The sequence below is a fragment of the Mesoplodon bidens genome (genome assembly GCF_964165515.1).
Source record: "Mesoplodon bidens genome assembly, chromosome: 4".
Classification (NCBI taxonomy): domain Eukaryota; kingdom Metazoa; phylum Chordata; class Mammalia; order Artiodactyla; family Ziphiidae; genus Mesoplodon; species Mesoplodon bidens.
The window spans coordinates 157,290,380-157,362,468 of record NC_138160.1 but is presented as its reverse complement, the minus strand read 5'-3'; positions in this window follow the sequence as shown (position 1 = coordinate 157,362,468).

Below are 72,089 nucleotides of genomic sequence, written 5' to 3'. Positions count from 1 at the left end.
CCCTCTCCAAACACCCTTTCCATTGACTGTGTACTTTTTAGTGCCCGTATGTTTCCCAGCATATGCATTTAAAAGAGAGTTGTATCCAAAAATGTTCTCCATAAGAAATCATGGAACAATTAATTTCATGGGCTTTGGAAGTAGTTTAAAGATGTTCAAGATAAAGGTTTCTCCCAAGCTTTGAAATTTGCTCCCCCCTTTTTTTTTCATTAGAAATACTTCCATGGTAACGGTCATTGTCTTCAAAGCTCAGAGCCACACTTTGTGATTTGAATATGGGGCTGAAACTGGCTTCTGCCATAAATGGATGGAAGATGAGAAAGATTTCACAGAATAAAGGCCTCAACCCAAGTCATGAGTATAACTATAGTCATGATAGCTTCTACCTACTCTGTGTTCACTGTGTCTCAGGACATTTACCAGCTCACTAAATCTTGCCCAAAGCCACATGTTACGCCAATTTTACAAATGAGGAATTGGGGTTCCTAGAAGGTAAGGTACTTGCCTGATGCCACATTGGAAATAAGTGGTAGATTTAGGCCTGCTCCTTTGGCTCCAAAGCAGTGACATACCTCACCAATGTCATGGCTTGCAAGACCTTTGTTATTTGGTAAGAGCAAGTGCCTCTGAGTGATATTATGTTAGATTAAAAAATACCCAGTACTGGACACTGTCATGTGCACACCAAGAGTCAAGACAGATCAAACATTTCATCTTTGCTTAAGAGAATGCCTTTATTGAACTGACCGAAACGTGTGAAACAGGGCCAACAAACGTATTTGGTCCTGAATTTTCCAGAGAAGGAAGAAATTCATATTCTTTGAGAAAACTCCCAATATTTAACATTTGGAAGCAAATTTAATTTTTTTTAGTACACTTTGCAAGCCGAATAAAATATAACTGGAGGCCATGCCACCTGCCTATTTGCAAACTCAGTTATTGGCAATGAGTGACCTCAGAAGAATTTTAAGGAGGGAAATCAACTTTCGACAAAACCACCAGAAAAAAAACAAACAAAAAACTGTTAATAAAGTACAGCTAAGATGATCAGACCTACTGCAATAAGGAGGGATGACATTGTGAAAGAGTCTTGGTGGCATCTCAAAATGGGGAAACAAAAGGAGGATATTTATAGTTTTAGGATCCAGGCTGGGTGATTTGAAGGTGGATTTTGCAAAGAAGGAACTTGGGCTGGGCAGAGTTTATGACCCAACAGCTTTAGATTGGGTGTGGGGTAGGGGTCATGAGGTGAGTCTTGATGAGTGAGTTATTAGTCTTGATAAGTAAACTATTTTAGTTAGTTCCTAGTCTTAGCTTCTAGAAGCATTTTTTTATTGTAGTAAAATATGCATAACATAACTTTCATCATTTTAACCATTTTGAAGTGTTTGGTTAAGTGGCATTAAATATATTCACAGTGCTATGCGGCTATCACCACCATCCAACCACAGAACTTTTTCATCTTTCCAAACTAAAACCCCATTCCCATTAAACAATAATTCCTCATCTTCCCCTCCTCACAGCCCTTGGAAGCTAGCATTTTGCTTTCTGTCTGTATGAATTTGACAATTCTGGGCATCTCATTTAAATGGAATCACATAATAGTTGTCCTTTTGTGACTGGTTTATTTCATTTAGCGTAATGCCCTCAAGGTTTATCTGTGCTGTAGCATGTGTCAGAATTTCCTTCCTTGTTAAGGCTGAGTAATATCCCTTTGTATGGATATGCCACATTTTGTTTATCTATTCATCCACTGATAGACATTTGGGTTGTTTCTCCTTCTTGGCTCTGCTGAAAAATGCTGCTAACAACACAGGTGTACAAGTATCTGTTCAAGTCTAGGAGAAGGTATTTCTTGAAGCAAGTAGCTAAGTTAGTTTTATTTATTTCCTGTTCTCAGAATTGTTTAACGTGGCATCAAGAAAATATGCCCAGCACCAGAATTACTTATCTCAGGGACAAGGAATTAAGTTGATCCACTTTTCAGGTCAGACTGTGCTTTGGGAAGATGCTTCTGGCTGCAGGGTGTGGTTATTGGTTTCTGGCGCAACTTTCGTACTGCAAACCTTTTTGAAAGGTGAGAGTTGCCCCAGCCTGTTTCCTTCTCTCCATAGTTCAAGAAAAACCATGCAGTCTCGAATTACCTGCAGGCCACCAAGATGCAACAGTGGGAACCAGAGCATGGCTCACTTTGCTGGAAAGCCCTGGGTGTAGGTGCCAGGTCATTGGGACATTTGGAAACATGCCTCTCAATGGCTTTCCCAGGCCCTGGCTCCAAATGGATGAGCAAGGATGGTTGAAGTTGCCAGGTGGAAGCTCTTTATAATGAGCTCTGTTGGAGACTCAGGTTCCCTTGGCTCATTTTTTCCCAGTCATTTGCAGTCATTCTGAATTTTCTGAAACCTATCCCTCGGCCTAAAGGCAGAACATTTTTGCCTAAGAAGCATCTTCAAATTTTAATGTCTAATGGACTTATCTCTAAAATGAATAAAATAGATAACTAAAATCTATTTTATATATAGAAGTGTGCATATGGCAATCTCAATATTCCAATTATCCCTCCCCCCTCTTTCCCCACTGGTAACCATAAGTTTGTTTTCTACATTTGTGACTCTATTTCTGTTTTGTAAATAAGTTCATCTGTACCATTATTTTAGACCCCACATGTAAGTGGTATCATATATTTGTCTTTCTCTGTCTGATATGAATATGTATAACTGATTCACTTTGCTGTACACCTGAAACTAACACAACATTGTGGGTCAGCTATATTTCAGTTAAAAAAAAGGAATAGGGGCTTCCCTGGTGGCGCAGTGGTTGAGAGTCCGCCTGCCGATGCAGGGGATACGGGTTCGTGCCCCGGTCTGGGAGGATCCCACATGCCGCGGAGCGGCTGGGCCCGTGAGCCATGGCCGCTGAGCCTGTGCGTCCGGAGCCTGTGCTCCGCAACGGGAGGGGCCACAACAGTGGGAGGCCCGCGTACCATAAAAAAAAAAAAAATAAAATAAAATAAATTAAAAAAAGGAATAGGTTTAACCTTTCTCTTTTCCAAGACCCATACATGGGTCAGTAACCACAATAATTTACCCTGTCTGGAAGCACTCACTGAAGTTCTATCACAAGAAATATTTCTCTGGCTCTTACTGTCTGCATATCACTAGTGTTTGCAGAAGATGCAAAGGTGAGTCTGCCAACAGGTAGCCTACTATATGAGCCATAAGCCATTTTCTCTTATGTTATTAATTCCTACTCTTTGCATGTGGAACCCATGCTATGGTTGCCTCTAGGTCAGTGGTTCTTAAGTGAGGACATCTTGCAATGTCTGGAAAGGTTTTTGCTTGTTACAACTTGGAGGGGTTGGTGTTTCTGGCTCTTGGTAGGTAGAAGTCAGGGACACTGCTAAACACTGTGCAATACAGAGGACAAGCCCCTACAACAAAGAATTATTTGGCCCAAAATGTCTATAGTGCTGAGGCCAAGAAGTCCTGTTCTATCCCTTTTCCTATGCCTTTACATCTGGATGTAATAAACGTTGCTAACACATTTCTATACTCTAGGCAATGCGATCATATTTAGTCCTAACCAAAACCCTGCCACCAGCAATCCTCATTCACAGATAAAGAAACTTAAACTTTAAATAAATGGTCCAAATTCCTATAGCTAGAAAATGACAGAGCTGGGGTTTGCAGAGAATCCGGACCATCTGCATAATTGCAATTTAGTTGTAGGGAAGATACCGTGGCTCACCTATGTCAGCATGATGGGTGGGTTGTTCCAGAAAACTTCTGTCTGGCAATGATGAGACTATAAATCCATGAATAACTTCATTATTTGCTTCAGGAAATTCCTTTAGAGCAAGTTATTAAAGAGAGCCCTGGATTTTTCACCAACCAACAGTCTGCTTGCCAAGCCTCACTATATCACCCTGACCTTGCTGTGTCCACCAACCCTAAATTATGGTATCATCAACTTTGTCCACTCAAATCAGATCCCTTCTTTGAAAAAGGCATTAGATCATTTAAGCCCAGACCCTGGGGTCCTATAATTATCCTACTGCTAATTTCCTTCTCTGAGACATGACTAAGATTCTGACCACGAGTTCTAATAAATGTAGCTTTGCCTTAACAACTTTCCAGTGGTATCTTGGGGAGCTCAGTAGCGCCTAAGTTGTCTAAGCCTAAAGCCCTCCACATTTTGCCATTAGTTGGACATTTTCTAGTACAGGTTTGATTTTAGCCTAAATGAGGTAATACTATACATATCATCCTGTGATTTGCTTTTTAAAAAAATTAATATATTTTAAGCATTTTTCATGGTCAGTTAATGGTGGACCACCTCATTTCCCCCCAATGGCTATATAATATTTAATTGCACTGATATACATATCTTAATCTATTTAGCCAGTTCCTTATAGATAGAAATGCAGGTTGCTTTCATTTTTTAAAAAAAGTTATAAATAATACCACGATGTAACCCAACTTTGTGCTCACATTTGAGTATTTCTGTAGCTTTCGTTTTCAGAAATACAATTGCCAGAACAATGTCATGTGAATTTTAAATTTGAGTAGAAATTTGTAAATTGTCCTCCAAATTGTACTGATTTAGCAGTCGGGGATGAGAATGTTTCCCCACATTCTTCCCAATACTTGATAAATTGGAGGCACAGCCCCAGCTTGGCTCCAGCCGACAGTTGCCATGTGGGAATTTATGCCTGGTGGCAAAATTAAAATCTGATTTTTCAAAAGAAGCCAACATTCAGACACTTTAAGTAAAAATCTCCCGATTTTTAAATGTTGACAACTAATTCCATTTTCAAATAAACACTCTCTGCAAGCCATTTTCAGCCTGCATGCCACCAGTTAGCAAACTCTGGGGGAGTTGATCTCAGATGCACATTCCTCCTCTGACTAGAAAGAGGCCAAATCCCCACAGGGCAGTGAATTAGATGACCAAGTGTACAGGTTGGAACAATTGTTTCCCTGGGACCCGTAATTACAGCCACTCCAGGGTAGAATCTCTGTTTCTCAGGTTGGGTTGAGTGCCTCAGGTGAGCTTGTAAGTCATAACTGACAGCATATTTCTAGAGTAGTCATGCATATCCTGAACTACAATGGCTAGAGCAGCTGGGGGTAGGCAGCCCAGGTCACAGGAGGGCCACCACCTGCAGCCGCTGACTTTCCTGCAGGAGCAATTAAGACTGTTGAAAAATAGGATAAAGAGGAGGCCCAGCAGCAGGTTGTTTGTTAGGGGACCCAGGGATCCCCCTTGATCTCCTCCACCTCCTGATGTCTGAGCAGCACCTGAAAATGTCAGCAGGTCCTGAACTGAACTCATTGCAATCTCTCCTGAGTTTCTTATCTTAGAAATGTCACCATCATGTGACATTTGTGACAAATGTCACTATCTAAATGACACTTAGAATGTCACCATCATTCATCCAGAATGAAAAGACTGCACTAAGGTATTTCATACCTCCATGCATGTACTTTGATCCGCACATGTCTGGAGAACACCCGCTTGCCCTTCAGGGTGTAGTTCAAATGCTGATTTCTCCATGGTGCCTCCCCAAACTATAGCTGTGGCATTACTTTCTCCCCATCTGGTTTCCCTCAGCATTTTTGCCAGCTTTCTTAAAATATCTATCCCATTCTAGTTCAATGTTCTCTTACCTCTTGGTCTTCATAACTACACAGTAAGGTCCTCAAGGAGGACTTACATCTGATTCACCTGTGTATGCTTGATAGCTGACCCATAGTAGGCATACAACAAATGCTTATTGAAAAAATGGATGGGCTGGGGCAGTTTTAAAATGTGTCCACAAATTCTCTGACATTCCTTCCATGAAGAGGTGGTACCTGTGCCCCTTTCCCTAAAAATGGATGGGCTTTTGTGACTGTTTCAATCCATAGAATATGGTGGAAGTAAAATTATGACTTCTGATGCTGGTCATAAAAAGTGATTCAGCACCCACCTTGCTCATTGGAACATTTGCTTCTGAAGCTTTCAGCTACCATGTAAACAGTTCAACTGCCATGAGACCACCATGCTGCGAAGAAGTCTAAACTAGCCCAGGCAGAGAGACCACACAGAGAGTGCCTGAAACTAGGGGGGGGAGTGGAGAGAGAGAGACAGAGAGACAGAGAGAGAGAGAGAGATCCAGCTAACCCTTAACTGCTTCAACTCAATGCCATCCCAAAGCTAGTCACCATCTGAATATAACTGCATAAAACACCCTGATCCAGAGCTGCCCAGCTGAGCTCTTTCTGAATTCCTAATCCACAGAATCCATGATAGATAGTATAATGATTGTTGTTGCTTTGAGCCACTAGTTTTGGTGGTGATTTAAGAGAAAACAGGAATGGAATGCTGTACTTGCAAGTCGGGTGCTGCATGATATTGGCTTTGAGAATGGGTGGTAGGTAGAAGCTGGAAGGGCCTTGAGGAACCTCTTAGCAAAATCCTTGAGGCTGTCAGTGAGGACTTAAATGAAAGTTGGGAGAATGTTATTAGAAGGTGAAGGTAAAGGAAAGGAGACGTTTACTATGTAGTGGTGGAAAGTGTAGCAACATTGGTACCTGTTACCTGTGGTAATGTGGAAAATAGAAATGTACCTAACCTGGTGATGTAGCTGGGGAGATTTCTGGGTAGAGTCCCAAAGGTGCTCCCTGACTTCTAGCTGCCTGTAGGAAAATGTGAGAGGAGAGAGATAAACCAAAGAACAAACAATTCAATTTTTGAGTAGATTTTTGGAGAAAACTTAAAGGGATCAAGAGAGTTTTCCGACAAGCAAAGGAGTCTCAAAGAAATAAAAGACCCCAGGGAAGAGAGCAAATCCAGGGTGCTGTGAGTGTGGTCTCAGGGTAAAGATGAAGCTCAGGGTATGACTGTAAAACCCTTCGTTAGGATTTCCCCTAAATCTAAGATTGTGCCTTAAAGACCTTTTCAGACAGACAGATATCCTCCAAAGGATTTTATGAGCATACTTTTCAAACCCTCTTTGTTAAATAATAGACAGTAGAACTTATAAGAATTTTAAAGAAATTATCCCACAATTGCTTCACGGGAGGCCCAAAATAGGGAGAGACTTTTCCAGAAGATATCTGTGGCTTCTAATGGAGTGGATTATAAATTGGTACACAGGAAACCCACAACGTTTCTAAATAAATCTCATCATCTTGGAATGAAAGGGGCAGAGAGAACACAAGAAGAAAAGAGATCTTTGGTTCCCCAATCTTTTCTTCATAAGAAGTAGACTGCAAATATGAGCCTTTTCTTGTGGAAAAAGTCCCTTCCCCTTTAAATTGGGTGGGTTTCTGCAACTCTTTAATGGCGGAAATGGCGGAAATAGCACTATATGACTTCTGAGACTGGATGATAAAAGAAAATGCAACTTCCCCCTTAGTTGCTAGAGCACTCTTTCTTGAAGCCACCATGTAAAAGCAGTCTAATTTCTTTGAGACCAACATGCTATGAGAAAACCCAAACTTCATCCCACACAGAGAGACCACCACACAGAGAGACCACACGTGAAAGCCCTGGGAACACATGAAGAGAGAGAGATCCCAGGTCAGCTCCTAGCTGCCTCAGACTCCCGGGGTTCCAGCCTACTCATCCAACTGCAACCGGTGAGAGATCCCAATCCTTAACTGTTCATCTGATCCTGATCTGAATTCCTGACCCATAGAAACCCTGAGAGATAATAATAATAACACAGTTGTTGTTATTTTATCATTAAATTTTTGGGTGATTTGTTACCTTAGCAATAGATAACTAAGATGCCTGCTTTATAAGCTATGGTCTCACTGAGAGGATTGCCTTTCACTAGTTAAGAGAATGACATTGCATTTGTAGAGTCAAGTCAGGAAAGCCATGACATTTACAGATTTTATTTAAGAGCAAAGAGAAATATTTCCTTTTTCTGTAAACAAGATGCTGTCAAGCTTAGTTTTGGAGAACTGCATGGGAGTTGGGCAGAATGCCTGGCCTGGGTTTCCATATGGCACATTCAAGATGACTTTTCTGTTATCTGATGCCTTGAAGCCATACCTCAACATTTGACTTTCTTTATCTGTCTCCCCTTTGACTCAAACATTTCTGCTTTCTTCCTAAAGCATGAGACATACTTGTAATGCAAAGCTAAGTTGCTGCTAGAGCAACAGAAAAACTAGTAATTTAAGGAAAAAAAAATTAGTCAATATTGAATATTTCTAACGAAGGATTACATATTTGTCATATTAGAAAGAATCCAATGCTGATCATGGATTTTTTTTCATGAGGCTTATTTGGGTATCATGTTAACTATTTATGTGAGATTAGAAGTTATAAAAATGGATGCCAGTGGTTATTTCTGGTAAAGGCATTGCAGTTGATTTTTCTTCTTATCTTTGCTTTTCTCCATGTTTTAATACTTTTCAAATTAAACTTATATTAATTATTAGAAAATAAAACACATTATGACCTTGGAATTAGTGTGGCATCATTAAATAACACACCAAAAGCACCCACTAAAAGGAAAAAAAATTGATAACCTCCATGGTATTAAAACTAAGATCTGTGAGCAAAAACTTTCATAAAGTGAAGATGGAAGCCACAAATGGAGAGAAACACATAATTAACAAAGGATTGATATCCAAAATGTATAAAAAATTCTCTCAAATCAAAACAAAAGGACAAAAAATCCAACTGGAAAATAGGCAAGAGACATTAAAGAAGAAGATCAAATGGCCAATAGACATATGAAAAGTCATCAATTTCATCAATATTCAGAGAAATGCAAATTAAAACGTCAATGTTATGCTATTTTATATCTACCAGATTGAAAAGAAAATTTAAGTCTACAGTATCATATGCCAGTAACAATATGTAGCTACAGGTGTTCTTATCCATGCTAATGGGAGTGAGATTTGTTCAACCACTTTGGAAAACATTTTGACACTGAGGAGTGAAGTTGATAATGGTCACTCCTTCTATGCTGAATATTTTCTGCCTTTCCAGACCCATTCTGCTCTCTCCTCCCCACTGTTCTGTGCCAGGGAGGCTGACCCATATGGAGTGGGTCAAGATCTGCCTCTTGCTTCCAGTTGAGTCAGAGAGAAAGTTCTGGTCCCAGTGAAAGGTGAGCTCTGGTCTTTTCCTTCCATAAATTCTCATCCTCAAGCCTACATTGTGCATGTGTCTTTAACATATGTAGTGGCCTCCATTTCGCTCATTCATGCTTAAGTAAACAAGTCACTTTATTCTATGCAGATCAGTCCAATGTCTTGCCTGTTCCCCTCTCTTGGAGCTCAAAGGATCCACTTGGAATAAAGAAAAATGAAAAATAAAGAAACAACAACAAAAAGAACCAATTTTAAAGAGAGAAAATGCATCTTTCTGAGCTTTATTTGGGATTAAAATTCTAGCCACAGGAAATAATAATTGAGTAGACATTAATGTGCAAAGTGCTGTCTAAATAATTTTGGCTGACAATGATATTTAGTTATAATTTTTGAAGAAGAAAAACACTTAAAGGGATGGTCAGGTTAATAGGGTACTAATTCCATAAGGCAAGAATTTTAGAGTTTTGATGGGAAAGTTGCCACATTAGAGGCTAATTTCTTTTAGGCAAAAATCAATAGACAATTTGGAGGTTAAAGTGAAAGTGCTTTTAAGTTGTAATGAATGATGTTCTTGTAAGAGATTAGCTCTATTATCAGATTAGAAGTGGGAAGTTTGGAGGAGGGAAATTTTACCTTTTCTCTGAATATTCTACCTGTTTTCCTCTTCTTATACCAGCTCTTCCAAGGAAGGAAAATTGACAAGTCTGACTGGTTAGAGACTAAGATCTCTGTAGGGCTACCCCTGGCCAGTGGTGGGACAGGGGCCACCGAGTGTCAGAAAAGCTGTTTTACTTCCTGCTCCCCCCTCCACCCCCCGTCAAGGTCACCTGTGTGGGGCTTTTCCTTGGGGCTGGGTCAGCTGATGTCTCCCCAGTGAGATTCAGGTAGATTAGGGGCTCAGTGCCCCTCAGGTCCCAGCTATCCCTTTTCCCTGTGGCCCTACCTCCAGCCAAGATTCCCCCCTCTCCCCACTACCCATGCAAGCATGGTTTATTATAAGGTCACAAGATTTAAAAACAGGAAGGAAGCAGGAGACTTTATGCCTCAGACTCGAGCATCATTCCCTAATTCAGTTTTTACCAGGGAGACCTGCATCACCATCATTTGTGTGTGTGTGTGAGAAAGGGAGAAGAGAGAAAGAGAGAAGATGGAGGGAAGATGCACTGTTTGTTATACTTTCAATAAGTGATATATATTTTTCTATTGTTCTTTGTTTGTGTTAATATCTTTGCAAAAAAAAAAAAAAACCTTTACAGAGAATAGGACAAGTAGGGACAACAGTCAACAAAACCTACTCTGCATCCCTAACCCCCCACCTTGTTCTCCAACTCCAAGCCTGGCTCTATATCTATGTAAATTTGCCAGTGAAAATGTAAGACACCCAGATCAATTCAAAATTCAGATTAACAATCATTTTTTAGTGTAAGTATATTCCAAATATTCCAAATATTGCATGAGACATACACTAACTTGTTTATCTGAATTTCAAATTTAACTGCTTCTTGTATTTTTATTTACTAAATCTAGCAATCCTATATCTATGCTCTGCCTTTCTCCAGAAGCAGTTAGTTTAATGTCTGAGAACAAGAACTCTGGAACTAGAGAGAACCAGGTTTGATTCCCTGTTCTGTCACTTGTTAGCTGTGAGACCTTGGGGAATACACATAACCTGAGTTTCATCACCTGAAAAATATGGATAACAATGGTGCTCATTTTATGGGGTTGTTGTGGAGGCTAAATAAGTTGATGCATGTAAGGTGCTGAGAACACTGCCTGGTACATAGTAAGTGTTCAATAATGTTTGTATTAAGGGGCTTATATGGGATGACAGGAAAGGTGTTGGTTCACTCAATGGTAAATATTGAGTGCATATTCTATGCTCCAAATTGTAGATATAGTAGATCTGTGTATGCATACCCTAAGCTTCTTCACATAGAATCCAAGATTTGTTCCATGTCTTCAATAATCTTTCTGTTGGAGCCCATCAACCAATGAATCTCTCAACTCTTCTTTAGTGAGAGAAGGACACTAAAATGCTCTGGAAGTAACAGTCTTAAATCCTCTTATAAATATGGATAAAAAGTAGTAGGAAAATTTCTATCCAGAAATATGTTAGATCTTTTTTCCTTCTGCCAGAAAATGAAATATATGACTGAGCTTTTGGTGAAATGGATGGATGCAAATCAGCACTAATTTTGCAAAGTATAAATGAAGGAACACAGAAAATATAATTTTACTATTTTATTCTTTTTATTATTATAGAAGCTATTAAAGTGTCCAGAAGGACTCATACCAAACTAGTAGTGGCAGTTTCATCTTTGATACAACAGGGATGGGACAATTCACTTATCTGTTTTCTTTATTTTTTTTTTTTCCTTTACAAAACCATTTTATATCCTACTTGTGTAGTGAAAATATTTTTTAAAATAATAAAATATAGACAACTAATATCAGCTAATGTGACTTCATTTCAAAGAGCACCCTCTCATTCCCTATTCTCACTCCCAGTGGAGGCAATAAGAGCAGATTTTTATATAACCTAAAAATTTTCTGTGCAACAACAAGCATATATATGACATAGCATTTGAAAACCACAATGAGATATCATCTCACTCCTGTCAGAATGGGTATAATCAAAAAGATAACAAATAACAAATGTTGGGACTTCCCTGGTGGTGCAGTGGTTAAGAATCTGCCTACCAGCACAGGGGACATGGGTTCAAGCCCTGGTCCGGGAAGATCCCACATGCCACAGAACAACTAAGCCCGTGTGCCACAGCTACTGAGCCTGTGCTTTAGAGCCCACGAGCCACAACTACTGAGCCCATGTGCTGCAACTACTGAAGTCCGTGCACCCTAGAGCCCATGCTCTGCAACAAAAGAAGCCACTGCAATGAGAAGCCAGCACACTGCAACAAAGAGTAGCCCCCGCTCACCACAACTAGAGAGAGCTCACGTGCATCAATGAAGACCCAACACAGCCAATAAATTAATTAATTATTGAAAATAACAAATGTTGGTGAGAACATGGAGAAAAGGGGACTCTTGAACAATGCTGGTGAGACTGTAAATTGATGTAGCCACTATGGAAAACAGTATGGAGTTTCCTCAAAAAAGTAAAAATAGAACTAACATGAAATCCAGCAATTCCACAGCTGGGTATACATTTGAAGAACATGAAAACATTAATTTGAAAAAGTATGTGCATCCCAATAAAAAGAATGAAATTTTGCCATTTGCAACAACATGGACAGACCTGGAGGGTATAATGCTTAGTGAAATAAGTCAGACAGAGAAAGACAAATGTTGTATGTTATCACTTATATGTGGAATCTAAAAAATAAACAAAGGGATGAATAAAACAAGACAGAAACAGCCTCACAGATATAGAGAACAAACTAGTGGAGAAAGATAGGGGTAGGAGATTAAGAGGTACAAACTACTATGTATAAAATAAATAAGCTACATGACTATATTGTAGAGTACAGGGAATATAGCCAATATTTTAGAATAACTTTAAATGGAGTATAATCTATACTATGTTCTACACTTGAAACTAATGTAATATTTTACATCAGCTATACCTCAATAAAAAATAAATAAATACATAAATAAAACATCTCTAAAATAAATATGTAAAAGTAGTTCATGTTAGTTATAAGAAATTTGAAAGCACTAAAAATGCATTAAAAAAGTAAGCAAAAAAATCAGTTGTATTTCTATACACTAAAATTGAACAATCCAAAAATGAAATTAAGAAAACAATTCCATTTACAATAACACCAGAAATAATAAAATGTTTAGGAATAAACTTAACAAAATAAGCTCAAGACTAGTGACCTGAAAATGATAAAACATCAATGAAAGACGTTAAAGACCTAGATAAACACGAAGACATCTGTTCATGGATTGAAAGACTTAATATTGTTATAATAGCAATACTCCCCAAATTGACCTACAGATTCAAAATTCCAACAGCCTTTTTTCTTTTTTTTTCAGAAATGGATTGGCTGATCCTAAAATTAATATAGAAATTCATGAGCCAAAACCTTCTTGAAAAAGTGCAGCAAAGTTCTTCCCAATTTTAAAACATACTAACAGCTACAGTAATCCACAGAATATGATACTGGAATAAGTATAAACATACAGATCAATGGAAGAGAATTGAGAGTCCAGACATAAGAGTGCCAAGACCATTAAATGGGGAAAAAACAATCTTTTCAATGAAAGATGCTGGGGCACCTCTATGTCCACATGAGAAAGCATGAAGTTGGACCTCTACCTCACACTATGTAAAAATTAACTCAAAATGAACAAAAGACCCCAATGTAAGAGCTACAACTATAAATCTCTTAGAAGAAAACATAAGTGTATATCTTTATGAGCTTGGATTTGGAAAAAGTTTATTAGATATGACACAAAGCATAAGCAACAGAAGAAAAAAATAAATAATTTGGACCTCATAAAAAGTAAAAACTTTGTATGTCAAAGGACACTATCAACATAGTTGAAAAGAAAACCTACATAATGGGAGAAACTATTTTCAAGTATATATCTGATCAGGGTCTACCATTAAGAATACTTAAATAACTTTAACAATGCAACAATAAAATAGATAAATAACACAATTAAAAGAGAGAAAAAGGATTTCAATAAACATTTTCCCCCAAAAGATACACAAATGGTAAGTACATGAAAAGATACTGAAGATCATCACTCATTAGAAAAATGCAAGTGAAAAACACAATAAGTTATCACTTAAAACTTACTAGGATGGGCATAATAATAATAATTTTTAACAAAACAAAAAAACACAAGTATTGATGAGGATGTGCAGAAATGACAACTCTCATACAGTGCTAGTGGGAATGTAAAATGGTACAGATGCTTTGGAAAACAGTGAATTCCTCAAAAATTGAAACAGAGTTATCATATGACCTAACAATTCCACTCCTAGGTGTATATGCCAAAGAATTAAAACATACATTCACACAAAAACTTCTACGTGAATATTCTTAGTATTATTCATGACAACTGAAAACTGGGAACAACCAAAATGTCCACTGATGAAGAATGGATGGCAAAATGTGGTATATCCATACCATGAAATAGTATTCAGCAAAAAATGGAATAAAGTACTGATACATGCTACAACATATATTGAGGTACTCCTATGTTGCGTGCATAAATATTTACAATTGTTATATCTTCTTCTTGGATCAATCCCTTGATCATTATGTAGTGTCCTTCTTTGTCCCTTGTAATAGTCTTTCTTTTAAAGCCTATTTTCTCTGATATGAGAATTGTTACTCCAGCTTTCTTTTGATTTCCATTTGCATGAAATATCTTTTTCTATCCCCTCACTTTCAATCTGTATGTGTCCCTAGGTCTGAAGTGGGTCTTTTGTAGACTGCATATATATGGATCTTGTTTCTGTATCCCTTCAGCCAGTCAGTACCATTTACATTTAAGGTAATTATCGATATGTATGTTCCTATTACCATTTTTTTTATTGTTTTGGGTTTGTTATTGTAGGTCTTTTCCTTCTCTTGTGTTTCCTTCCTAGAGAAGTTCCTTTAGCATTTGTTGTAAAGCTGGTTTGGTGGTGCTGAATTCTCTTAGCTTTTGCTTCTTTGTAAGGTTTTAATTTCTCCATTGAATCTGAATGAGATCCTTGCTGAGTAGAGTAATCTTGACTGTAGGTTTTTCCCTTTCATCACTTTAACTATGTCCTGCCACACCCTTCTGGCTTGCTGAAAGATCAACTGTTAACTTTATGGGGATTCCCTTGTATGTTACCTGTTGCTTTTCCCTTGCTGCTTTTAATATTCTTTCTTTGTATTTAATTTTTGATAGTTTGATTAGTATGTGTCTTGACATGTTTCTCCTTGGATTTATCCTGTATGGGACTCTCTGAGCTTCCTGGACTTGCCTGACTAATTCCTTTCCCATATTAGGGAAGTTTTCAACTATAATCTCTTCAAATATTTTCTCAGTCCCTTTCTTTATTTCTTCTTCTTCTGGGACCCCTATAATTCGAATGTTGGTGTGTTTAAAGTTGTCCCAGTGGTCTCTGAGACTGTCCTCGATTCTTTCCATTCTTTTTTCTTTATTCTGCTCTGGGTAGTTATTTCCACTATTTTGTCTTCCAGGTCACTTATCCGTTCTTCTGCCTCAGTTATTCTTCTATTGATTCCTTCTAGAGAATTTTAAATTTCATTTACTGTGTGTTTCATCATTGTTTGTGTGCTCTTTAGTTCTTCTAGCTCCTTGTTAAACGTTTCTTGTATTTTCTCTATTCTATTTCCAAGATTTTGGATCATCTTTACTATCATTATTCTGAATTCTTTTTCAGGTAGACTGCCTATTTCCTCTCCATTTTTTAGGTCTGGTAGGTTTTTATCTTGCTCCTTCATCTGCTGTGTGTTTTTCTGTCTTCTCATTTTGCTTATCTTACGATGTTTGGGGTCTCCTTTTTGCAGGCTGCAGGTTCGTAGTTCCCATTGTTTTTGGTGTCTGTCCCCAGTGGCTAAAGTTGGTTCAGTGTGTTGTGTAGGCTTCCTGGTGGAGGGGACTAGTGCCTGTGTTCTGGTGGATGAGGCTGGATCTTGTGTTTCTGGTGGGCAGGACCATGTCCGGTGGTGTGTTTTAGGGTGTCTGTGTATTTATTATGATTTTAGGCAGCCTCTCTGCTAATGGGTAGTGTTGTGTTCCTGTCTTGCTAGTTGTTTGGCATGGGGTGTCCAGCACTGGATCTTGCTGGTCATTTAGTGGAGCTGGGTCTTAGCATTGAGACAGTGATCTCTGGGAGAGCTCTCACCAATTGACATTACGAGGGGCTGGGAGGTCTCTGGGGGACCAATGTCCTGAACTAGGCTCTCCCACATCAGAGGCTCAGGCCTGACACCCGGCCGGAGCACCAAGACCCTGTCAGCCACACGGCCTAGTACGTGGGGAGTTTCTTGCCTTTTAGGAAGTCTGAGGTCTTCTGCCAGCGTTCAGTAGGTGTTCTGTAGGAGTTGTTCCACATGTAGATACATTTTTGATGTATTTGCGGGGAGGAAGGTGATCTCCACGTCTTATTCCTCTGCCATCTTGAAGGTCCTCCCCCATGCTACAACATGGATGAACTTTGTAAACATTGTGCTAAATGAAAGAAGTCAGACACAAAACATCATATATTTTATGATTCCATTTGTATCAGAAGTCTAGAATAGGCCAATCCATACAGACATAAAGTAGATTAGTGGTTTTCAGGAGGTGGAAGGATCAGGAAATGAGGAGTGACTGCTAATGGGCACAGCATGTGTTTTGCGGCTGATGTAAATATTCTGGAATTAGATAGTGGTGAAGGTTGCACAAACTTGTGAATACACTAAAAATCACTAAACTTTATACTTCCAAATCATGATTTTCATGACACGAAATTATGTATCGATTAAAAATATTTTAATGATTTACCTTCCCATATTTAGTCAACTGATTCTGCATGTCTGTGCCTATTCATTTAACAACTATTTTTCAAGCGCCATCCATGTATCTGACACTAATGTCCCTCTGGGGAGGATGAAACAGCAGGGTCTCTGCCTTCAGGATCTATTTAGAGCGGAATGGGCCCTGGTGGAGGTGGAAATCTCTATGAGGCATGCGGGAATTAGAGACAGCATTCAAAGAGAAAACTTGGGAAGGTAATTTTGGTAGGAGGAGAGTTCTGGCCTTGGAACTGAACTGCTCTTGTCAGCTGGACGATTGATAGTTATCTAGCAATTTGTATCTCTAGGCCTCTGCCTGAATGATAGTTACCTAGTTATTTAGTATCTCTAGGTGTCTGTTGCTTGGTTCTGTCTGTTTTCCGTTCTTATCTCCAATGTGCATTTCTTCTTTCCTAAGATTTTCCATGAGAGGATCCTTCAGCACCATGCCTAGGTTTCACACAATGTCCACATATATTCATCTGATTTAAGGACAGGAAGCTCATGGCGAAAACTGGGTTTTATAGAAGCAAGGTCAAGGATTGTCAGAACGTCTCTTTCTTTGTGTGATTTTCATCCAAATTCAGATTCTCAGGAGAGTGAGCACCCAGTTGGCCTTCCTTAAGTCAGGGGCAATTTTTAGCCAGCAGGGGCACACGTCTTGATTAACAGTTTCACTAAGACCCAAGACCATATCCAGTAGGGGATACTGGATACTCCACAGGAATAGGGTCAGTTAATAAAAGGAGGGAAGACAGAAACTAATGCCCCTTTGTAACCCTCCAACTACACACGTCCCATAAGCCTTAACCACCCCGGCCTCACAGTCTCATGCGTAATTCCTTCTTTCCATTCCTAGTACAACATGCTTATAAAATCCCCATAACAGCATCCAAACCAGCATCCTCGCCCCCACCTCTTGTTGATTAAATTGCATAATGGATGTGAAAGCCCTTTGCAAATTGCAAAGTAGTTTACAAATGTGAGTTATCACTTAGAGTGGGGACTCTGCTGCCTGCAGAGAGTAGGGCTGAGCTGGGGAGAAAGGCCTAGGGACACAGCAAAGCTTCCTTTGGCAGACTTATTAGAGGGAAAAAAATGTTTCTTTGTATTGTTAGCTTGTAAATAGCTGGCCTCCCTACTGATTAAATAAACAACTTCCTAAGAAGCCTTTCAGCTAGAATTACACTCTGCTCCAGGCCTCAGACTGAATGAAAATGAAATAGGGAAGGCCAAGGGACCTCCCTGATCTGACGGACAGGTAGGGAGGAATTCTATTTATTGCCCTTCCCTTTCCCAATTAGCCTGTCCCTTCTCCAGGGGTGAATCCTTATTGGACTAAAGCCATCTGCCTCACTACAGTGACTGGCTCAGAGATGGCAGAAACCCAGCACAAGTCAATCAAGACAAAGCTTTGTCCTGGCAACAGCGGTTGTTTCAGGCATGATCAAGTGATCCAAGCTGGTCCAATCAGAGAGAAGCCTGGTATCTTTGTTTAAAAACTGAAGAGAAGGAAAAAAAATCTCTCTTTCCTTGTGGACAATTTGGGTGTGCATGTGAAGTCCGGAACACTCTATTTTGCATTGTATCCTCTTTTGAAAGGAGTATCAATTAAAGGAGGAACACAAATAAAATGATGTCACCTTTGAAACATGCTCTAGGTCTCCTTCCTGCTGGATATGAGATCCTTTGAAGAGACTTTGAACTGATAATATAATTTCTCTGTAATGTGTAGTTATTAAAACACATCCCAGTCCATTTAAAATATCTAATGTCTGATTCAAAATTATCTCCTACTTTCAGCTTATGCCAGGCCAGTGACTTGACGACTTTAAGATGAGGATTGGGGCATAGTCTGCCCTTTGATTTGTCCTCTCTTTCTATGTGGGGTTGAGGAATGGGCATGCAGTCTGCCTCTGGGACACCCCATTCTCTTCCCATCTTTGGATCTAATCTTCCTGGGACTGGGATGGGGGGCAGGAATAATTGAAGGAAGGAGAGTTCATATTCCACAATTTCCCACCTGACTATGATTAGGGAGGCCACTCTGGTATCATTAATTGGTCTGTTTTTTTCCTGTCTGCTACTGAGGTCTTGTGCTGACATGCTGGGGTCTGTATGTGTGGTGAGTATGATTTTTTGGGCAGGGTTTAGTATTGCTTAAGTCCCTTTATCACTGATGAATTAAATAATTATTGAATAAAAGCAAATAATTATGATACAGTCACTATGGAAAGCACTATGGAGGTTCTTCAAAAAACTGAAAATAGGACTACCATATGATCAAGCAATCCTACCTTTGGGTATATATCTAAAGGAAATGAAAACACTATCTTGAAGTTATATCAGTACTGCCATGTTTGTTGCAGCATTATTCGCAATAGCCAAGATATGGAAACAACCTAAGTGTCCATCAACAGATGAATGGATAAAGAAGATGTAACACACGGGAATATTATCCAGCCATGAAAAAGAAGGAAATTCCTCCACTGGCAGCAAGGATGGACCTTGAGAGCATTATGCTAAGTGAAATAAGTCAGACAAAGACAAATGATGTATGATCTCACTTATAAGTAGAATCTAAAAAAAATGAATTCATAGAAACAAAAAACAGATTGATAGTTGGCAGGGGCAGGGGCTGAAAAGTGTGGTAAATGGGTGAAGGGAGCCAAAAAGTACAAATTTCAAGCTATAAGTTCTGGGGATATAATATACACCATGGTGACGATAGTTAATACTCTATTGTAGATTTGAAAGTGGCTAAGAGGGTAGATCTTAAAAGTTCTCATCACAAGAAAAAACTGTGTGAGATAATGTATGTTAACTAAATTTATTGTGACAATCATTTCAAAATATATGCATATATCAAATGATTACATTGCATACCTTAAACTTATACAATGTTATATGTCAATTATATCTTCCTAAAACTGGGAGGAAAGCAAGTTATGCACAAGATGAGAATTTAAAAGAATATTTATATAACCATGAGTTGGGTAAGGACTTTCCAAGGATTACATCAAAATCAGAAGTCATGAAGGAAAAGATTAATGGATCTGGGGACATAAAAGTTAAAAACTGTAGTTTATTAAACAATGCCACGAGCAAAATTAAAATGAAAGTGCACCAATGGCAGTGAGGCAGGGGTCTACACCATATATAATAGATATAAAACTAATGTCCTCAGTAATCCAAATCCTTTTACCAATCAATAAGAAATCAATAAGCAGTCAAATCAAGTTTGATTTGAAAAGCAGGCAAGCCACAAAAATGAAAACCCAAGAGTGAATAAGTAAAAAATACATTCAGCTTCACTAGTAATCAAAGAAAAACAACACTCCATAATTAAATACTGTGAGGTAGAAATTTTGCATCAAGTTTTTTGTTTTTTGTTTTAATCCTCAAATGGCTAGCTGGCTGCCCTAACACTATTGCATAATTTATGTATTGCCTCACTTAGGTGAAACAGCTCCTTTGTCATACAGTGTTTTATTTGACCTCTTTTCATAGAAGGGCTGCCCTTTGCCAGGTGTAGGAGAGAGATGAGGATTCTAGGTGGATGGATCTTCATTTGCAAATGTGTATCCTGGAGTGTGTTCTGCAAAGAGCTGGAAGTTTCGCGAAGCTGCAATGGGGATGAAGTGATGGGAGCTGGGAGGGTGGAGGTGGGGTAAGACTGGAAGGGTGATACGGGGCCACCTGTTGTGTTCTTGAAAGCCATGCTATGGTTTCTTGGCTTTATCCCTTAGGAAAGGGAAGGTCATGAAAGGTCTTTGGACACTGGGGAGAGACCGATTCCCAGCAGCGGGAGTGGGAGTACTTCTCAAGAATTGCCACCTAGGAGTCCCTATGAAACATGAGTCAAAGCATTCCTTTTCCAGTCAATCAAACCTTTCTTGCTTGTTTCTCCACTGGCTCCAACCCTAGAGGGGCAGAGACCTAGATTGGCAAGACTGGGGAGGGATGGAAGCATACAGCAGGCAGGAGGAAGGGTACCTGTGTTGTTATTCCTACTGTAGGTGGCTAGCCTGCCAGAGGAGAGGGAGAAATTATGATTCATGTGTGGGACTAGACATTTTAACCACTGTAATAAGACTGTTTGGGCAATCAGAATGAGTGAAGGAATTTTGTTATCTAAGAATGACCAGAAAAAATCTTGGAACCCATCCTGAATTTCCTCCAGGGACAGGAAGAGAACATGTCTTAAAAGATAAATTTAGAGGGATACCACCAATAAAATTAAATTTGCATTCTGCTGTTATCCTCCAAATCAAGCTTGTTTCATAAATTGGTGGCTATTGTTAATAGCGAGCATGTGTCTACTCTGGTGAGATACCGCCAAGTGATGCACATTTGTGATCTCATTTACTCCTCAGCATACCCTATGAAATGTGCAGTTGTAGCCTCATTTTGCAGATAAGCATTAAAAGGTTCAGAGAAGTTAAGTACTGATACCATGCCCAGCTATCATTTGCCAGATATGGGATTTAAATTCAGATCATATTGACTGTGCTTTTGACATTGTCCTTTTGTCAAGTCAGCCCTGCCTCACTGCACGGCTTGAGGGGGACACATTCCTTGTAATGGGACAAAGAATGATGAACCCACAAGCGCTCTCAGTGTTTCATCTTCCACCTGCCATTAAAGAGAGCAGTGGTTCCCTCCCCTCTTCCACCTTTGCTTCATGGTTTAACTTCTATTGTTCATGGTCAGAGTAGGAAAAGGAACACAGAATATGGTTGGGGAGAAAGAGGGACAAGGGAGACAGAAGAGAGTGGAAGAGGGCAGAAGGAGGTGTTTTTTGAAGTTGGGAGCTGGAAGCCAGGGAGCAGGCTGCAGAATGTAGGACCAACTTGGAAAGGTGCTACTGCACTGCACTGGAGAAACACAAGTAAAGGACTTCGGTTACACTGAAAATGATTTTTGGTTGCTGGACTGTGTCTGTTGGACTGAGACCCTGTTTAAAGATCCTGGACACTTGGGTCACAGTTTCATAAACATTTCATCAGTAAGAAGTAGGACCATGTGGGCAAATAATTGTGTCCCTTTACAGCTGAACAGAAATTTATACCTTGCTAAGAACTTTAACTTAGACTCTTTCTTTTATTCCTCATGCAAACCTGTAAGATAAATGACTTTTTACTCATTTTGTTAGATAATTCATACTGCATTATTAAAGAAACTCTGTAGAAAATTAGGCAGCACCTGAGAGTAAGAAAATGTCCTCCCCAAGAAGTGTGGGGACAAAACCATTGGGGGCTTTTCTGCAATGTCATAGGGGGAGTGTTTCCTACACAATAATGTTAATAATAACCACTGCTATTTATTGAGCCCTTCTAGGTGCAATATATGCATTATCTCATTCAACAGATCTTGAAATTTTCCAAAGGAGATATTGCTCATCTTCACTCTGTGCAGAGGAGAAAATTGAGATTCCAAGATGGTAATTGTATTAGGTTCCTGGGGCTGCAGCAACCAAGTATCACAGATTGGTGGCTTTAACAACAGGAATTTATTGTCTCATGGTTCTGGAGGTTAGAAGTCTGAAATCAAGTTGTCAACTAAGCTGTTTCCTTCTAAGGGCTGTGAGGGAGAATCTGCTCTTTGCTTCTCTCCTAGCTTCTGGTCACCTCAGGATTTCCTTGGCTGGAGATGTCATTCACCCTGTCTTCACATAATCTTCCCTGTGTATGTGTCTGTGCCCAAATTTCCCCTTTACATGATACCAGCCATATTGGGTTAGGACCTATCCTAAAACCTTAAGTTGATCTGAACTTGACTGTCTACAGAAGACCTTATTTCTTTTTTTATTTTTAACATCTTTATTGGAGTATAATTGCTTTACAATGGTGTGTTAGTTCCTGCTTTATAACAAAGTGAATCAGCTATATGTATACATATATCCCCATATCCCCTCCCTCTTGCGTCTCACTCCCTCCCACCCTCCCTATCCCACCTCTCTAGGTGGTCACAAAGCACTGAGCTGATCTCCTTGTGCTGTGCAGTTGAGAAGACCTTATTTCTAAATAAGTTCACATTCCTAGGTACAGGGGTTAGAACTTTAACATCTTTTTTGGGAAGGAGGGTACACAATTCCATCCATAATAGTAAATAACCAGCTCATGGCACCAGGACAACATGTCATAGTGGAAATGAACAGCATTGGATTCAAACTGTGGCTCCCACAACATATTAGCTGAGTGACCTTTTGCACATGACTTCATCTATTTATTTCTGTCTCAGTTTCCCCATTTGTTAATGGGAATAAAAAGACCTTTTCATAGGATTGCTGCCAGAATCAACTAAGACAAATTTTCCACTTGAAAATCTCTGGGTTGTCACCTGTCTCAGTCCGTCTCCTTCAAGCAGGAGGCAAGGAAGAGAAGGATCAACCAGCCAGCTCTGGAAGAAACCACTCACTTCATGTAGACTCAGCCCCAGCTACTGCTTCTCTTGCAAAGCTTCTTAATTTTCCAAAGGCCTGAAATTGCAAAGCTAGTTTCTGTATTGACTTATGAAATAAACGAGAACTTAGGAGTGCTGAGAGTGTGAGTTAATAATAACCATCAAGTGTATGAGAGGTAATATTATGCAGGCAGGAAGCCAAACCTTTTCCATTTCTATTGGGAATAAGATAGAGAAAAATGGGCTTATGTTTCTTCAGGAGAAATTTAAATAATACAGACCTTGCTTACAGGGCTGATAGCAGGGTTGGCCTTGGGTGACCCTGGGAGTGATATGAAATTAGTTATTCAAGTCATTTCACCTTCCCTTCAGCTGTTGTCAAAAACCCACTTTTCTCAAGCTTCCCACTAGCATTGCCAACTTTGAGCAGAGTGAAATATACCATCTCTTCCAATTAGCATTCATTCAGCCATGTGTTCACAAATATATACTGAGCACCCACTGGGTTAGCGTAAGCTAGCTGCTCTACCAAACAGTTCCGAAAGCTCAGTGGCCTCATCCAATACGTTTCTTTCTTTTTCAACAAATGTCCAACATGAGGGTCCCTGGTGAAACTGTTCCTCAAGGCAATTTTCCTCTAAGTGGGAAACTCAAGGACCCCAAATCCTTCCATCCTTTAGGTACTCAGAGTTCTCTCCATGCAGACAGAAAATGAGAAGGCAGGAACAACTGTGCTTGGGAGAGTCTAGTAGACCAGGCCTGGAGGTGGTGACATCCCTTCTGACCACATCCCGTTGGCCAGAGCTCAGTCACATGACGTCACCTACCTGCAAAGGTGTCTGGGAAATGTAATTTTCATAAGAAAAAAAGAAAAAGGTAAAATGCTAGCCAGTCTCTGTGGCAAATGCATTGTGGGAAATAGTTGTTCTCTCTTGTCTATTTCTTGTTGCATTTTGTACATTTATTTAACAAATGTTTATTTATACATATGCTGAGCCAAGTCACATGGTGGGTGCTGATTCATATCAGCTGAGCCCTGTCACTGACATAACATTACTCTGTATTTGCTTTTCCACAGTTTTGTGGAGGTCACCTTAGGTGTCATACACTATTCTGCTGTACTTGCTGTACCCTTGTCCCCTTATCCTTTCAATGTGCATCTTCCAGCTGCCCTAGGGCTTTCTCTTATTACTGGGACTCAGGAAATGAATGTCTTCTAGGATTAACCCTCGGCCAAAGCTTGATGGGCGTTGGTATCTATTAGCCTTAGTTTGCCGTCCCAGAGCAGAATGATCCTGAGCTGTGTCTGTCTGGCCTACTGGAGTTCTACCTGGCTCCACAATGCACTCTAATTGGCTGTCTTCCTATTTTAGTCTCACTTCCTTACTTCCCTACCAGTATTTCCCTTCACTTCCCAAATTAACGACTTGTACCCAAATCCCTATCCCAGGGCCTGCATCGGGGGAATCCAAACTAAGAGGCTGTCTTTGCCCTCAGGGTGTTTTTTCCTTCAGGGAGGAACTATCTCTCACTCACCCTTGTTTGCCTAGAGTGTGGAAGAGCTGCCCATTTGTTCTTCCAACAAGCACACAGTGAGTAGTTGGCCTGGGCCAGGCCTTGTGCTCGGTGGGGGCGACACAAGGAATCAGTGAATGAAAAAGGCTGTGCTGCTTCTGCAGGTGACAGGTCTAGGTTCTGGCATGTTGAACTTGTGGTCCCAGTGAAAACTAGTCTACAGATTAACTTCTCTGCTAAGCTCCTTGATATGGATGCTTGATATGTATTCACTACCTACTTTTTAAAAAATTTCCTCCTAAATTTCTTGCAAGAATCTCAAACCTTAAAAAATGAGAAGTAGAGCTACCATAATGATCCTGTAATCCCAATCCTGGGCATATATCTGGAGAAAAACATAATTTGAAAATATACATGCACCCCAATGTTCATAGCAGCACTATTCACAATAGCCAAGACATGGAATCAACCCAAGTGTCCATCGACAAAAGAATGGATAAAGAAGATGTGGTGTATATATACAGTGCGATACTACTCAGCTGTAAAAAAGAATGAAATTTTGCCATTTGCAGCATATGGATGGACCTAAAGATCATCATACTAAATGAGGTAAGTCAGACAAAGACAAACATTATATGATATCACTTATATGTGGAATCTAAAAAGAGGATACAAATGAACTTATTTACAAAACAGAAATATACTTATAGACATAGAAAACAAAATTAAGGTTACCAAAGGGGAGGGGTGTGGAGGGATAAATTAGGAAAAAAAAAAAAGAATCTCAAACTTGAATTCTTCACCTTGCTCCCTCACCTCCTTTAGTTTTAATTCAGACACCAGCTTGTCAGCCAGGCCCTCACCGATGACCTTTTTTTTTTTTTCTTTTGTTTTGTTTTGTTTTGTTTTTGTGGTACGCGGGCCTCTCACTTTTGTGGCCTCTCCCATTGCGGAGTACAGGCTCCGGACACGCAGGCTTAGCGGCCACGGCTCACGAGCCCAGCTGCTCCGTGGCATGTGGGACCTTCCTGAACCAGGGCACGAACCCGTGTCCCCTGCATCGGCAGGCGGACTCTCAACCACTGCGCAACCAGGGAAGCCCCGATGATCATTTTTAAGGTCGTCACTCTCCCCTCAAAATTCCCTTCTCCCCTTCCCTGCTAAGCACTTATCACCATCTAACTACAGATGTAACTTCAACTTACTGTTTCGTCTGCCTTTTGACACTAGAATTTAAACTCTACAAAGGCAGGGATTTTCATCTGCTTCATTCACCAGTGCATCTCCAACATCTAAAACAACGCTGGCCACATGAAAAGCTCTCAAACATTCATTTGTTAAATGACTGAATGAATTTGTTGAATAAATCAAAGTTTTCGTGAACAATTAGAAAAACGTGGTTGGAGTGTGGAAGAGAGAGGCCAGCTAAGGAGGGTGATGGTCCTATAGATGTGGAAATGAAAACTAGAACACGGGCAGTGATAAGGGTCCCTGCAAGAGAGAGAGGGTAACTAAGTTCATTTGTGTCATCTTTTTAGATTCCACATATAAGTGATGTCATGTGATATTTGTCTTTGTCTGACTTACTTCACTCAGTATGCCCATCTCCAGGTCCATCCACATTACTGCAAATGGCATTATCTTATTCTCTTTTTATGGCTGAGTAACAGGTTCACAGACATAGAAAACAAACTTATGGTTACCAAAGGGGAAAGATGCAGGGGAGGGATAAATGAGGAATTTGGGAGTAACATATACACGCTATTAAATATAAAATAGATAACCAGCTAGGACTTACTGGTTATAGCACAGGGAACTATAGCACAGGGAACTATACTCAACACTTTGTAATAACCTACATGGGAAAAGAATCTGAAAAAGAATAGATTATATATATTTATATATATGTATATATACATATGTATAACTGAATCACTTTGCTGTACACCTGAAACTAACACAACATTGTAAATCAACTATACTCCAATAAAAAAAATAAATGAAAAAAAGAGAGAGAGGGTAGAAAAAAGAAGACAGTATTTAGGATGGACCTCAGGAAGTTCCTATTGGGCAGACAGAGGAGGAGGGAGGAGAAGGGGACGAGCCAGACAAGAACTGAATGGTTAGGGAGAAGAGGATGGCCAGGATCCAGGCAGAATCTGCAAATTAAGGAGAAGTATACACATGTTCAAGATTTTCAACAGTGTGGTTTTTCATTTCCCTCTTACTAGTGAATAACATTTGCTCAAGTCATCCTTTTTAAGTTAGATATTCTATCAAGACTTTTTAGCTTTGTTCTTTTTAATGGTGATATCTCTGGAAATATTTATTGATACACAATTTGTTTAACAAATTAAACTCCTTAAAAATTACCTCCCATCTGGAAACAAAATAAAACTAGTATTTAAGATGAAATTCATTCCTCTTTTCTACAGCAGGATTGCACATCCAATGTGTGCTGCCTGCCTGCCTGCCTGTGAATTTCCACTCAGCCATTATGCAATCTTTTTTATTTTTTCTTTTCTAAAAATGAGCCTGTGTTTCTGAAAAAAGCTACAATAGTCATCTTCGGCAATTATAAAAATGTCCCCAGATTAAGACATTCATTTCTACATCTGGCAAGGAGAAAACAGCAGGAAGTCATATGTGCCTTGATGGTGGGAACAACACAGCCTTTTGGTATAACCATAGATTTGGGAGTTTAGTTTTTGTCTTGGTGGCATGTGATCTATATGGGCAACCTTGAGTATTTGACTGACTAGATGGGGTGCTAAGGCATGGAGCTTCCAGAACAGTGGCTGCTAAACAAAGACATTGTTCTTTGACTTCAGAATACATTACATAATATTTCAGAATATTTTTCCATGTAATTTTAAAATTTTAGAACAGGGAAAAATTCTTAATGTTCTCCAGCCCCTTCTTTTGGATTAATTGATTTATTTTTAGACCTAGTTTAGCAAGATAGTTAAAAGCTTTCACTGTAGTTTAAGACAGACGTGGGCACTAATCTTTGCTCCACCAGTGACTAATTGCATGGCCTTGGACAAGCCATTCAAGCTCAGAGTTTTCTGATCTATAAAATGGGAATGATGAAAACATTGAGGATGTCAAGGTTATTATGAGGATTAAGCATGTACCAGAGTGCCTAGGACACAGTGTGTATTTGGAAAAGTTTGACTATTATTGTTATTGTTAGAAATAATCTATGTTTCTGGAGTGGTCATCTCTTGCTTTTAAATGTAGTGCAAGTCATCTCTTTCTAGTGACAAGGGCATTTAAGCAATCACTTTTATTTCTGGCAACCAGACAAAGGTCAAGCTACTGACCCAGAAGTGGTGAAAGTCTCTTGAATGAGGATTATTTGCTTTCCCAACAGCCTAAATCCAGGCTCTTCCTCTCAGCTGTGCCAGGTTTATACCAGAAAGGTAGAGACTGTGGGATTCCCCTATATAGACAACTATTCTAGAATAGATCATAAAGAGAATTACCTGTTTCAGTCTTTCCCTGGGATTCTTCCCCAGGCATGATCTATGTTGATTCAAGGGAATACAAACCCTTGATCCATCCATAAAAACGGCAGAGGTATATTTCCTACCTACCCAGAACCAGTTTTTGATTTATTACCCGGAGTCCAGGAAAAATACAACATTCCATAAAATCTTCCTCAGTAGCTACTTGTATGTGTGTCAGGGGCTGGGGGGAGGTGGAAGGCCTTCTACTTTTTAGCTGACAGCTTTGCTCAGCTTTGCAATGAAAACCCCCGGGGGGATTTAGTACTTTTGGCTGTCAATTGAAACTTAGCAAGTTCAAATCTGGCTTTGACATCAAGGTCCCGTCTATCAAGGAGTGTATCATCTAGAAGTATGGTCTCCAAAACTTTTTCCTTGGGTACACCAATTTGTAAAAAAAAACTTTAAGCATGCATCTTCAATGATAATTTCGGTTTACAAATTATATTTTGTACTTCTATACTAATATATTATAAAACATGTATAAGAAATACAAAGCATTTTAAAGCATACCAGTCAAAATAAGTATTTGGTAAAAATAATTTTTTTAATCCTTTCTTCTTACATCCACTTTATCTTGCATATGTGGCCAAGGGTGATGGATGCCCCCAACTCTGTAAGAGGAAACAGGACTGCAAGCAAAATATTGCATACACGGTGGTAGTTGATGGGCAGAAATAAGCGGGTGATGACCATTGAGTTGGGTCATGAAGGATGAATGGTTTTCCAGATGAACAATAAGGGAAAGAGAAATTCTAAACAGAAACACAGAAATAAAAGTGTGCAGGGGTGCAGAAGCATGACAGAGTGAAGGCAGCTGAGAGAAGATAGTGGGTCAGTTATGTCTGAATGACAATGCTTACAGGACAGAGATTGAGGAATAGAGGTCCGGAAAGGAAACACATCACCATCTTAAGCAGGGCATTAAATGCCAAGCCAAGGAGGGAGAACTTTACCTTGTGGAAGAGATAAGATCAAAGGCTGCTCTGAGGGCAATGTGGAAGGTGGGTTGAAGGAGGAGACATTAAAGGGATATTATTAGTACACTTAAGATAACTCAGGGAATAGATGATAGGGATAGAAACCAAGGAGAATGGTAGTAGTGATGGAGGAGAGGAGATAGTTTGGAAAGCTTAAAATGGAGATGTTAAGATTCTATAAGTTTGGGGTGGGAGAGAGGGCTTAGGATGATAGATAAGTGTCTGGATATATTACAGAGCCATTTTCAGGCCCTCTTAGGAGTAGACTTCTGCTGCTGGGGAGAATTTCCTTGGATGACAAAGTCAATCACCTGCTTAAGAACTTTTGTTAGCTTCGCATTTATAGTTTATCACATCCATGACCACAGTTCTTCACCTCTCTCTGTATTCACAGCTTTTGCCAAGGGGTTGCTCAATTCTTCCCAGGAAAGAGGCTATTTTCTTACCTCTTGAATCTGAGCTAAACCACCTGCATTGCTTTGCCCGATAAAATGAGATGGAAGTGACAGTGCAGCTGGGATGCTGCTGCCTGCTCACTCATGCTTCTGCCATCATCGGAAAGTGGACCTGCCTAGGCTAGTACACTGGTCCTCGGGTGAGGAGACTTCCCTAGGCAAGGTGCCCCAGCCAAGCTCCTCCTTCTAGAGCAGAGCCTCCAGCTGACCTGCAGGCATATGAGAGCATAGCCAAGATCAACCGAGCTCAGAAAAGATTAAGGGAGCACAGCCATGATCAACTGAACACAGATAAGATCAAAGGAGCTCAGCCATGATCAACTGAATACAGATAAGATGAAGACAACCCAGCCATTACCAGCTGAACACAACTTAGATCAGTCACTCCCACCTGAGCCATAAGCATGTGATTTATAATTGATCATTGTTTTAAGCCAATGAGATGTGGGGTGATTTGTTATGCAGTGATAGCTCACTGATACTCCATTGCTCCTCAGATAAAGCTTTTAACTCCTCAACATAACCTAAAATATCCTAATGGTTATGCCTCCTTTTGAACTGTATCTCTTCTATATTCTCCTTAGGTTCTTAAGATCCAGCCACACCAGTCTTTCAATTCCCCGACACATCACACCCTCCCCACTCCAGGGTGTTGTATGCCACTTTGTTTGGAATGCTTTCCATCTCCTTCCACCCTAACCTGGTACCCATAGTTAATTTCTGTTCATTGTTCCAAATTCATTTTAAAAGTTTCCCCAGGGAAATTTTCTCTGATCTTTGTGCTGAAGTTATCATCTCTCATTCTTAGCACACTGTACCTTTTATTTACAGCCTTTGCCATAATTATAACTTAATGATTGCCTACACAATTAGTTGTAAGCTCTGTGAGGGTAAGGACTGTGCCCATCTTTGCTGCCTAACACAGATTGAGATAAGAAGAAATAAAATGAATGAATGATACGGTGGATAGAGGCTTCTTGAAGTTCTTGTCCCTGATCTATGAAGTCCCTGAAATAATAAGCTCAGGAACACACCTTCAGCTGTTTTCTTGCCTCTGCCGAGGAGGAAGGGAGATGGAATCTGCCTGAGTGGATACACTTTCCAAAGAAACTTCGCAGCTGTCACAGTGTTTCCACCATCAAAATGGGGACTGAAGGAACCACAAGGGAAGAGAACCAGTGCCAACTTCTGGGGGAACTGTAAGGACCAAATTTGGCTAAAGATTCTTACAAGCTTCTCTGCCTGCACCTGCAGTTGCTTGTAGGCACAAAATGTTTTGCTCAAATAATTCCACCCACAATTAACCAAATGAGTGCTCTGGGGCGCTGTGCTGTATTTAACTGAAAGTCTGTCAAATCCTATGTTTTGCTACGACTTCTATTTCTCTCAGAATTATCGCTGTCAGGATATCATTTTGAATTAAGAAACTTGCAATTTCAGTGGGCTTAAAAAGTTCTTTCAGTAGTTGGGTGACTATTGTGTCAACCTCTACTATGCCAACAGTGGAGACTACAGACTGAACACTTTGGGCTTGGGCCTTGGTTTATCCCTTTCATTCATTTATTCCTTAATTATTTGTCTCCACAAATATTGACCAAATGCTTGATTTGTGCCAGGAACTGCATGAAATGGGAATATAAATACTAAAATATAAGGATTTTGTGAAAAGAACATGCAATTAGAAACTTGAAAGCTCCTGGTTTAAATTCCTTTCCATGACCCCAAAGCCCTACATTTTCCAGTCCCTTCCTAACCTCTCAGACATGATTTTCTATCATTCTCTCCCTTCTACTTTCTCTATTTTAAAGACGCCTGGCCTCCTTTCTGATGCACAAATATGCCAAGCTTGTGTGATTTCTGTTCTCTCTATCTGGGGCACACACACCCCAGATGAGATATCTCTTGACATTTGAGGCTCAGCTCAAATGTCCCCTTCTCAAGAGAGGCTTCATCTGAATGCCCAACACCTATCCACAACTATTCTGTTACAATACATCTTTTGTTTCTTATCTCTATCACTGCTGAAATAGTCTTATTTTCTTTATTTGTTGACTTGTTATTGTCTGTCTCTCACACTGTAATGTAAGCACCTGGTGAATTACTTTGCAGGTCTGGTGTCAGAACTTTTGGGGAGTTCCTGTCTAAAACCTTCTACTTTTCTTTGTGCAGTAGGAGGGGAGGTTATCTCCCTCGAGTGAGTGGGAGGTGGTGGGGTAGGAGATTTGAGAAGTGTGGAGAAATTTGAAATAGTTGTCCTAGAGAGTGGGAGAGAGCTTACTCAGGAAGCTGAAAGCTCTGAGGCCCTAGGTGAGGCTGAAGATGTTCCCGTTTTAGTGGCACCAACATGCAGTGTGATGGGATTTCCTCCCATAGGGCTCAGCAGCCTGGGTGTGAGCAGGGAGAATCAGATGGCGGGGTTGAAGAAAGGTTGGAACTTGTCTGGCAGCCATAACAGAAGCACACTGGGTTCAGTGAGTTGAGGCTACTGGCAAGAGGGATGTGGAAGTCATGAGTTTTAAGGTCCAAGCTGGTGGGGATAGAAGTGGAGACAGGAGAGAGGGATGATGAGAAGGAAGCCAAGAAGTTGAGCAATTTGAGGTTTCCCTAATCCTACAGATCAGATGTGGTGGAAGAAACCACCTGAGGGTATTGGAAAGATAAGAGGTTGTGTTCAGAAAGTTAGATGCCTGAGCTGAATGCTTCCTAAGAGTCACCTTGGGAGTGAGTGGCTAAGGGGAAAGAAGGTAAACATCATTGGGCAAAAAGAATATCAGAGGTAAAACCACGGTGTTGGATCAGTTGGTGCCCATGAGGACGCTGGAATCACTTTGACCTCAGTAGAGATTGGGGAGGGGAGGGGAGAGGGAAAGTGGGAACCAGGAGCCTGAGTCTTTAAGGGGAGAGAGAATTGAGGGTGAGTAGCAGAGACCAGCAATGAGGAGGAGTAAAAGGCCATGAAGCACGGCTGTGTGAAGGCAGAAGTGCAGGAGTTTCATGTAAGGTTGAAGGGCAGTAAATCTAGAAGTAGAGGGCAGGGGATGGGGAAATGCTTAGTTCGGTTCCCCACCTGTGGAATGGACATCTAGGAGAGTGAGCAATCTCCATTTAGAGGGCTGCTGCGAAAGTGGTGTCTTCAGGAGAAAGTGAAGTCTCCACCAAAGAGGAAGATGGAACAGAGACTCAGTGAAGAGGCTGAGGGTGTATGGGGGTTTATTTCCTCTGAAAAGAGGATCCCAGAGACATCTCAGAAGGATTTGGGAAAGAGGAGAGCAGTGGGAGTTTGGTTCTGGAGAGAAAAGTCACAGTAGAGAGCAGGATGACGACAACAACAACAACAACATTAACAAAACAACAACAATGTTCAATATTACTTTATCAAGGTTCACTCAACAAGTATTTCTGGAGCACCAGTGTTCTAGACACCAGTGTTCTAGCACCAGTGTTCTAGACACCGCTCTTAGTGGTGCAGAAGGCAGACAATGTGCTCTACCTCTTGGAACTTACCTTCTAGTAAAGGAGAAAGAAAAAAAAAAGACTACGTGTGTGTGTGTGTGTGTGTGTGTGTGTGTGTAGTAATTTCAATAGAGATAAATGCTATCAAGAAAAGGAGAAATAGGGTCTTTCCTGGTGGTGCAGTGGTTAAGAATTCACATGCCAATGCAGGGGACATGGGTTTAAGCCCTGGTTCGGGAAGATCCCACATGCTGTGGAGAAACTAAGCCCGTGCACCACAACTACTGAGCCTGCGAGCCACACCGACTGAGCCCTCATGTCACAACTACTGAAGCCCACATGCCTAGAGCCCATGCTCTGCAACAAGAGAAGCCACTGCAATGAGAAGCCTGTGCACTGCAACAAGAAGCCCGTGCACTGCAACGAAGACACAGTGCAGCCAAAAATAAACAAATAAAATAAATAAATTTAGAAAAAGAAAAGAAAAGCAGAAATAACCCATGGTTAAGATGATCAAGAGTGAAGGACCCTGATGCTTTAGATCTGAGAGGATCCTTAAGGAAGGACTCTCTGAGGAGGTAGCATTTGAGCACAGACCTGAATGGAGGGACAGATGCATAGGGCAAATATCAAGGGTGGTGGACCCCAGGCAGTGGAAACATCAAGCACAGAATCTTTGATACAATAAATGCTTGCCACATTCAAGGAAGAGCAAGGAGGTTGGTATGACTTGAGAGTAAAGAATAAGGGATAGCGCTGGCAGCAGAAAATAGAGATGATGAATGCTGGCTCCCTGAGTGTATCGCCAAAACCACCTGCTGATTCAAGGAAACCAAGTGTATTCTCATGCAAATAAGAAAGAACACTATTTCAAAAGAGTCTTAGCAGTGCCTCAGACAAGGAAGGGCAAGGTAGGGATTTATAGGAGATTTTTAAAGTCTGGTTTAGGTCAAGTCTTGCAGTGAGTGAGCTTGGTTAGGACTGAGTAAGAATCATGATATAATAGTTTAGGACTGGTGGGTACTGCAAAGTGGGTGTTCTGAGGTCACGGGCTCAGAGTCTTGGACTGTAAACTATTGTCTGATGCTCTCTACAGAAGAGTTGATGGGTCTCTCAGAAGGTTTGTGGAATGAACAGTAAAGTTATTTGGCAACTTTTTTCTTCCAAGGCAGGAGTTTCCTGGACTACTAAAATTGTGTTGATGAAGAAGTGGGAAGTAAAAATCATACGAATGTAGACAGTAAGATATGGATGTGTAGGTGGTTTCAGTCCTCAGGGATCATGTAGGGCTTTGCTGGCCATGGTAAAGATCCTGGATTTTGTTCTGGGCATGATGATGTCTATGGAGTAGCTTTCATTGTATCACACATTAGCCCCAAACTTAGTGATTAAACCTACAAACATTAAAATTGATTATGCAGGTTGATGATTTAAGCTGAGCTCAGCTGGTTGATTCTGCTGTTGGTTTGTCTGGGCTAAATGATGCATCTGTGTTTCAACAAGGCAACTTTGCTTTGGGGGGTGTTTGCTGGATGTCAGCTGGACAACAAGGGCAACTAGATCTCATGTCTCTCATCAACTAGTGTCCTCAGCTTGCTTACACTGAGGCTCAAATTTCTAAGAACAGCAACTTAGGGCAAGCCCCAGTGTACAAGCACCTTCCCAGTCCCTCTTGCATCACATTTCTATGATACCATTGGCCAGAGCAAGTCAATCAGCAAAGCCTAGAGTCAGTTTACTCAAGGGTAGGTCGCTACCCAAGGGAAGGGTCCACCCAACAGCATAGATACAGGAAAGTGTGAACAAATTTGGAGTCATTACTGCAACAATCTATGATAGGCAACTTGAGAGCAAGGAGTGAACATGCTGACTTACGGGATGACTCTGCCTCTTGTGTGAAGAGACAGTAGGGGACCAAGACACAAGGCAGGGAGACTGTCCACACTATAGGATTTGATAGGTAAGAGATCAGTGGAGACCATGGAAGGTTTCCTGGAGAAAGGAGACTTTGATTGAGACCTTGAAGAATAGGTAACATTAGCATAGGCAAAGGTGTATGTGGAGTAAGGACTATTTCTGCAGCCATGAGTATCATGAAGCAAAGCCTTGGGCAAATCATTCTCCTTCTCTGGGCCCCAGTTTCCTCATTTATATAATGGGGAAACAGGAAACAGTTGATCTAGATGGACTCCATCCAGCTTTATAATTCTATGATTATGAGATACCTGGGCCCTTTTTACTACAAGTAACTATAAGTAACAAAGAAAACATTCTTTAAAAATGAAATAATATTAAAACAAAAAAATAAGCTTAATAAATGTACCAGAAGATTTGCCTGAGATCCTCCATTGCCTATGGAATAAAGTCCAAACTCTTTCAAAAGGCCCACAAAGTCCTTTTCAACCCAGCTGCAAACTTCTTTTTGAACTGCCCTGTGCTCCAACCACATGGGCTGCTATTGTCTCTGCAATGTGCCACACCCTCCATGCCTCTGTGCGCCTTCTCAGGCTGCTCCCTCTGCCTGCAATGCCTTTCCGTGGCTTCTTCTATTTTTTTTTTTTTTTACATCTTTATTGGAGTATAATTGCTTAACAATGATGTGTTAGTTTCTGCTTTATAACAACGTGAATCAGTTATACATATACATATGTTCCCATATCCCTTCCCTCTTGCATCTCCTTCCCTCCCACCCTCCCTATCCCACCCCTCTAGGTGGTCACAAAGCACCGAGCTGATCTCCCTGTGCTATGCAGTTGCTTCCCACTAGCTATCTATTTTACGTTTGGTAGTGTATATATGTCCATGCCACTCTCTCACTTTGTCCCAGCTTACCCTTCCCCCTCCCCATGTCCTCAAGTCCATTCTCTAGTAGGTCTGTGTCTTTATTCCCATCTTACCCCTAGGTTCTTCATGACATTTTTTTTTCTTAGATTCCATATATATGTGTTAGCATATGGTATTTGTCTTTCTCTTTCTGACTTACTTTACTCTGTATGACATACTCTAGGTCCATCCACCTCACTACAAATAACTCAATTTCATTTCTTTTTATGGCTGAGTAATATTCCATTGTATATATGTGCCACATCTTCTTTATCCATTCATCCGATGATAGAGACTTAGGTTGCTTCCATCTCCTGGCTATTGTAAATAGAGCTGCAATGAACATTTTGGTATATGACTCTTTTTGAATTATGGTTTTCTCAGGGTATATGCCCAGTAATATGGTAGTTCTTTTTGTAGTTTTTTAAACAATAATCAAGACAGTATGGTACTGGCACAAAAACAGAAATATAGATCAATGGAACAGAATAGAAAGCACAGAGATAAACCCACACACATATGGTCACCTTATCTTTGATAAAGGAGGCGGGAATGTACAGTGGAGAAAGGACAGCCTCTTCAATAAGTGGTGCTGGGAAAACTGGACAGGTACATGTAATAAAAGTATGAGATTAGAACACTCCCTAACACCATATACAAAAATAAGCTCCATGGCTTCTTCTTTGCTATGCTCCCACCCTAACTCTGCAGATTCAGTACATGTGCTACCTGCTTCATGACTCTCTTCCCATTCTCAGCCCCGAAGCAGAGGCTTCCCCTTCTATGCCTTTTGTATGTTCAATTCATCATTCTTTCTCTCAACTGACTGTGAGCTCCTCAAAGGCAGGAATAACACTATTTTTAAACAACAGGCATTGGGGGTCAAGAATCCAGGAGAAGCTTAGCTGATGGTTCTGGCTCATGAGGTTGCAATAAAGCTGCTGGCCAGAGGTGCAGTCATCTGAAAGCTCAACTGAGGCTGGAGAATGTGCTTCCAGGCTGCCTCACATGGCATGTGGTAGGAGGATGCATTGACACACCCCATGGGCCACTCACAACATGGTAGCTTGCTTCTCCAGGGTGAGTGATGTATCTGGCAGCTGGATAGAAATGGCTAGAAGACTGGGCTTGGCTGGACCTCTCACTTTCTCCATGTCAGCTCAGAGCCTCTCCCTCTCCACCTGGTCCCTCCATGAGGCTTCTCCATGCGGTATCTCCAGCAGCACAGCTACATGGTAGCACAGGACTATAGATTGCCGAGCAATTTCAAGTACGTTTCCTCTGCAGAACTTGCCCCTAAGTAGCTCCAGTCACCTTTCCATGGCGTAGGTCACTTGTCTGAACAGGCAGAGCAGTACACGTTTTCTCTCTGTATGCTCAGCACGTAGGTCCAGAATTGGCATGCCGAAAGCATTCATGCCACTACCACTCTGAATGGTAGCTGACTCATAAGTGCTTGTCAGGCTCCATACTGTAGGATAGTTTTTATAAATGCTGTCTTGACTCAGTTAAGGGGTTTCTGTTTAAAGGCCAATCAGTTCCCCTTCTTGAGCAGCTGATTATGTCTACGCTTTTGACCACCTCCTTGACTGGGTTCTCACACTCCAGACAATATGCCCCAACCCTAATTGTCCCAGGGCTGGCTCCCAGACAACCAGGGCCAGCCCCTCTATCCCAGAGCCTGCTGAAATCATTCAAATCAGCCAATCCTAAGCCTACTGACCTTCCCTTGCACCTTCCCTCCTAAGGAAACCACAATAAGGGTGTTTGTCCACAGTTCCTCTTTGTCCTTCTGCCTCCTGACTGACCCCTGTGTGTCCCATGAGTGGGTCTGGCTGGGGTGCTACATTCCCCCCAGGGAGCTGTGTGTAACACTCTAGTTTCTTTCTCTTGATCTGTGTCTGGCCTTATTGTACCTCACCCAAGGTAATATGGTTAAAACATACACATCATCCTCTAAATGTATTATGGTAATGGTGGGCGCTATAACCAACCAACACTTCATCTCTGTGGCTTGTTACAATAGTAGTTTATTTCTCGCTCAGTGTGCCTGGTGGGCAGGAACCTCTCCTCCACATGATGTTCCAGGGACCCAGGCTCCTTCCAGCAGTGGATCTGCCATGCCCCAGGATTTTGGAGTTCTCTACTGGCTCCTCTGAACTCTGCTGGGATGCTTCACTTTTATTCACATCCAATAGGCCTGAACTCATTCACATAGCCACACTTAAGTGCCAGGGTCCTGAGAAATGTAGTCTAACTAGTGACCATGAAGAAAAGGGAAGAAATTTCATGAAGACTTACAAACTCATGAATGCATTATATAATTTAATCCTTATAACTACCCTATGAGGGAGATACTACTCTTTACCAACATTTTATAACTAGAAAAACAGAGGCTCAGAAAATTTTATTAATTTTCCCAAAGATACACAGCTTGTAAGGGAAACTTGGTTTTGACTTCAAGTCGTCTGGTCATAAGTCTTCCATTTTAATCATTATATTACACTGCTGAAAACCACTGAGTTGAAATGATTTTCCTTGATGAGAATCAAGCTGAAGTATCAGATTCACGGACATAAATTCTACTGCACCTTCTAAGCAAGGCCACAGCATGTCTCAAGTCCAAGTGGGAGCTGTTCATATCATATCTATATGAATGTTCCTCCCTGGAATTGTGCAGTGCACAATCTATACAACCTTCCATAGCAGCCCTGCTTCTAAGTGACAGATAAGTTCAATAAACATTTCCTATATACCTGCTGTCTGGCAAGCACCAGACTATATACTTACCTGCACGTTATTTCATAACAGGAACTTCCTAAATATATGTTTGATTACCTGGCTATGCATTAAGCAGAGCTCATTGCCATGGAATTTTCTGGTCAGCCATATCCTGCCCTAGTAGGAAAGGGTTTTGCTCTTTTGAAAACTTGTCATCTCTTAGGACCCAGCCAAATGCCCCTCGGAGCCCACATCTGTACTCTTGACTCCACCGCTGGTTGGAACAGAGACAAATTCCCTTCACATTTCAGTCTAACTGAGCATGCAGTGCACAAAAGAGTTTGACGATGCCATTTTGCTACTTTCCCCTCTTCTGTTTGGATAATTGCATTGTCAAGAATTACTTATCATACATTTAACACTTAATACCTATTTATTATGAGTTCATGTAACTGTTATTTAAAGAATAATCCATGCTAACTCCCTTCTACCCCCATTTGATGCCACTCTGATTCTGTAATTGCTGGTTTCTGCGATATTATGCCACAAAATCTGAAAGCATAATTGGTTGTTTCATTCCAGACAATACGTTTTCAAGATGCTTAAAGCTTAACTGACAGATTTGGAGGCGAGCAGAGGCAGTCAGGCAAGCATGCTCATGGCAGGCTGGTCTTGAAGAGTAATTTATGCAGGAACCATAGGGGACTACGGAGGGTAAAATTGTTTCAAATAAATGAAAGGGAGGAGGAACACAATTCTTTTGTAAAGACACTTTGTTTCAAGTTTTCAGCTGCTGGCACTGCTTTTTACTGGAGTTAATCAGCCCCAAATATAGGAAGAGTATAAAGCAACAATGTGAAAAAAGGGCACATTGCTCAACACAGGGTGCATTCTGAAGCTGAGGACTGATTGTGGCTTTGGGGTGGGGTCCCCAGGTTGGTCTTTGTTAGCCTGCCTTTCCTTCCCCAGCATGGTTTTAGCTCTCTTAGTTCTCTTTTCCTGAAGGTTCCTTATGCTCATTTGCTCCAGGTTTCTTGTTATTCATTCTCATCAAGTAATGACTGCATTTTTTTAATTGTTGGAGTTGGATATGTGAACTATATCGTAACTCATACAACCACCTACCTGTCTCCTCCCTCCCTCCCTCCCTCCCTTCCCTACTTCCTTCCTTCTTTCCTTCCTCTCATTGACTTCTACTCTATGACAGTTCACTAAGGTACCCATGGTTTTCTGGAGGGCACAGAGAGAGTAAAAGAAAACTACAGTAGGGCACTAAGACCTACTCTAGAGGGAGGCTGGACCCCAGCAAGACCCTGCGCCCTGGACCACACAGAGCTGCGCAGCCCAGCTCAGAGACACGGCTCTGCCCCAGCTGACCTTCATCTACCTACCTCTCTGACCAGTGCCACGTAAGAACATCAGTCCTGCAAGCTGGGGTGGCCCTTGGCAGAGTCAAACTCATCTGGGGTTCAGAGGTCCATGACCTAATTCACCCCACTGGGGAGGTGTTAATGATTTGCTTTGGGGGATGCATGTTTCGTTCTGGTGATCAATAAATGGATAAATCATAAATCACATATTGAATGTCTGTGCCAGGTCCTGTGACAGATGCAGAGAAAGGCACAAAAGATCAGCCAAGGTCCTATTCCCCTAAAGTCTATGTCCCGGATGCGGATAAAAAAATGTGCACCTAGGTTTCCTTGTCTGGAAACTGGAGAATAAAATGGCTTCTCCGTCATCAATGAACTGAATAAAAGAATGAGTACAAAATGCAAAACATAATGCCTTACAAATAGAGAGGGAATTATTTAGCTGGAAATACAGCTAACCAAGATTGGAAAAACCACAGGAATTGCCATAGGGCTACAAAAGAGCAGAGATCCCTGCCCTTATATTTGCCAGAGATCACATGAATGAGATCACATAAGTGCCCAGACAGGGCTGCCCCCAAGGGCGAGGCTCCCAGTGGGAGTTCCTGAGCCAGGAGGTCACCAGGAGGCAGTGAGCTAAGGAAAGGAGAAGAGATTGAAATACGTGCTTTGCGAATGTATTTTACTTGTATAGGTCAGAAAAATCATCTTGTTGCAGAAATGCCACCGACAAATATTAAAATCTATCATTGGTTATAAATCATCGTGGGCACTGCTTTTTTGTTCTTTGGAAATTATATCTTGGTAAACTATTTCTGCCTCAGTAGAAACTGAGTAGAAGAACCCTCCTTCCCTCCCTCTCTCCCTTCTCCTAGCTCCCTTCTCCTTCTCATTGATACAATGACTATATCTAAACGTTGAAGAGTAACTGCTAACTCCATAGAGTAGAGATGGATTGAGGGCACTCGGGAAGGGGTCCAAGTCCAGGCCTGGCTCACCCCACCACAAACGCCCCTCTGCTGGGGGTGTCATGTTGGCCTCGCACCAATGAGCCGTGGCAACTGGGGCTCCCTGAACCCAGGAATTGGTGATTAAATTATGAGTATCTCTATTTATGAATGTGAAAATCCTCCCTGTGTCCATCTGGGAGCCTGTGATTATCAGCACATGAGTACAACACAAGCCCGGTGAGTAATAATTAGAGACAGAATAACTGGCCAAGCTATTTGTGCTCTTCTTGGTCCTAACGTCTCCAAGGGTTGGGTTTCCAGTCTAGTTAGTTTGTTTGACAGTGAGAACCTGAAAGGCCGGGGCCCAGCTGGTTCTTAGGCTGTCTCACAATTTAGTGCCCCTCAAATGATTTTTTGCAGGTTAAAATGGAAAAGGAGGGCTTCCCTGGTGGCGCAGTGGTTGAGAGTCTGCCTGCCAATGCAGGGGACACGGGTTCATGTCCCGGTCTGGGAAGATCCTACATGACACGGAGCGGCTGGGCCCGTGAGCCATGGCTGCTGAGCCTGCGCGTCTGGAGCCTGTGCTCCGCAACGGGAGAGGCCACAACAGTGAGAGGCCCACGTACCGCAAAAAAAAAAAAAAAAAAGGAAAAGGAGGTCTGACTTCCACAGAGCAATGAGCAGAAGCCATGGCTGAGACCATTATAAAGCCAGTGACACTATTTTCACCCAAAAAAAAGAACAATTTCCCCATCTCTGCTGTCCCCTATCCTTGCAGAACTGAAAGCCAATCTGTTTGGTGGGAAGTGGCCATCAGCTGGTAGCTGGGAAGAAAATTATTGTCTATTAACATAGCTGCTAATAGTGTCATTTCTTCACCTCAGTGTTGCTGCAAAGCTTTGGGTTGCTAGAAGCTTGTGATTAACACCTGAGACGGGCTGAATGGATTTCCTGCACTATATGCATCTCTGGGCGTAAAAGGGGGAATGTCTCTTGAATGTGGCTCGGTTCCACTTGCTGATGAGGCATTTGGTATTTGTTGGTGGGAAAACCTAAGCCCACTCTAGCTGTGAGATTTTACCAGCATGTTTTTATGTGCCTGTCTACTAGGTACAGAGCACCGTGCTAGCCCTGGTGAGACGGCGGTCTCAGCCTGGCATGGTCGATGGGGATAATGTATGTTCTGGAGTCGTATAGGTACTCTTCTAAGGGCTTTTCATGTATTAGGTTGTGGAACTCCCACAACTGGGACCCAAGAGGCTGGGAACCATGGTCACTCAGATAGTACGTAGCAGGGCTGGAATACAAATCCAAGTCTATCAGGCTCAAGAGCCTGATTTCTTCATCATGATACCGTACAGATCATTGTAAGACATAATAAATGCTATAATGGAGAAATGTACATAGGTCTGTGGAGGTTCTAGGAAGACTGGCCAGATTCCTGGAGTCTCCTGTATTCCCCCAGTTCTATCTGAATATTTTTGATCGCATAGCACTATTAGTTAAAAAAACCAAAACAAAAAATAAGCATTTCCTTTAGTGTGTTTTTTACCTCACACATTGTACACTTGTACCACTGTACTAACATATTTTATACCTTAAGACACACACATACAAGGTAGAAATGAAAAGGGATGAGGTATTGTTTGGATTAATAAACAAACGAATGAAAATATTCATAAAATGAAGAATGATAAACTACCATGTCAGTGGCCCCCTGATTTCTGGAGAAATTGCATGAAGACCATATCCTGGCCTAGATAGGCCACAGGGCTGACTTATTTCTGATTCTCTGAATTTCTTAGGTCAGTTTGTTTGTCACTCAGAATGTGGGAAGGAATGTTCAATGGTCCCCTGGCTAGTTAGCAAGGGAGTTATGACCACTTGTTCAGAAAGTCCCAGAGGCTCCACCTACGTTTCTGAAAAGCCTTATGTAGTTTCATGGCATGAGATGTAGGACATTTTGGGGGGCATGAGATGCAGGATACATGTGGACCACACACATGTGTTCACAAGGACAGACACGTAGTCACCCATTTCTGTGCTTGCCATCTACTTCTTGTGAGAATATGGCTTTGCCTCTCAGAGACTGCATCCTCTCATCTGTGGATAAAGCCCCGTTTCACCGAGTTTCCTGTGAAGAATAAACCCAATGGTTTAGTCTAAACCAAAAGCACTTTGAGGCATTTCTGTAGGCACTGAAAGTTTTCAGGACACCTCCCTTTATGGGGTAGAACAAGCCAAGCCATATTCTTAGGACAATCACTCTGTGTCAAGCCCTGTGCTAAGCATCTGAAACACCAAGATGACTTTATTATGGTTCCTGGCCTCAAGCAGCTGATATTAGGGGGCGTCAGAAAGCTAAACATGAAAATTAATTACAATCCATGTGGAGAAATGCCATGCAGCCCTGAAAAAGAATGAGAGAGAACCACAGGAAAGTAGATGAAAATGTTTCATACAGTGTTGAGCAAAAGGGATTTCTGTTTATTTCATTCCCTGGTACTTCACCATCTCCTAGAACAGGGCCAGCAAAATAAGACCCACAGGCTAAACCTGGTCCCACCCCTGACCTAAAAGTGTTTTTTACACATTTAAAGCATTGTATGAAAAACAAGGATATGTCCTGGACATCAAATGTGGTGAGTGAAGTCTGAAATATTTACTATCAGGCCCTTCATAGAAAGTTTGCTAATGCCTTGTATATTTTAAATATTCAGTAAATATTGCTTGAATAGGTAAATACATATATACTACATGAAAGTGCACACAAAAATCTTTTACATGGGTACGTGTAGCAGCTGCATAGAAAAGGGTCTGGAAGGATGTACACCAAACTTTTAAGGTCCATTTTCTCTGAAGATCAGGGAAGGAGAATAAAACCAAATGAAAGTAGTTTTCTATCTAATATGAAATTATGTTTTATAAGAAGATTGTATTCATGGATTACCTGTATAATTAAAAAGTAATTAATTAAAAAAAATTCCTCCATTAAAAAAGTTATTATTACCTATAAAATGATAATAAATGACAGTACATTCTCATGATAATTGAATGAGATAATGTATGAAAAATGCCCAGCATGTAATCAGCACTCAACATTTGTTCGTTGTTGGCTTCAAAAGAATTGCTCTCAATCCTGAGTTCCTTGTCTCAGTTAATGACCTCAACGCCATCTACCCAAGCCAGAGCCCTGGTGGACACCTGCCTCTCACTGCCCCACGTCATGCAATTGGTCAGCAAGTTCTATACCTCTTCCCTTAGAGAAAATTGTCATCTGAATATTGCAATGACTTTCTCACTGGTTTCTCTTGCTCTGTCCTCTTCCCCTTCTAATTCATCTTTCCCAGTGGACAGAGCACTCATCCTGCCCTGCTTACAGGCCTCTGATAGCCTCTGCTACAGCATCAGAGCCAAACTCTGAGTGTGATATTCAAAGATCTTCCATAATCTAGTCCCCCACCCCCACTGCAACCTATGCAAAGGACTCCCTGCTGTTTTCAGAAACACTTCTAGGCCCTTACACAGCTGTTTCTTCTCTTCTCTGGCATACCCTTCCCTACTCTCACTCCTTTCCAAATATAAATCTATACTTCAAATACTGTCTCCTCTAGAATGTCTTGCTCAAATCCATCCATCCATCCATTCACAAATGTTCACTGAAGACCTATGTCCTATGCACTTCAACTGACCCTGAAGAGGCAGTAATTATCAACATAAACACATGCCCTGCCCTCTAGTGCAGTAGACTCTAAAAGAAAGGGAGTGTAGTACTGAAAGGGATGTCCAGGATGTCCACCTGTCCTGCTGCTAAATCAAACTTTACTCTTTCTTCAGTGTTGCATACTCATGCCCAGGGAAGGGAGTTCCAATCACTTTTCTTGAATTTAAGGGTATTTTTTTGTCTCCCACTAAACCCTGAAAAAAGTTAAAAAATAAAAAACCTGGAAAGTAGTTTGGACCTCTACACATAATTTGAAGTCAAAACTCAATTTGAATCCTGGCTCCACCAATTACCAGCTGGGTGACCAATTTTCTCATCTTTACAATGGCGATAAAAATATTCACTTCGAAGGTCTGATTGTTGGGGCCAAATCTGATAAAGTATATTCTGTTATGAAGGCTCAGTTGCAATCAACAGGAACTTCTTTAACCCACTTAAGCTGGTGAGCTGATGACTCACATGATGGCAAAATCCAAGTATGGACTCGCTTCACACACAGTTGGATCCAGAAGTCAAAAACAGAGCTTTTGCGGGCTTATTCCTCTACTTGTTGCAACCCAGCTTCATCTTGAGACAAGACAAAGTCACAAGAAGCCAGAGGCTTTATGTCTCCATAGCTGTCAATGTCAGATAGAGGCATCACATCTTTGCTAATAGGTCCAGGGTATATCCCTCAAGATAATCTGGTACCCTTATAAAAGGACTAATTCAGACATGAGAGACAGCTCCCCATTGCCTCCTTTCCCCTCCCCCATTTATTTTTTTCTACTTCCCCTGCCCCTGTGCTTTGACTGATGACAAACTCCAGGGCTGGCACAAACAACTTTTGGAAATACAGTTCAGACAATTATCAATATTCACGACACTTTCATGGTCACTTATGGACATGTGTAGAGCAGTAAAAATTTTGAATCACTTGATGTGCATGTTCCCAGATGAGGTTGAACACGGCAGTGCTCTCTGCCTTCTTGTTTCAGCCTCACACAGCGTTGACCAGAGGATGGAGATGGTAGGGAGGCAGTACAGTGTACAGCAATAACCTCTGGCTCTGGCGCCAGTTGGACACAGTTTGAATCTCATCTCTGACACCTATTTGTGTGGTGGGCTCAGGGAAATAATTTCTGAAACTTATTTTCTCTTTTGTAAAAGAAAATAGAATCTTCCAGGGTGAGTTTTTAGGATTTAGGTCTATAACTTATGTGAGACTATATTTCCTTCAGGAACAATGGTTCAGCATTCACTAGTTCATTGTTCATACCATGAATAATGATAAGTGACTCTATGTATCACTTGTGAATATTATGTTCATAGATTTTGTGGGTTTTTTCGATAGATGTGTTTAAATTAACAACCTTAGTCTTTTGGCTCAAATATTTAGTTAGTTTACATTTACTATAATTAATGATGTATATTTCATTAGTTTTTTTAGATGCACATTTTTCCACCTTGACATCTCTGAAGTTGGTATGCATTCACTGTTGGCCAAGTAGCAGTTGTGATGTAGTTGCCATTGCCTGAGCAAGCATGTTCACATCTTTAGAGTGGGTGTCAGAAGCTTGAAAGAAAATCCCAGAGACAACAGTAGAGCCCTCTTTTGTGAAATGATACATCATCTAAGCTCTTAATGGCACAGAGTTTGATGTTGTGTGGAAAAACACAGACATCTTCAACTCTGAGTCAAAAAGAAAAAAAAAGTTTTAGAAAAAATAGATTCTGAATGTGAGGGAGCTTTAGAAACAGCTTTACCTATTTATTTAACTTATGATCTCCTTCTCCTGCATGCACAAGAGTGATCAAAGTTAAAAAGAAATCTGAAAAAGCTCTTTCAATAGTACAAAATAAAATTCTAAGTATTAAGGAAAACATTGTAGCAGTTTTGATGTATGATATGTTTTTCTTCATTAAAAGTGCATAAAATAATGGTGCATCTTACAGTTACTTCCTCTTAGAGTCTAAAATACAGCTCCTTCAATGTTTTATAACACCTTACTTTAGGATTTCTACATCCCTCCTGTTCTCTTTATGTCTTCCTTTTTGTATTTATTTTTGGATCACTTTACAAGTCTGGAAGTAATACACTCTGTTTTTAATCTTTGGTGTTTACCTGAAAAATTACATCATATATAATTAACTTATCAAAGTAGAAATTAATCAAAACCTTTACTCTTTCCCCAGAATATATAAAAATCTTAGTGTTAACTGCATTTACCCATCTCCTAAGAGAAATGCTATTGTAGTTTGATTTTTTTGGTTTTGTTTTATTTATTTATTTATTTTTATTTTTGACTGCATTGGGTCTTCGTTGCTGCTCACGGGCTTTCTCTAGTTGCAGTGAACGGGGGCTACTCTTTGTTGCAGTGCATGGGCTTCTCATTGTGGTGGTTTTTCTTGTTGCAGAGCATGGACTCTAGGCGCCCAGTTGTTGTGGCTCGCGGGCTCTAGAGCTCAGGCTCAGTAGTTGGGTGCACGGGCTTAGTTGCTCCATGGCATGTGGGATCATCCTGGACTAGGGCTCGAACCCGTGTCTCCTGCATTGGCAGGTGGATTCTTAACGACTGAGTCAGCAGGGAAGTCCTGTAGTTTGATATTTTAATTCTAGCTTTTAAATGTTAAAACCCTTAGACATTATTACAACTATTTCATATAATTGTTAATTTCCATTTGCCCATACATATAATACTTTCCGTGTTCTTTAGTCCTTCTTGTATCTCAGACCTTCCATCTGGGGTCAGTTTGTGCCTGAAGTAGTGAATTGTGTCCTTTAGAATTTCCTTCAATGAGGTTCTGCTGGAGACCAATTTTCTCTCTGTCTCTCTTTCTTTAAAAAATATTTTATTTTTACTGAGCCTAAAATTCTAGATGGGCAGTGCTTGGTTTTTTTCAGCACATTTAAAGTAAGATTCAACAGGGTTTGGGGTTTCCATTTTGCTATTGAGAAGTCAGCTATATCCATTGCTCCTTTAAAAATCATTTGTCTTTTTTCTCTGCTGCCTTTAAGATCTTTCTCTTTGACTCTGCTTTTTGGAAGGTTCATGACAATGTCTAGATATAGATTTTTTAAAAATATATTTTGCTTGGAATTTTCTAGGCCTCTCATATCTGTGCATAGGAAATTTCTTACCCATTCTTTCTTCATGCATTGCCTCTGAACTTTTGTCTCTCTCTTCTTCTGTACCTCTGAACACAGGCATGACCTTCTCAACGTATTTTTCCTTATTTATTACCATCTCTTATGTATTATTCATTTTTCTTTTCCATGATGTATCCCACATAATTTATTCTCTAATTCTCTCTTCTGCTGTGTCCAATTAGTTGCCAAAATGCCCCATGAGTATTAATTTCTCATTACTGTATTTTTTTTAACTTGTAGAAATTATATTTATGTTTGCTTTCACATCTGCTACATCATTTTTTATTGTCCCCTGCAGTTATTTTTAAGTTATCGTTTATTTCTTTAAACTTGGTAAACATAATTGTTTTAAAATTTAAAGTCTGTGCAGGTTCATTTCCACTGTCTCTTGCTTCTCATTCATAGATCTTGTTTCTTTCTAGGCCTGGTTATCTTTGAAGGCTTGTTGTTCATTGCTTTTGAACAATTATTTTTGGGGGGCTCCCAGTGACCCAGGAGTCATCCCTTTGCTTTTTCCAAAAGTGCCTGAGGCCCTACCAGTCAGGATCATCTCATGCCAAGTTCATAGCTTAAGGTTCCTGAGTCCACCCAGCCTGTGCCTTCCCAGAATGCACGTCTGTAAGAAAGCTGGTCTACAGACACAATTTCTCAGGATTATTTCCTCCTTTCATTTCCTTCCCTCATGCTTTGTTAAGTGCCAAAATCAGAGTCGCTGAATTTCACCTTGGTGGAGGAGTGCGAGTTTTTATTTGGTTTCTCTTATCTGAACCCTTTCGGGACTCATTTCATTGTGAGAATGTCCTCCAACTATTCCCAGTTTGGTCCTTGGTTTCTGACTGCCTTGTCCTTCACCACCCCTTTATAGGATCCCAAATGGAAATTACAAGTTCTCTCGAAGAATAAGTGACTTTGGTACTTTTAAATGCCCCTACTATCTCATTACAATTAGCCTGCAAGAAAGGACAACCTCATTGCCTTGAGTCTTCAATGCTTCAAACGTGGTGTGTTTTTTAGACATCACGTGGTAATTTCCATTGTTTTCAGTGAGACGGTTGATCCAAAGAATCTAGTGTCATTATTGGAAACCAGAAGAGACATTTGGAATGTGCTAAGATAAAAATTTCAAAATGAAAAACAAAGGCAGACTGTCATATAAAAATTTTGGGCCCAGCACAATGTATCTTGCAGATACTCTGTTTACCGTCCAGAAAAGAAGACATCCCCGTATCACAGGGTTATTTTGAGGATTAAGTTTGATAACATGTGAAATTCCATACTGAGGTGCCATTGCTGTTCAAGGAAAGTTGATTAAGTCTGTAATCTAAGCAAAACCTGAAAACTTAATTTTTCTACCTACTGTTAATGCTAGGGGCAATCACTATGGGGTTAAAAAAATGACTTGTCACATGGCTGAGAAAATCCTTAGAAACAACCCTACCTCTTGGCCTTTGGGGGATTTCAATCAGAAAGGATCAGGGTGGGTTCTCTGAGCTCTCCTGGAATGGCAGGCCCAGAGGAAAAGTCTAGCTGAAGTGCTTAGGGGCAGGACAGGAATAAAGACAAAGACGTAGAGAATGGACTTGAGGACATGGGGAGGGGGAAGGGTAAGCTGGGACGAAGTGAGAGAGTGGCATGGACTTACATACACTACCAAACGTAAAATAGATAGCTAGTGGGAAGTAGCTGCATAGCACAGGGAGATCAGCTCGGTGCTTTGTGACCACCTAGAGGGATGGGATAGGGAGGGTGGGAGGGAGATGCAAGAGGGAGGGGATATGGGGATATATGTATATGTATAGATGATTCACTTTGTTATAAAGCAGAAACTAACACACCATTGTAAAGCAATTATACTCCAATAAAGCTGTTCAAATACCTGTTCAAAATTAAAAATAAAATAAAATAAAATAACTAAAATGCTTCACTAGAGATTAGGATTCATGTATCAGTTTGATTTAATGATTCCAGAAGGTTAATGCATATCCCAGACAGTCAGCCAGTTGCACTCATCTGGTGTGGAGCCAGCAGGATTATGGTGAGGGTACTGGTGTCTCTTTGGCAATTTTGACTTATGACAGTGTGGATGCAAAGCAGTGAGTAAGGAGGATGGAGTAAGAAGAATGGAGGAAATGAGGTCAGACAGGCGGGCAGGATTCATCTAGATCACAGAGGGGACTTTGGAGGGCATAGAAGGGCATTGAAATTTGATTCCAGGTGTAATGGAAAACTATTGAAATATTTTAAGCAACACATAAATATTCATAGCAGCTATACTTATAACAACAACAAAAAATACAGGTAAACCAAATATCCATCAACAGGTGATTGGATAAACAAACCATGGTACACCCGTGCAGAGAAATACCACTCAGAAATAAAAAGGAACAAACTACTGATACACACAACGGCATGGATGAACGTCAGGAATATTGAGCTGAAGGAAGTCAGACACAAAAGAGCACACACTGGATGACTCTACAAGGCAGAATCATCTCTAGTGACACAAAGCAGGTCAGGGTTGCCTGGGTCTGGGGAGGGAGGGAGATTTACTGCAAAGGGAACAAGGGGACTTTCTGGTGTGATGGAGATGCTCTATATCTTGATTATGGTAATGGCTATACAGGTATATAAATTTGTCAAAACTCATCTATCTGTACACTTTAAATGGGTGCTTTTTTTTTTTTTTTTTTTTTTTTTTGCAGTATGTGGGTCTCTCACTGTTGCAGCCTCTCCCGTTGTGGAGCACAGGCTCCGGACGCGCAGGCTCAACAGCCATGGCTCAAGGGCCTAGCCGCTCCGTGGAATGTGGGATCTTCCCGGACCGGGGCACGAACCCGTGTCCCCTGCATCGGCAGGCGGACTCTCAACCACTGCGCCACCAGGGAAGCCCATGGGGTGCATTTTATTTTGGGTAAACCACACCTTGATAAAGTTCATTTTAAAACATCACCAGCAGGTAAGATATAAATTATGTTGACCACGTTCTGAACCAGAGTGAGAGTGCCAGGGTAAGGACAAAATGAATATACAAATGTTCAAGTCACAGGACCCTTCAGTTATTAAACTCAAATTCCCAGTTGGATGTTGAGACTCTTGGTTTCTAAAGCAAAAGGGGAAATAAATGTGGCCAGGTGTTTCTATCTTCAGAACCATACTCTCCAGGAGTGCTCTATGGGAAAGACTTTCTCACCTTCGCCTAAACACGGAATTCTGTGCTCTCAAGGTGGAAAATATCCTGCACAGGGTGACCATTGTGACCATTTAGAGCTAAGCTTTAAACAAGGTCTATGAGACACTCCCTCTGGGCACTGTTCCATGGACTGGACAGAGATGGAGATGAATGCCAATTCTGACAGGTTTGGAAAGACCACCCTCCTCCATGGGACCTGATGTGTTTTTGGTTGGATTTGGAGTTACCACTGAGAGCAATTGATCTGACTGGGTGACTCACTGCCCTCAATCAGCTTTCTCAACCTCAGCACTATTAACATTTTAGAATTGAAAATTCTTCATTATAGGGTGTTGTCCTTTACCTTGCGAGAAGTTTAGCAACATTCCTGGCCTCTGTCCACTAGATGCCAGCAGGACTGCACCCTCCCACCTCCCAGTTTTGACAGCCCCAAATGTCTCCAGATATTGTCAAATGTCCCTGGGAAGGGGGGTAGGGCACAAAATCATCCCCAATTGAGAAACACTGCCTTAAACCTTCCCATGGTTCTCCATCATCCAGGAGATGTAGTCTGCACTCTTTAGACAGCTTGGGAGAACTGTGCCATCTTCTCCCTGTCCCCTCCAGCCTCACCACCATTCTCTTCTTCACATAATCTGGTCCAACAGCAACAACCCATCAACCTGACTCTCTAAACCCCATCCTCTTGCTTGCCTCCATGCCTTTGTCCGCACTGTACCCTCTTCTTAGAAGACCCTCTCCTCCCTTCACTATCTTTTCCCAGACAACTTTTATTTAATATTCAAAATTCAACTCAGGCATTACTTCCTTTTGATGGTGGCTTTTTATTATAAATCCTTTTCCACTATTTGATTTTCTCACCATGAGCAAATATTATTTTGGTTTGAACAACAATAAAAAGTTGATTTTCGGGCTTCCCTGGTGGCGCAGTGGTTGAGAGTCCGCCTGCCGATGCAGGGGACAGTTTCGTGCCCCAGTCCAGGAAGATCCCACATGTCGCAGAGCGGCTGGGCCCGTGAGCCGTGGCCGCTGAGCCTGCGCGTCCGGAGCCTGTGTTCTGCAACGGGAGAGGCCACAACAGTGAGAGGCCCGCGTACCGCAAAAAAAAAAAAAAAAAAAAAAAAAAAAAAAGTTGGTTTTCTAGAAAGCTTTTCGACTCTCCCCAGGCTGGGCCAATTCTCCTGCCTCTGGTCTCCACAGAATTTTCTTTTTCTCTCTTCCATGCCATTTGTCACACTAGGAGTAACTGTTTATCCGTTGTCCTCTCCCATCAGCCAGGGAACAATTCAGGATGAGGGCTATTATCCCCGACGTATACCTGGGCTCAGCACAGACCCTGACCCAGAGACGGTCTTGGGGAAGGCCCCCTCCCATTGCCTTACCTGTGGGACCATCACACACAAGAAAGGCTCAGGCCAGGTTGATGTCTGTGTGTGATGATGGTGATGGTGGGGTTTCTGTTTTATCAGGCAAACACCCCACCCAAATGCAGGGGATGGGCCTGGTGAGCTCTCTGGGTTTCATCCTGCCTCCCTGGTCCCATTGGACAGCTTCATTGGGTGGGGAGCACAGTAGAATTGTATTAAGAAATCATGCTATAGTTGGAATGAATCCCCAGCAAAATATCACTTGGAACTAGAGGAGATTTTTTTTCTCACTGCTGCTTACACAGCTAATGGATTTTGACATGAACTTCCTGCACCATCATGGGAAAAAGTGCCCTCAGCTGAGAGGGGTGACAGAGGATCACAGAGCAAAGGGCAGCTGGGCCCAGGCTGTGCTTGGCACAGCTGGTTGGAGGGTCGGGGGGATAATCTCCATCATCCTGAGAAAATGCTTTGGAAGCCCTGGGGACTTGAAGCACTCACGGGTGACTGGGACTCAAAAAGAGGAAAATCTCAGGTCACGGCAGAGCTGCCCAAGGGCCTTGTGGTGGGAGGGCACAGCTAAGCCACCTAAGGCTTATTATACTCTGGGATTGTGCTTTGCTGTGTGAACACTGTGTTTCCACCCTTGTTGCCTGTTATATTCTGAGCCTTCCCCCGTGAAGACGGCAGCTAGGATGGTATTTCCCACTGGGGCCCTATTGGCATGAGGGGAGGGTCAAGTTTTTGTTATGAGGGACTCTCTTATACACATTATCAGAAGTTCAGTCGCCCTGGCCTCTGGTCACTAAAAGCTAACAATGCCCCTCCCCCCAGTCATGGTTACACCCAAATGTTCCCTCCCACTTTGTGTCCCAACGCCTTCTAAGGCAGTGGAGCCCTTCTACATTGGGGCCTTTCATGCTACCTGATGAAGGGAAACACTATTACAGCTCAGCTTGGGAGAACTAAAATGTCCATATTTAGGTTTTTTGGCTCATGAGAACTTCTTTTTTTACATCTTTATTGGAGTATAATTGCTTTACAGTGGTGTGTTAGTTTCTGCTTTATAACACAGTGAATCAGCTATACATGTACATATATCCCCATATCGCTTCCCTCTTACGTCTCCCTCCCACCCTCCCTATCCCACCCTTCTAGGTGGTCACAAAGCACTGAGCTGATCTCCCTGTGCTATGCGGCTGCTTCCCACTAGCTATCTATTTTACGTTTGGTAGTGTATATACGTCCATGCCACTCTCTCACTTCGTCCAGCTAAAGATGCAGATGTAGAGAATGGACTTGAGGACATGGGGAGGGGGAAGGGTAAGCTGAGAACTTGTCTTTTAAGTTCTCAAAGCCCAAATGCTCAATGACTGGGGCTGCATTTATATAGACTGGGGTCAGCCATTCTGATCCACATCTGTGTGTCACATCCTGCTGCCACCTGACTTTGTAAGTCAAGTTTTGTTGGTACACAGACACACTCATTCAATCTATGTTTTCTGTGGCTGTTTTCATGCTGAGATGGCAGAGTTGAGCAGCCATGACAGAGACCACGTGGCCCGAGGAGCTAAAAACTTTTATTAATCTGGCCCTTTAGAGAAAAAGTTTGCTGACCCCTGTCATAGACAATAGTTTGGGAAAATTATGTGAATGGCCAGACTTTTTCATGTTCCCAGAGGAGAAGGATTCTCCAGCTTGGGAAGGAGGGATCCGAGGGGAAGCAAGAGAACCAAGATGTCAATGTGTCCCTGAGAAGGGGCTCCGCACTGTGTCCATCACACCTCACAGACCACGTGTGATCCACAGGAGGAATAGAGGTGATATACCCCAGAAGTGGCAAGGAGTCAATGACAGAGGGAAATTGAGTCCCATTTTCTGGGGGAGGCCTGGGGCACTGTGTTCTCAGTTTCCCAACACTATAGAAATGGCTTCAAAATGTTATCTAAGGAAATGGATCTGAAACAGCTTTATAGAGCTCCCACTCACCCCAGTGTGGAGTAGGGAGTAGCATGGAGGCAGGGTAGACCTTAGGCAGATTCTTCAAGATCTCCATAGCCCTAGAGTGGCGTAAGGTAATTGGGAGAGTTGACCAGGCCTTGTGAGGTTTGTGGTCAGGATGAGGAGGGCACTGAAGGTTTCTGCTGCTAAGAATCAGTTGGGAATGTGGACCTATCAGCGGATGCCAGCTGGGGTAGTGGGAGATGTCTAAGGACCAGACTACCCTTCCCTTGATGTTTTGCACCAAGCATGATTCCTTTCCTCAGCATAGATACAGCTCCAGAGATGAGGGTGTGGACCTTACTGATCAAGTTTTCATTTCTACTTCCTGGTGGAATGAATACACAAGTCAAAATTAAGTTTGGTTACTTGAAAAATAAATTGATTTCACTGTGCAGACAGGTTTGTGGACTAAGCGTCATACCTACAAAACTCATGACCCACATTTTCTTTGCACTCCCCTGTGTCAGTCACTGTACAGTGTGGGGAGGACCCGGAAACAAAATATGTAAGGCCTCTGGCCTCCAGGACTTCTCAGGATAGGTGTGGAGGGACCAGTTCTATCACTATGCAGGGCAATAACGTGCTGCTAGGCATTTCCATGTGAAGAGTGGGTGGGAGATGAAATTGAGGGGGCAAATGAGGCAGAACGTCAGATGCCAGGGGAGCTACTGGAAGATTTTAGGCAGAGAGTGATAGGTGCATGCTCGTGCATTAGACAGGGCCATCCGGAGCACATGGAGGCTGGGCTGGGGCCAGGAAGACAGTGAATAGATGGGCGTAGTGGTCCTGGGGAAAGCAGGATGTTCAGATCAAACACAGGAACAGCTGGGATGCACAGGAGGAGGTGACATAAGAGAGACGTGTTGGAAGTTGGGCAGATGGGTCTAGTAGCTTGTCAGCTGGGAGAAGAGGATTTGCAGGGCTTGTATTGAAAGGTGATTCTACCACTCCCCTGGATCTTGTAACTACACCGAATGTTGCCTTCAAAATATTCATGAGGCAAGTTTCATACTGTGATCTCATCGCCCGGCTAAGGAAAAGCAACATCTGAGAGTGTAGTTTTGCACACCCATGATAAGCTACAGTTGAATCCACAGAAGTAGAAGCTCATCTTTGCTCAGCACATCACAGTTTAAAACCTTTACACGAATTATCTGTTGAGTTGGGGATCACTAATCTCCCCACTGGAAGATGAAGGAAATGAGCCATGGGGAGGCCAAGTGACTTGCTCCAGATCACACAGGTCATAGATTTGGTGAGAACTGTCATTCCCTTTTTGAGTCACTTGCTTTTCCCTTTCTTTGTCTTCTAATCCAGGTCTCCCCCTTCCCAAGAGGTAGATTTTATTACAAATAATAATAATAAGAGGAAGAGGGAGAGAAAAGGAAGAGAAGGAAGAAGGGAGGGGAGAAGAGAAGGAATTATTACCCTTCTGCCTGCTGAACTTAGTGATGGTCTCCATTCTGCTCTGTGTCCATCTCCTGAGACAGGCAGAAGATCCAAAAGGTGGAGAGATAGACTCTGGAGGCTGGAAATCTTGGCTTTGAACTTCATGCCCATCACTCATCTAGATCTTTGACCTTGGATAAATAGTTTAACCTCTTTGTTCCTCAGTTTACTCATCTGTCAACTGGGGATGATGTTAGGATTGGGAAGATTATATGTTATGACATATGTAAAATTCTAGGCATGTAGTAATCCCACCATAAATGTTGGTTATACTTATGAGTTCATATTTCTATCGTTGGCACTCAGTTTTGGCTTTCTGTCCACAGCTCACTCCAGGCTTTTTGGAAATGACCTGCTCCTGCTCCAACCCTGAGACCCTGGCATTGAGGACAGGTCCCGTCACCAGTGGATTCTCTGTGAATGGGTGAGTGAATGATGGAGTGGTCCCATCTCTTCAGTAACACCCCTAACACCCACCCACCTCCCCATTTCTGGACATGGTTTTCAATCTGAAACAGACCTTGATTCTTGATGTTCAGTCCTGCAGCCTGACATTTCCTGACCCCTGAATTCAGGCCAAAATGTCTGGTTGTCAGGCTCAGGGTCCTAGCCTCTGTTTTTAGTTCCTGCCCTACCCACACCATGGCCCTTGTCCTCGTCTACATGTTAGTTGCCTGTATGATCTTGAGCAATTTACTTACTCTGTCTGTGCCATAGTTTCTCCGACTGTAACATGGGGACTTTATAATAGTACTTTAGAGGTACAATACCTTAGGACAGTTTCAACCAGTACGATTTTGTCCCCAGGGGACGTTTGACAATGTTTGGAGATATTTTTGGTTATCACAACTGGTGGGTGGTTGTTGTTACTGGCATCTAGTGTGTAGAGACCAGGAATGCTGATAAGTATTTACAGTGCACAGGGCAACTCCTCACAACAAAGAATTACTTAGTCAAACTGTCAGGAATGCCAAGGTTAGAAGCCCATAGTTAGAGAGCTGCCATGAAGGTTAAATGGTAAGATATATAGAAAGAACTCACAAATGTTAGCCACTGCTACTAATACCATTATTATCTCTCACACTCTTGCCTGTAGAATGGGTCTCATTCATTCATTTATTCACAGATATCTAATAACCCTCTGCCATATACCAGGACAGTTCTGAACACAGCAGCAAACAAGACTGAGGGCTCCAAGAGGGCTTTAGCTTGTCTACTGCTCCTGGTAGACAAGGAAACAAGGAAACCCCAGATGTTGATAAAAGGCTCTTCAGATGTGAGGGGGGCCTGGGAGGCTACTTGAAAGGAGACGTCAGGCAAGACCTGGGACAGAGTGAGGCTGGTGTCAAGCAGGAACCAGCCCTGCAAAGACCAGGGACCAGGCCACCCCAGGCATAGGGCAGTTGAGCTTGGGCTGAGATGGTTCCCCAGTAATGACCTGAGTGTGTTAGATGCAGAAGGAAGCCAGCGTGGCTGGAGTAGGGTGGGGCCTGGGGAACATGGTGTCAGAGGAGGTTGGAGAGAAGCAGGGACCATGTGATGTAGGGATGTACCAATAAGGAGTTTGGGTTTTATTTTAAGGATAATGGAAAACACTGGAGAAATGTAAGTAGGAGAGTGAAATAACACCACTTACATTTGTATGCAGAATGGTTTCAAGAAGGCAAGAATGGAAGCAGGGAGGCCAGGAAGGAGACTCTCATAGTTATCCAAGCAGGAGATGAAGCTTACACTAGGAGAGTGGTGGTAGACAGGAGGGAATTGGATGAATTGGAGATTCCTTTTGGAGATAGTGTTGATGGGATATACTGATGGGCTGAATGTGGAGGCTAACACCTTGATTTTTAGCTTGAGCATTTAAACATATGGTGAGACCTTTTACTAAGATGCTGGAAGGATGAAGGTAGTGCAGTTTGAGGTTATGTTAAATTTTAGTTCCCACTGGACATTTTTGTGGAGATGCTCAACAGTTGGTCCAGAGTTCTCTGGAAAGGGCAGAGCTGGAGCTGGAGACCGCATAGTCACTGGTACTAGGTGGTATTTAGGGATAGGGAGAGCATGTCCCCAGTGGCTAGGTCCAGAAAAGAGCCCGGTGGCACTCCAAGCAAACTTTGGACCCCGGCAGGGGAGGAGCAGCCAGGCAGATAGGAAGACAGCAGGAGAGTGAAGTGTTCATGGTGCGTCTGCTCACAGAGTGTTAGGAAGATGCAAAGAGAAAACAGATCTGGAACATACAAGAGTGAGAGGCGGGGCCAGATCCTCAAACTCAAGTCCTTAAACCAATGTGCCCAACTAGGGGAAGGAAAAGGGGACAAGCATTCCTTGTGATCCTCCTGGAAGGTAGATTTGATTACCGTCCCATTTTACAGATGGGAACTATGAGAGTCAGAGAGGTGAAGCAACCTGCCTCCCCACTAAACGTTGGACTTCCTTAGGGTTTGTCCTGAGTTCTTTTCTCTTTCTACATAATTGCCCTGGATGATCTCACATAGTTCCGAGGCTTAAGGCATGTTAAGCTGATTCCTGAAGTTATATTTTCAATCCCGACCTCTCTCCTGAATTGTAGACTCATATTTCCTACTGCTTACTCACCTCTAGACCAGGGTGTTTCCCAAATGTATGTCTACAAACTGAACTCCCAGTCCCTCCCGCACCTCACACTTTTCTCTTCAATTTGTTTTTCCTCCTGGCTTTCCCTTTCTTGGAAAATAATACCCAATTCACTCAGTTGTCCTTTTAGACATCTTCCTTGTTTAGCTCGCAGAACTCATTTATAACCAAGACCTATTTTTTCTGCATCCTAAATTTCCCTTGAATACACTCACATCTGTGCATCTTTACTACGATCCCCTCTCCCCCAACCAAACTGCCATATCCTCTGTCTTGGGTTACCACAGCAGCCTTCTAAGTGGCCTCCCTGATTTCACTCTCCTTCTCCTCCAATCTACCTGCAGCCAGAGTGATCTTCCAAAAAAAATGTAAAATAGAATACATCATTCCTTTGCCTAAAAACTCTTAGATATTGTCTTTTTTTATTTTATTTTATTTTTTTCTTGAAGTATAGTTGATAACCAATGTTGTGTTGGTTTCAGGTGTACAGCAAAGTAATTCAGTTATACGTATACATGTATCTATTCTTTTTCAAATTCTTTTTCCATTTAGGTTATTACAGAATATTGAGTAGAATTCCTTGTGCTATACAGTAGGTCCTTGTTGGTTATCTATTTTATATATAGTAGTGTGTATATGTTAATCCCAAATTCCATTCTTAAGACAAAAATCCGAAGTCTTTCATGGCCCGCCTGGCCCACATGTTCTGGTCCTGCTTGCCTTGCCACCTGCATCTCGTGGCAAATGCCTACTCCCCATCCTGGCATCTCCTGCAACCCCTTTGCCTCAATTCTTGGTCATGCCCAGCCCGTTCCTGACTCCAGATCTCTGCCTGTGCCGTGCCCTGTGCCTGCAGGGCTCTCCTTCCTGCTTTCCTGGCTGGCTCCACATACTTCAGGTCTTTTCCCAGACCTCTTTAGAGAGGCATAACCTGACCACCCTCCCCAAGGACAGTACCCTTCCTATTAGCTTATCTCATACCCTCATTCTTTTCTGTGCTGGTATTATTCCATTACTACAACCTATAATTCTACACTTGTTTATTTGCTGATTGGGTTCTTATCAACCTCCCCTATTACTAGACTCCAAGCTCCGCAAGAATAAGGATTGTTTTTTTCAGTGTCATTCACCATTGTATCTCTGGTGCCTTGCCTTGTGCCCAGCACATAGTAGGTGCTCTATAGTAGTTACTGAATGATGAATGAAGGCCACAGAGCCAGTAAGTGTCAAAGCTGATTGGATGTCTTCATGACTTCTCCTCTTGTTCTATTCTGACTCATACTCAGTAGCTTCCTTGAAAATACACACTCTTTTGTTTACAAATAACTTTCTGAGCCTGTGTAGCCTGACATGGGGTAAGAATTTCCTCCCAGCATTGCATGTCTGATCAGTCCCCTCACAGAAGGCCTGGGTTTGGGATCCTGGATTCTGGAATGCCTTCTGGCATTTTCTGCTCAGTGAGCCCATCCATTCCCATTTTCTTCAGCAGAGCTGAAGATATAAATTGCAAAAGGCCTTCTTGCAAATTGCTGGGAGAACGCATGTTCCTGGCCAGGAATTCCTCTGCTGCTGCTTCAGGGATGGTGGTGTGTGTGTGTGGGAATCTCCATGGGGGTTGCGTTGGCTGCACTATTTGGCACTGCTCTGTGTAGCTGGGGATGGCAGAAGAGGGGAGCTGGGGCAGCTGCCATGCCCAGCTCTGGGGATAACATGCATGTATGGATGGGTGGGGGACAGCCTTGGATCCAGGCATAGCACACAGAGCTGAAATGCAGGAGCCCGTGTCCATTCAGCTTACCATCTAGCAGTAGGGACCCAACCTAGGTTGACTGTGAGCTGCCATCGGGGTGGCCAGACGGGAGGTGCAGCACCAGGAGATGTGTTTATACATAATGGGACTCTGGCCAAGGACTGGTGGTCCTGGAGGACTGGGCAACCCCAGGAGACAGGCAAGAGTTAGCTGGATACCAAAGTCCCAGATTAAAACGTCAGGGTAGGAAGGAGGGACTCTGGAATATCAGAAAGATCTTGAGTTTTGGAATCAGAAAGGCCTAAGCTGGAGTCTTTTTAAAAAATTTTTTTTATCAAAGTATAGTTGATTTACAATGCTGTGTTAGTTTCAGGTATACACAAAGTGATACAGATATCTATCTATCTATCTATCTATATATATATATATATATATTCTTTCTCAGATTCTTTTCCCTTATAGGTCATTATAAAATACTGAGTATAGTTCCCTGTGCTATACAGTAAGTCCTTGCTTGTTACTTATTTTATATACAGTAGTATACATATGTTAATCCCAAACTCCTAATTTATCTCTCCCCCCATTCCCCTTTGGTAACCATAAGTATGTTTTCTACGTCTGTGTGTCTATTTCAGTTTTGTATATAAGTTCAATTTTTTATATTCTACATATAAGTGATATCATATGATATTTATCTTTGGCTTACATCACTCAGAATGATAATCTCTAGGTCCATCCATGTTGCTGCAAATGACATTATTTCATTCTTTTTATGGCTGAGTAATATTCCATTGTATAAAGATACCATATCTTCTTTATCTATTCATCTGTCAATGGACATTTAGATTGCTTTCATGTCTTTGCTATTGTAAATAGTGCTGCTATGAACATTGGGGTGCATTTATCATTTTTAATTATGGTTTTCTCTGAACATATGCTCAGGAGTGGGATTGTAGGGTCATATGGTAATAAGCTGGAGTCTTGATTCCTCTCCTTACCATATGTGTGTTGTTAGGCAAGTCATGTCATCTCTCTGAGCCTAGGTTTTCCCAATTATAAAATGGGGAGAAGCACCCTGGCTGCAAAAAGTGCAATGGTGATTAGAAACAATGCATGGAAAGCACCCAGAATGGAGTCTAGTGCTTAGAAGGCTCTCAGTCATGGGCAGCTCCTTATAGAGCAGGGCCATGGACTGAGACTCAGAAGGAACTGGCAATGGTGACCAGAGCCAGGCCCCTGGAAACGACAGGGTGACAGGGACCCAGGGAGTTTTCCTGGGATACCTTGTATACACCAGGCCCCAGACTTATTGGGAACACCTTGGCTGGGAGCGGGGGGCAACTTGGATGCCCTAGAGATGTACCTGGGTGCTGAACTAGTTTCCCCTCTGTAGTCCAATAGATGGTGTTGAGGGTGAGATGACCTGGAAAGATGCAGTGGGGGCCAGGATGAGCTGTGCGGAGTAAGCAATAGGGACCCACATTTGGGGATCCTGGTTATTTTATATTGTTGTTTATCCTTTCAATAAGTACTCAGGGAGCCACTTCTATATGCTGAGACTTTTACTTAGAGCTGTGTTAGGGAAGCTCACATTCACTCATTCATTCATTCAGCCAGATAAACTTGCTAGATATCTACTCTGTGAGGGCCCATGGTGGGAACTGAGAGGTGAATAAGGCACAGCCCCAGCTCTTGAGGAGCAGATGGGGTTGGAAGGGAGCTGTAGAATGATGACCAAGAGCCCAATCTTTGGAGACACTGTCCAGGCCTTTCTCAGCCACCTCTGCATATATAACCACATGATCTGGGCTGTCACCTCATTTCATTGGCCTCGGTTTCCTCATGAGATGGTTGTGAACCCTGAATATAAAGTTTTTAAACAATGCTTGAGCAGCAGTAATCTCTCAATAAATGTTAGTGATGGTGACAGTGATGATGATGATGATGAGCAGAGGGGGACCAAGTAGAAAGTTCTGGGGACGGGGCAGTTAGAGGAGGCATTCTAGAAACGAATGCCTTTTAAAGGGACTAACTAGCCTTTTAGTCTTGTTGTTCTTAGAGGATGAAGAAGGGATCCCCAAGTAGATAGCGTGGAAAGGGAAGTTCTGGCAGAGAACAGCACACGCAAAAGTGTGGAGGCAAGACATGGCCATGACTAGTTAGGCAAAGACCCCCTAACTCAATCATGGCCTCCTTTTGCTGCACTAAAGGGAGGATGGAGTTTTAAATTTAAATCTTTCAGGCTGCAGTTCATTCACTTAGTCTCCCACAAAGGGACAGATTTTTAGGAGGTTTGTTCCCACGTCCAGCTTGGAGCTCACCTTCTGTCCTCCTCTTGGGCCGGGAAGTTGGACCAACCTCCAACAAATATTTATGTTGAAGTATTTGGAGATGGCACAATATCATCTGCAGATATTTTCATAATCTCTTTCACGGTTTACACAGTGTGCCACCTGCCTCTATCTCCTGACAAGGAAAGAAAGATTTTAAAGAAAATGGGCTGGAATGAACGAAGAGAAGTGACATGCGATTTTTATCTGAAAAGGCTTGCTCCGGAGACATAGATATTGAGTCCAGGCTGAACTGGGAGAGAGAGTACATTCTAGGTGTCCTGATAGTGCTCAGTATATTTGGTCTGCTTTGCAACCTCCTAAGCATTCCCACAATCATCTTCTTTCATAAGCCTCACAAAAATCCAGTTAGGAGGGACTGTGATCCTCGTATGACAGATGGGGAAACAGAGGCTTAGAGAAGCTATAGGACCTAACTCAAGGGCACACAGGGGTATGTGGCAAAGTGGCAGATTTATTTCCAAGAGTGAGGAAAAGGAAGCTTTGTGAATTTTGGCTTTAAAGTGAGTTAAAGGATATTTGAGGTTTTCATAACTTATTTTATGGAAAGCTTATTATATGCTCCTATCACTGTACCTGGAAGGAGTAATGCAACCCACCCATTCTCTTATGCCACCCAAGGTAGGTGCAGGGCAGAGGGCCCCACATTTCAGCCTCTGTGGGTGCCTCCTGTGTAGGCTTCCCTGTTCCTTAGCTCCATCTTCCTAATCCCATCTGTGGACTGGATGATATCAGTGAGGCCTTGGAGCCACCATGGGATGGCAGTGACATGAGATGGATGCAGTCTGGGTTCCTGTGTCACCACTTGGAAGAGAATGGCTTAACCTACATCAGACATGGACAGGAATAAAAAGTACCCTGTTATGGTACTAAGCCACGAAGATTCTCTTTTGTTTGTTACTGCAGCATAACATAGCCTACCCTCACTAACACGCTGCCTTGCCATCCAAAATTTCTACCCACCTCCCCAGGGAAACTCTACTCTTTGCAACAGGAGGAAAGAATTCAGTTCTTCCTTGTGTCCTTGACTCAAGCACATTTTCTACCCCTGGCTTCATCTGGGTGTTTGTGGGTGTTTGCTCCATCCAGGCTCTGAGTCGGGTGATAGTGAGGTCTCTGTAACCCAGTTTCTACACCATCCATGACTAAAGTTAGGTTTTCTCAGAATATTCTAGAAATAATACACCTGTACAAGTTTCTTCAAAACAAAACACAGTCTACTCTTCCATGAGGAACATGCTTCTCTAGTTCATATAACTCCAAGCTTCCTTCTTGAAAAAGCAACTCTGGCATCATGACGCCAAAGCACACCTGTTCATGAGAGGCACCTGAGGAAGGCAAGTGTCAATTTAAATCAGCTCTCTCAGGAATAAATCACAGTGTTCTCATTTTATAGGTGAGGGTGAAAGTCCCAGAGAAGGAAAGGTACTTGCCTAAGGCCACACAGCTATTACCCAGAAGAGGCAGTAGTAGAATCAAGACTCTAGTACTTATAACTCACTTTTCTCTTTTCTGTACCCCAATAGAGCACCCCAGGGTGCATGGACTTGGTCCATTCTTGCCCTGGTAGGACAAGACAGCAAAAAGATATTGATTTTCCCAATTAGAATACCACAAACAGCATGGTGTTTAGAGTCGTAGAATCCTCCTCTAGAGGATGTTTGGAATCAAAGCGTGGTTTGGAATCAAAGCATGGTAGAGGTTTGGGATCAAAGTGTGGTTCTGAAAATTATAAGCTGTGTGACCTTGAAGAGGCCACTTGCCCTGTATGAATCTCATTTTCCTCATCTGAAAATAAGGATAATCCCCACCTAGCTAGATTAGATAACACCTGAAAAGCACCTGACACATAATAGGAGCTCAAAATATGTGACTTCTTCTACTCTTTCACTGTATAAAAGCCCTGTGCAAAAGGGTTATTGGCAACTACAAAGAAAGCTGCCTCCTCTCAAGGCATGGGGACAATGATGTCATTGGGCAGACTGGCAACAAGCATTAAGAGTCCATGTAGCATTGTGGTGACCATGGGAGCTCTGGAGTCACATTGCCTGGTTTCATAGCTTGGGTATGACTTTGAGCATGCAACTTAAACATTCTGTGCCTCAGTTTCCTCATCTGTCGAATGAGGATAACAATAGTACCTACTTTATAAAGTTGTTGGGAATATTAAAAGAGTTAATGTGTTTTGAAAGAATGCTCAACATCACTAATCATTAGAGAAATGCAAATCAAAACTACAATGAGATATCCCCTCACACCAGTCAGAATAGCCATCATCAAAAAATCTACAAACAATAAACGCTGGAGAGGGTGTGGAGAAAAGGGGACGCTCTTGTACTGTTGGTGGGAATGTAAATTGATACAGCCACTGTGGAGAACAGTATGGAGGTTCCTTAAAAAACTAGAAATAGAACTACCATATGACCCAGCAATCCCACTACTGGGCACATACCCTGAGAAAACCATAATTCAAAAAGAGTCATGTACCACAATGTTCATTGCAGCTCTATTTACAATAGCCAGGACATGGAAGCAACCTAAGTGTCCATCAAAGATGAATGGATAAAGAAGATGTGGCGCATACATACAATAGAATACTACTCAGCCACAAAAAGAAACGAAATTGAGTTATTTGTAGTGAGATAGATGGACCTACAGTCTGTCCTACACAGTGAAGTAAGTCAGAAAGAGAAAAACAAATACCGTATGCTAGCACATATATATGGAATCTAAAAAAAAAAAAAGTTTATTAAGAACCTAGGAACAGGACAGGAATAAAGACGCAGATGTAGAGAATGGACCTGAGGACATGGGGAGGGGGAAGGGGAAGCTGGGATGAAGCAAGAGAGTGGCATGGACTTATATATACTATCAAATGTAAAATAGATAGCTAGTGGGAAGCAGCCACATAACACAGGGAGATCAGCTAGGTGCTTTTTGACCACTTAGAGGGGTGGGATAGGGAGGGTGGGAGGGAGACGCAAGAGGGAGGAGATATGGGGATATATGTATATGTATAGCTGATTTACTTTGTTATAAAGCAGAAACTAACACACCATTGTAAAGCAATTATACTCCAATAAAGAGGTTTAAAAAAAAAAAAAAAGAAAGCACAGAAGGAAGTGGGCTAGGTCAGAGTTTCAAAATGGGGATAATGGGTTGTGTGCACCAGAGGCCTACCTTTCAGGGGCATGGGCTAGACAGCTATATCCACCAACTACTGCTGTGTCAAATCCACCCCAACACTCAATGACTTAAAACAATCATTGTTTATTTTGTCTCATGTGCTTGTGAGTGGGCTGGAGGTCAGCTCATCTAGGTCAGTGTTGGCTGAAGTGACTCTATTCCAAGTGTCTTTTTTCTTCTTGGGACCAGGAGGCTATCCTGGGCATGTCCTTCCTGTGGCAGTGGCAGAGATGTAAGAAAACATGCCCCAAGGTACAACTACACTTCAAAACCCTGATTGTGTCACTTCCACTAACCATCCATCAGCTAAAGTAAGTATGACATGGCCAAGCCCAATGTCACAGTGGTGGGGAAAGACCTCCCTCTTGAGTGGGAGATGGCAGAGTCATATAGTGAGGGTGTGGACTCAGAGGGGTGAAGAATCAGGTCCCGTCTACCACAGTGATCTCAGACGGGACCTGCAGGTCTAGATACCTAGCAGACTCCTGCTGAAAGAACAACTGATATATACTGTTTGCTTATTAAAATATTTGTATGTTTGTCATTTTACCAATCTAGCTTGGTATTTCACCCATTCTTGAATCAAATACCTATTTCCTTGGAATTTGACTAAGAGCCTCCACTCAAGTTGATTCAAGCTGTTTTCACATCATTGATAATGTCCATGCATGTCAACACAACCTGCTAAGGATGAAGGAAACCAGTCCTGACCCTTTAGCGAAAGAGTGTAGAGATCAGAGCTTCACCTCAGAGTCGCAATCCTATCCCGTCCCCAGCGAGGGCTGCCGTCACCCAGTCCTCTGAAGAGAGAAGCTCATTCATCTATGCGTTCATTCATTCACTCACTTATTCAGCAGCTCTTCTCTGATCAGCTTCTCTGGTACAGGCACTCTTCTAGAGGTGGGAAAATCTACAGTGAAAATTCTAATTAAGAAGACAAAAAATAAACAAAAATGCTCTTGGATGCTGTTAAGTGCTATGAATTTGAAAAAGCAGAGAACTAGGGTAGAGAGCAGTGTCCACAGTGGGGCATGGAGTGGGGCTACTTGGATGAAGTCAGGGCCAGATTCCACAAAAAGACATTTGAGCTGATGCCTGAGGGCAAAAAGGAGACTGCTATGAGCAAAGTCTGGGGAAGAATGTTCCGAGCAAAAGGACCAGTGAGTGAGAGACCGGTCTGAGGCTTAGGTGGGGCCACATTGAGCAGGCCCTTACGGACCCTGGTAGGAGTCTGAATATTCTAAGCACAGTGGGGTCCCTTTAGGAGGTGTTAAGCAGGGGTGAAGTTTGATCTTATTAACATTTTAAAAAGTAATGACTAGTAGGTTGAAAAATGGATTGAAAGATGGCTTGAGTGGAATCCAAGGAGACCAGCTAGGAGGTGACATAGTTTATGTCATGGCCTGAAATCTCATTTCAGATGCAGCCTCTACCTTCATATAGAGAACTGGGAAGACTTAGGGCAAGGGAGAGATATTAGGGCACCAGATACAAGAGGGAGATTCTTTTTTAGCATCTCTCTGATTCCACAGTGTGAAGATGGAGTTCAGGCATAGGATATGGGGAATCTGGGTCCCAGGATCTTATTGTATTTTCTTTTTCAATTACTTTTGATGGCAGGTGTGACAGAGATGGCTAACTGACTACTGGGATTTGTGCCTCTCTCCCATGGTAGATTTGTTGCTGTCAGGTGACTGCCCTGCCATTGACTATATGTCCTGTCCCTCTGAATCTGGGAAGGACTTTGAAATTAGTTCTGACCAGAGTGAGATGCTACTAGAAGTGAAGTGTGTCATCGTGGGGTCAAGGTGGCTATGTGGCTGACATGCTTTCACCATGAACTCTCCTTCCCTTTGATGCTGACATTCAATCCCAAGTGTTGGGATGGTGGTTTCATAAGAAGGAGGAGAAATGCCTAATCAGGAAAATCTGTGTTGGATTTTTCATGAACAAAACCTTTAAAAAATAAAATAAAAATAAACTTTTATGTGTGTAGCTCTGAGGCTTGGGGATTGTTATAACAGTTAATATTAGGGTAAGACCCTGACAAATACAACCAGAGATGCTGTTTTTCTATTTTTGGTAATGGCATAAGTTCCATAAAAATAAGTTTATTTAAATAAGAAAATGAACATACTTAAGGAATAGTGTTAAATGAACAATAGTCCAAGTGTACACACATAAAGCAAAGCATATTTCTTAAAGGGCCAAGTTTGGGAAGTGCTGGCCTATAGCAAGCACAAATGATCTCATGTCAACTCTGAGGAAATGGAAGAGAATTAAAGACTCGAGAATTTCATGAAGGAAATGGTAGTAGACAGTGTGAAATACTGGGGGGGGGGGCGGTGTTCTGTAGGAGAAAATGCTGACTGTGTAAGATCAGGGGGATGTTTTGGCAGTACAAGTAGAGTTAATCTGAAGATGAAGCAGTGTGATCCCAAGGCCTACAGAATTAATGTATCCATAATTTATAAGATAGACGTGACCCTCAGAAGTGTTTGGATAGGCATGCACAGTGTTTTTTTATAAACTAAATTAAATTAAAAAGATTTTACATAAAAATCAGAATTCCTGGTTTCTCTTGAAAAATCAGAAGATTTGGTAAAGTTTCAGGATACAAAATTAATGCACAGAAATCTCTTGCATTCCTATACACTAACAATGAAAGATCAGAAAGAGAAATTAAGGAAACAATCTCACTCACCATTGCAACAAGAAGAATAAAATACCAAGGAATAAACTTACTTAAGGAGGTAAAAGACCTCTTTACTCAGAAAATTATAAGGCACTAATGAAAGAAATTAAAGATGACACAAAAGATGGAGAGATATACCGTGTTCATGGATTGGAAGAATCAATATTGTGAAAATGACTGTACTACCCAAAGCAATCTACAGATTCAATGCAATCCCTATCAAATTACCAATGGCATTTTTTATAGAATTAGAACAAAAAAATTTTAAAATCTGTATGGAGACACAAAAGACCCTGAATAGCCAAAGCAATCTTGAGGGGAAAAAATGGAGCTGCAGGAATCAGACTCCCTGACTTCAGACTATACTACAAAGCTACAGTAATCAGGACAATATGGTACTGGCACAAAAACAGAAACATACATCAATGTAACAAGATAGAAAGCCCAGAGATAAACCCATGCACCTATGGTCAACTAATCTATGACAAAGGAGGCAAGGATATACAGTGGAGAAAAGACAGTCTCTTCAATAAGTGGTGCTGGGAAAACTGGACAGCTACATGTAAAAGAATGAAATTAGAACACTCCCTAACACCATATACAAAAATAAACTCAGAATGGATTAGAGACCTAAATGTAAGACTGGACACTATAAAACTCTTAGAGGGAAACATAGGAAGAACACTCTTAGACATAAATCACAGCAAGATCTTTTTTGACCCACCTCCTACAGTAATGGAAGTAAAAACAAAAATAAACAAATGGGACCTAATGAAACTTAAAAGCTTTTGCACAGCGAAGGAAACTATAAACAAGACGAAAAGACAACCCTCAGAACGGGAGAAAATATTTGCCAATGAATCAATGGACAAAGGATTAATTAATCTCCAAAATATATAAACAGCTCATGCAGCTCAATATTAAAAAAAAAAACAACAACCCAATCCCAAAATAGGCAGAAGACCTAAATAGACATTTCTCCAAAGAAGACATACAGATGGCCAAGAGGCCCATGAAAAGCTGCTCAACATCACTAATTATTAGAGGAATGCAAATCAAAACTACAATGAGGTATCACTTCACACTGGTTAGAATGAGCATCATCAGAAAATCTACAAACAACAAATGCTGGAGAAGGTGTGGAGAAAAGGGAACCCTCTTGCACTGTTGGTGGGAATGTAAGTTGATACAGCCACTATGGAGAACATTATGGAGGTTCCTTAAAAAACTAAAAATAGAATTACCATATGACCCAGCACTCCCACTACTGGGCATATACCCTGAGAATACCATAATTCAAAAAGACACATGCACCACAGTGTTCATTGCAGCACTATTTACAATAGCCAGGTCATGGAAGCAACCTAAATGCCCATCGACAGATGAATGGATAAAGAAGATGTAGTACATATATACAATGGAATATTACTCAGCCTTAAAAGGGAATAAAATTAGGTCCTTTGTAAAGATGTGGATGGACCTAGAGACTGTCATGCAGAGTGAAGTAAGTCAGAAAGAGAAAAACAAAATCATATATTAATGCATATATGTGGAATCTAGAAAAATGGTACAGATGAACTGGTTTGTAAGGCAGAAATAGAGACACAGATGTAGAGGACAAACGTATGGACACCAGGCCGGGGGGCGGGGGGGGAAGCAGCGGGGTGGGGGGTGGTGGCAGTGCGATGAATTGGGAGATTGGGATTGACATATATATACTAATATGTATAAAATAGATAACTAAGGAGAACCTGTTGCATAAAAAAATAAAATACATTTTTTCTAAAAATTAAAAAAAGGAAAAATCAGAAGATCTGGCCATACTGGACCAGCATTCCCACATGGCAGCCTTCAGGTGGAGCTGAGAGGCAGATGTCACTTGTAGAAAAACATGTCTCCATAGCAAGCACCAAATCCTTATTTTCTCCCTGACCCCTAACCCAAGTCACAGTGGCTATTTCTCACTGGCACTGGTGCTTTGCTTTTGGAAGAGGAATATTTCTCTATACCCACACCTCTCTCAAGAGAGGAAAGCCAAACTGTTGAGAAAAAAGGGCCATGTGTTTCAAGAAAAACTTGAGAGAACACTTTTTTTGGTGGAAGTTAAAAACATTCTTATGAGTTTAATATGCAAATAAAGTGAGTCTGTATTGAAAGACTATATTGAAGGTTGTATTGCAAGAATACAACTGATGACACCATCAAAAAACAAATGGTTAAAATTATATACAGTGTATGGGAAAGATGTGTGATGGAAAGCTTATTGGAGAGAAAAGGCAGTGAAATCACTGCAAGGTTCGTGTTTGAGTGCCAGTAAAATCAGCCATAGTGCAATGAAAGTAAATAGCTGCATTTGACCGTTTGGTCCACATCACTGATTTGGGTTACTTTGCTGGGCTCTTTAGACATTTGAGCGTGTGACCTTTGGCCATCAGCAAGCACAGTGGACCTTTGGCAGCTCTAGGGAAATGGAACACAATCAGAGAACAGGGAAGAGTTGAGGAATTTGATGATCTCACCTCCCAGCACTATGCCTTTCTTTTCCTCACACTATGCCTGTCTTTTCCCCACACCCGATCCTCACTTGCCCCTTTCCACTCTTCTCTTCACCCCTGTGTCTTCTGCCAACTCCCAAAGGAATCTGAAAGCTCCCAGTCATTTCTCACTCTAGCTTTTTGCTTCTCTTGACACTCAGAAGGGGAAGAGCCATCTCCTTCCAGCTGTATGCGGCCAGTTCAGCAGGCAGAGAAGCTCAGTCTGATCACAGGTGCAGCCCTCCAGGGACCATGTGTTCGAATGCAAAAGAGCAAATCCCGGGCTTCCCTGGTGGTGCAGTGGTTGAGAGTCCACCTGCCAATGCAGGGGACACGGGTTTGTGCCCCGGTCCAGGAAGATCCCACATGCCATGGAGCGGCTGGGTCCGTGAGCCATGGCTGCTGAGCCTGCGCGTCCGGAGCCTGTGCTCCACAACGGGAGAGGCCACACAGTGAGAGGCCTGCGTACAGCAAAAAAAAAAAAAAAAAAAAAAAAGCAAATCCCTCCTGGGTACTCCCTCCAACTCAATGTGGACATCCAGGAAAATTAGGTTTATAAGGATAGAAGAAATTTTTTTTTTATTTTAAATGTTTATACAAGTTTTAAAGGTTACTTTCTATTTACAGTTATTACAAAATATTGACTATGTTCCCATTTTGTACAATACATCCTTGAGCCGATCTTACACACAGTAGTTTGTGCCTCCCACTCCCCCTGACTGCTGTATTGCCCTCCCCCTACCCCCCCACTGGTATCCACTTTTTTGTTCTCTATATCTGTGAGTCTGCTTCTTTTTGTTATACTCACTAGTTTGTTGTATTTTTTAGATTCCACACATTAGTGATATCGTACACTATTTGTCTTTCTCTGTCTGACGTACTTAGCATAGTGCCCTCCAAGTCCATCCATGTAACTGTAAATGGCAAAATTTTGTTCTTTTTTATGGCTGAGTAGTATTTCATTGTATATGTGTACCACATCTTCTTCATCCATTCATCTTTTGATGGACACTTAGGTTGCTTCCATATCTTGACAATTGTAAACAGTGCTGCTAGGAACATTGGGGTGTATGTACCTTTTTGAATTAGTGTTTTTGTTTTCTTCAGATATATACCCAGGAATGGAATTGCTGGGTCATATAGTAGTTCTGTTTTTTAGTTTTTTGAGAAACCTCCACCCTGTTTTCCACAGTGGCTGCACCAATTTGCATTGCCACCAACAGTGTACAAGGGTTCCCATTTCTCTACATCCTTGCCAACATTTGTTATTTGTATTCTTTTTGATGATAGTCATTCTGACAGGTGTGAGGTAATATCTCCTTGTGGTTTTGATTTGCATTTCCCTGAT